At 37.2% G+C, this 72,089-nt stretch overlaps 1 protein-coding gene, 2 non-coding genes and 1 pseudogene across 3 annotated transcripts; 2 read left to right on the top strand and 2 right to left on the bottom strand.

The window, feature by feature from the left end:
- Positions 1 to 21,546: 21,546 nt before the first annotated feature.
- LOC140855663 (uncharacterized) lies at positions 21,547 to 36,593 on the top strand (annotated as a pseudogene).
- On the bottom strand, positions 31,388 to 31,494 carry LOC140855912 (small nucleolar RNA R71). Its single transcript, XR_012139356.1, has one exon. It is a non-coding gene; the product is annotated as a small nucleolar RNA R71 (small nucleolar RNA).
- Positions 36,594 to 47,075: 10,482 nt separating the features above from the next.
- LOC140855906 (small nucleolar RNA R71) lies at positions 47,076 to 47,182 on the top strand. Its single transcript, XR_012139350.1, has one exon. It is a non-coding gene; the product is annotated as a small nucleolar RNA R71 (small nucleolar RNA).
- Positions 47,183 to 58,922: 11,740 nt separating this feature from the next.
- Positions 58,923 to 60,814, bottom strand: LOC105034195 (uncharacterized). The gene is made up of 3 exons (XM_010909251.3): positions 60,667 to 60,814; positions 59,772 to 59,853; positions 58,923 to 59,611 (listed from the first exon to the last, which is right to left on the bottom strand). The coding sequence occupies exons 1-3, from the start codon at positions 60,676 to 60,678 to the stop codon at positions 58,998 to 59,000; spliced, it is 708 nt and encodes a 235-aa protein (XP_010907553.2). The 5' UTR covers positions 60,679 to 60,814; the 3' UTR covers positions 58,923 to 58,997.
- Between the last annotated feature and the right edge of the window lie 11,275 nt (positions 60,815 to 72,089).

Raw genomic sequence — 72,089 nt, 5'->3', positions numbered from 1 at the left:
CTAATTCTTGTGGGGTTGAGATCCCAATTTCTCATAAAAAATCTTGTGGATAGCACAACAAGCTCCTATGAGTTCAAGAACAGGTAACTCTTTACCAATAGTATCTCATACAACTCTCAACATAATTTTTGTATCTAAAATACTTATAGTCTTGTGGATAGCACAACAAACAATAATATTTTAGTTAAGTCGTACCCTTCAATCTTATATGGTCATATCTGAATAATACTATCTTTGTGGATAGCACAACAAAGCAGCACTATCAAAATATACCATAAGCATCACTAAGTCAACATCATATCAATCCCTATAATGAGCCTTATGGATAGCACAACAAACTTGCTACAGTTTTTGATATACTCTATTAACTTAGTATGAGCTAAATACCATTTGCATCATTATGCACCAAGATAGTATCAAATCAGTCCCCACAGCAAACCTTATGGATAGCACAACAAGCCTACTATGGTTCTTGACATAATACTAGCTTAGCATGAAAGAAGGCATGGATAGTGTTCTTAACACTTCACCATTATGACTTAATATAATTTAAACGAGAGACTTAGGTCTCATGCATATCCAAAAATATATATATATAAAATATATCTTATATAATTTTAATTCTAACTACCAGCATGTAAGAGTATATAAAGAGAAACTAATGGTTATGGACTTTTGAAAACTCATCCGAGCCACAGGATGGTTTATGGGTCTAACCCTAAGTTCATTCTAGATTGAATCATCTCAATCTTAATGCACCTCTGCTCTACTAATGACTATTAGTCTAGTCTTCATCTTCATGAAATCTTTCATGAATGCTCGATTTTTATTTAAAAATAAAATAATAATTTTTATCTATTTTTTAAATATTTTTTTTTATAATTTTACATCAATATGTAAAAATCTCAATCAATAGTTGGGAACATACAAAAAAAAAGATATGGCTGATAATACAATGCATCAGGGCACCTAGCTCCTATTGCAACTCTTGCAGATGTATTTATATAATTAGCAAATATGAAAGCATTCATGCATACATCTATCACATGGATTTACCATAGTCCATAACCACTCAATATGTATTTTATAATAATTATAAAATATGATAACAAACTACTCATATTATTTAAATTGCGATATCATTAATAAACATGTCAATGGAGATGTTTAAATTTATGGACATAAGATCCATCTAAGATTTTTTATTCGGGTTCAACTCTTGACCCAATTTATAATTTTAAGTCAATCATTTGTCATCCTATTTGAGTTAGGTTGATCAATTCTTTGGTTAACCTAAATCAATTAGATTAGCATAGACTCGATCAACCATGACTTAAATCCTAATTAAATTAGGTAAATGATAATTTAATCAACCTAAAATAAACATAACTTCTAATCAAATTAGAACTATAAATTTGATTTAATCTACAATTATAAATTCTAATCACATTAGATCAATGAATTATAGTTAAACAAATTCATCGACAAAAATCCTAATCCATGTCTGACGCATCCTTTCTATGATCAAATTTTTTCAGCTTCACACGTACCTAGGGCAACAATCAAGATGGAAGACCCACAATAGTGAGTGCCCAATAATATGGTAGTCGATCCTTAGATCTTAGGTAAATGCATCAAATGCAAGAATTCTAAGTCTTGGCAATGCACATTCAATGTATCATTCCATGGTTTCACGCATCACATGCACTGGATTTACAATTTCATTGATAATTAGATCATAGGATTTAACTTAAACTTATCTCACAAGTCTAAAGATCATGAAATTTTATATCCAAGATTTGATCATGGATTGATAACATTTTATCATTAACAAAAATATGCATCAAGAACATCAATTGAACATCAATCAAAAATCTGATTTTGACATAATATGAACTGGATCTTATCCATATCACAATAATAACATAATATTTGATTGAATCAATCAAGGATGACTTTGATACCACTATTGAGTTTTGGTGACATAATAAAATATAAATTTTAAAAAATTTTATATGTTTTCAAGTATTGAAAATAAGTTTAACAATTAAACTAGACTATCGAAATACAAAAGCCCTAGGAACACCTTGATGATTACAATCTACATAAGCATGCATAACAAGAAGAGATCAGAAGCCATATACCAATATGAAGATGATGATATAGTAATCTTGAGATCTCCATAAGACTCTAAAGTAAAAATCCTTCAATGGTGATCCACACGAGACTGATCAGGGCCCTTCCCAATTCGACGTAGTGCTGCAGCCTTCTTCGCAAATTCGCTGCCGATCGTCCTTCGTAAGAATAGATTGCACCACCTCTTGTATGCCTTCGAGACCTCCACCAGGACTACTCTAGGAATTATTTTTCAAATGATCTCACCACACAAAAATTAGATTAGATGTTCAACATATGAACAATCTGATTTTAGGACAAGCATCACATGCTTTCCTTTTTCCTTCTCCCTTTCTTTCTATTTTTCTCTCCGATTTCTTTGTCTTTTTCTTTCCAGATTTTTTTCTATCTTTTCCTCATCTAATCCCACATCTAAAGCTTCTTTGGATCAGCTTTTATCCCTTAAGGGGTGCCCCTTATATAAGGTATGAAGGGGTGCCACAAAATTTCCTAAGGGGCACCAACTCTTGGCATCCCTTAATTCTTACATGCAATACATTTATTTTTTTGCATGAAAACCAAAGAAAATAGCATGGAATAAGAAGTGGTTTACTAGTAGAAAGACTCCTCCTCTGTGTAGAAAAATCTGAACGCCATTTGATGGCACGTGGATAAGGGAATGGCGATAGAAACTAAGAGTCCAAAACAATAAGGACTCTTTCAAATTCAACGCACAAAAAGGATGGGCGTCCCAATTATTTTTGGCATGGAGTTTCTTTCCAGAGAAGGACTTCTCCTCTTCCATGCCCACATATCCCAAGGCACCATCTGATGGCACAAAAAATAAAGAAATGTGTGGAATCATGTAAGGAATTTAAGAGAAGTGAGAAGGACTTCTCCTCTTAACACCTAAAATAAATAGGGTGGCATTTTATTTCTTGCATGTGGATTGGTGTGGAGGAGGTTGATCTGATATGAAACACTTTCATAAAAATCAGATAAGCCACCTATTTAATTATAGGTTCAAACCCAATCACATTAGGTTCAGGCAACAAATTAAGGGTTAGCACAAATAGCTTTGCATTGAATCCAATTGGGAAATTGGGTTAATTCATGTGCTCACAATTTAATTAACCCATTAGATTTATAATAAATCTAAATAGATTGGATCAAGATCAAATCCTATTGTGTGTGACCCATTGGGTTCCAAATCTAGCCAACAGTGGATCCAGACTCTTGACATAATCCTAATCCGATTAATTAGATCAGCTCAAGAGTTCCAATCAACTAAGACTCTTCCTAATTAATTTTTGAATTAAACTCTTTTAATTTTGATGAGTCTATAAGTCAAGATTGACATCTAGCAATGTGTCATGACTATCAAAAAAATTTAAAATTTGATAGAAATATCAAAATTATCCTTCCATGGTGAGTTACTGTGCAATTCAATCCTTCGATCACACAACATCCTAGACAAACCATGGATATAAAATCATATCAAGCCCAAATACCTATTTATATATATCTCGATCTAATAATGATGACTCGATTGATAAATTAGTAGAAATTTTTTCTACTGTTCATCGCTGCTCCGATCAGAGATTCTCAGAGTCATCATCCTATGAGATCACATAGGATGTTCTCTCCTCCTACAAGGAGTGACCAATTTCTTATTGACCATTCATAACCTTCACACACATTTCACCATACCCAGAATATCTCACACACATCTCAAAGTGGCATGTTAGAGAATAAATCGAAGTAAGGATCCATATACATAAGGTACCATGGTGATCTCAGATCAAAAGATCACATGCACCACTTTCACTGGAGGACCATCTGTCGATATGCTGTAAGGCTCCATCAGATATTCTTTCTATGGATTAATTTAGTGAACTCATTCTCTAATGAGCACCTACATTCTTGTATTAGTATCACCACACAAGTGATTGTGAGATCAACCACCCTCTCCATCGAACATACATAGAATACACCAATCTTACCAGCATTATTTATCCTCGACTCGATGATCCAATGATTGAAAATATTTTAGATTGAAGCTATCAAGATTTTAAGTCTCACTGGCATAATCTCATCATGGCCCTAAAATTATTATCCTAATCTATGGAGTTTATCATAATCATAAAAATATGATGCAGCAAATGATAAAACATAATACCTCATAAATAAAATAACTAATGTCATTCAAACGAGCAGAAAGATAATACAGAAAAGTTTCTTCATATTACCCATACGATTAGCTTGTAGGATACTATTCTTTCACAATGTACATCTTCTATGACAATCCTAGTATCCTCCTAGATCTTTCTTATAGACCTTCATCCTCAAATGAAGGATGCCTCATTTAGATTTTTCATGAAAAATTTTTTAGACAATCAAACTTTGATCGAGGTTAATATGAAAATATCATTCTCAATCAGGAGAATGTCATCCATGTACAATATGAGGAATATGACAGCACTCCCACTAACCTTTTTGAAGACACACTGTTCCTCCTCATTCTTAATAAAATCAAACGATTTGATTACATTATTGAAATGAGCATTCTAACTTCGAGATGCTTGCTTAAGTCCATAAATAAACTTTTATAGTTGTAAACCTCATGATCATTATCACTGAAAGTAAAACCAAGTGGCTGTTCCATATAGATATCTTCCTTAAGATATCCATTTAAGAATATTATTTTTACATCTATTTGTCATATTTCATAATCGAAATATGCTGCAATGACAAGCAGTGTGTAGATAGATTTAAGCATGGCCACAGGTAAGAAGATTTTTTGATAGTTAATGCCTTCGTGCTGACTATATCCTTTCACCACGAGCTTAGCTTTAAAGATCTCCACCATTCCATCTGCACCTATCTTTCTCTTGAAGATCTATTTACATCTAATAGATACAATACCTTCAAGTGAATTTATCAAGGTCCAGACTTAGTTTGAGTGCATCGAGTTAATTTCTGACTTCATTGTCTCTAACCACTTCATGGAGTCGATATCTGATCTCACCTCATTATAGGTTTTGAGGTCATCTCCATATATCTCATTTTTTATGAGGAATATTTTCTCTACATCCTCTGAGACAATACCTAAGTACCTCTCAAGAGGATGAAAAATCCTACTAGACTTATGAGGTGGAGGAGGAAGTATGTGGATCGGCTCAGATTGAGTGGGTTCGTCAGGTTTCAAGGCTCGCTGCTCTTCATAGATTTTCTCCTCAAGCCTAATATGTCTTCCTATGCCTCTATTCTGAATAAACAGTTTTTCAAGAAAGACTATATGTCGACTCACAATCATATTGTGATCTTTTGAAAGATAGAAATAATATCCTAATGATTCCTTAAGATATCCAATAAAATGAGCTCTAAGGGTCCTGTTTGCTAACTTATCCACTTGTTGTCATTTGACATAGGCCGGACAACTCCAAATCTTGAGATGACTCAGACTCGATTTCTTATCATGCTACATCTCATATGATATGATAGAAATAATTTTACATGGAACCCTATTCAGTACATAAATGGCAATCAAAAAGCTGTCCCCAAAGAAAAATAGAAAGGTCTGTGAAACTCATCATGGAATGAACCATATCTAATAAAGTCTGATTTCTCCATTCTGAAATTTTGTTGAGTTGAGACGTTCCAGGTGGAGCCCATTATGAGACTATGCCATATTGCTTGAGATAATCTAGAAATTTTTTATTAAAGTATTCACCTCCTCAATCTGATCGAAGAATCTTGAGAAACTTTTCGATTTATTTCTCTACTTTATATCTGAATTCTTTAAACTTTTCAAAGACTTCATATTTATGACGCATAAGGTACACATACCCATATCATAAAAAATAATTAGTAAAGCTAATAAAGTAAGAAAAACCTCCTCTGACCGACATATCAAATAGGCTGCAAACATCGGAATGCACCAGAGCAGGTATTTCTATGGTCCTTTCCCTGTATCCTATAAAGGATAGCTTGATTTTTTTTTTTGAAGGCATGATTCACAAATCGGATATGACTCGAAAGTCAATGGATCCAACAGTCCAATTTTCTCCAATCTATTAATCCTGTCTTCTCCAATATGATCTAGCCTTAAGTGCCACAAATACTTTTCGTTTATGTTATCTCTAGGACATTTAGAACCTACAGCATTCACATTTTGTTCGACATATTTAACAGATACATCAACATGTAACTGAGAAAGATCATTAATAAAAAAATTATTTTCAACTTTATTATTTCTCAAATAAATAGTACAGTGGTCCTTAAAGAAACTAATTACATAGTCTTTCTGCATTAAACAAGATGCAGAGATCAAATTTCTGCTCGCAGTAGGTACAAAGTAATAGTTTCTCAACAGCAAAATATTCTCTGATGGTAGTCGAAGAAGATACATTTCTATAGCCAGTGTAGCAATTTTTACTTTATTTCCAATGCATATGATTATTTCACCATCCTTCAGCCTCCTGCTATCTTCAAGATTCTACAAAGAAGTGCATAAATGAGTACTAGATCTAGAGTCAAGCATCCAATTGAATGCAGAAGAAATTGTAAGGTTTATTTCTATGACGAGCATACCTTTAGAAGGTCCACCTTCCTTCTTGTTCTTCACGATTGTCAGATAAGTCGGGTAGTTTCGCTTCCAGTGGCCGTCAGTATTATAATAGAAATATTTTTCTTTATCAATGATGTTTTTCTTCAGAACCACCTTCTTCTTCTTTTTCTTGCTCTCTATCTTCTATTTCTTCACGGACTTTTTCTTCTTCTCAGTAGACTTTTTCTTAAAAGAAGTCCGCTTTACAACAAGCACAAAGCCCCTTGAACTCTTCAAGATACCCTCAGTAGTAACCAACATGTTGACCAACTCATAGATAGTATACTGAATCTTATTCATATGAAAGTTTACAATAACCTGCCCATATAAATCAATCAAGGACTGCAGAATGAGATCAACCTGTAAGTCCTTATCCATGGACATACCGATCTTCTCAAGCTCTTCGAGATCCTTGATCATTGTCAAATAATGATCGTGGACTGACTGTCCATCATGCATCTTTACTTTGAAGAGTCACTTGGATACTTTGTAGCGAGTTGCATGGCTCTGTTCACCATATAACTCTTGTAGGTGAATCAGCATTTATCTAGCAATCCTCATGTCCTCATGTTGGTGTTGTAATTCATTAAACATTGACACCAACATGTAGCACCTAACCTTATTATCTTCATCCAATCACTTCTCATGAGACGCTCTCTGATCAGCAATTGAACGAGCTGGAAGAGGAGAAAGGTCCTGATCAAGGACATAGGCCAATTTCTCAAAACTCAAAATAATTTTTAAGTTTCAGAGCCAATCCTTAAAATTCGTCTGATCAACCTATTGGTTTCTAAGATCCTAACTAAGAGATTTGAAGTAGACATTATTCTTATAGAGAGTCAAAATTTTTAGTTGAATTTTATAATTAATTTAATCAATTTATTTTAAAATTTTTAATTAAAAAATAAATATGGACTCCCACTATTTTTCTCGGATCTCCACACTTTCTGGATAGAGAAATGAAAACTTCCACGATCAAAGATTTTTAGTGGGTACTGCAGTCTCATCGAATGGCTTACCATCTCACCTAGCAGTTATTGATGATGGGTCAACCGATAAGTGGATAACTCTTATGTAATATTTTTTTAAATATGATACAGTCATCTCCAATCTCTACTTTGTGAAGCCTCACCATGTCCAGAATATTGGCCCACTCTTTAATTAAGTCAGATCCATCGTTTGCACGAAATAAAGTCATCATTGGGACTCTTACCATATCCAAAATATTGAGCTCAATCCCATCTCCACCCTGCAGCATCTCATGCCTAATAGCATGATTGCATCTTTTCAGTGCAACTAAATTACTGTATCCAGTCAAAAATAATCAACCCTAAGAAGGGCCCACACAACTACAATAGTGGAAGACCGTTAGACATAATATTTTATTAGAAAGATTTGATTTAGGTCTCTTCCTTAATTAGTCATAATGGTTATGACTAACTTAATGGTATGGGCTAGCTCGAGTTTAACAAAGTAACCGAATACAAAACATAATCTTTCAAAATAGCTAGATAAATTAAGATGTGTAGGGGTCTCTCCATTGCTTTCTTTAGATACCAACGAATTGATCAGATCAGACAATAAAATTAATTAAAAAACTACCATCTATGTACTTACCTTAGACACCAAATTGATTGATTAGAATTGATCAGTGTTGGTGCAGAATTCTGCCGACGTCGGAGAAGCTGGAGTTGAGGAGATCGCGTCCGCCGTCGGGATCTGCAAGGGAAGTCTAAACCGGAGTTGGGGGTGCTCCGGCAAGACCCTCCGACGCTCAAGTCAGTATTCTGCCTCAACAGAAATGGAGCACTTAAATAAAATTTTAGCAGGATTTTGAGATAGAGTTTTTTAGCTTAGAGAAGAATGTATCTGGGGGTCCTCTTTTTATAGACGGAGAGTGTAACTGATCGACAGCGATGTCTGTAACCACCTGGTAGTGGGCCGTTCGTGGCCACACGGAGTTTGTTGCAGAGAGTAGTGGCGTCAGTGGGCCGTTCAGAGCTACGTAGAGTTTGTTATGGAGAATGGAGTGGTGTCTGTTGTCGTGACTTGCCAGAGAGCGGTGGGGCCATGTGGAATCTGTTACAGAGAGTGGAGTGGGGTAGTGGCCATTGTCGTGACTTACCAGAAAGTTCGGGCCTGACGGCTGAAGCTCGGTTGGGATGTCTGGTGGAGCGGAATGGCTCTCTATCTCTGCAATCTAAGAGAGGTTTGGATGTTTTCGAGGTTGCTGATGAGTCCACTGTTGTCGGATGCCTAGAGCGTTGATGCTGTAGGCGAAAGTCATCTGCGGTAGAAGCTCGGACGGAGACTTTCTATTAGAGAAGTTGGATTTCATGAGAAATCCGACAGAGGGTCGACCGACAGCGGAGTTCAGATGGCATTGTGGAGGTTCGTCCGCTGGAGGAGTCTTGAGGATACTGCGGAAGGTCGAACATTGGAGGAGTCTGGGATACGATTCTGCTGTAGAAGTTCGAACAGAGTCTAGCTCTCGTAGGAGTCCGAAAGGAGGTCGCTTATTGTAGAAGCTCGATCGAAGATCAGTTATCATGGAAGCTCGGATGGAGACTTCTTATTGTAGAAGTCCCACTGCTGGAGAAGCTCGAACATTAACAAGGTCCGAAAAAAATTCGGAGTAGAGATCCGGTGGAGCCTATCCGTCATAGAAGTTCGTCTGGGATCCGGCTCTTGTAGGAGCCCGGATGAAATTAGCTCGGATGAAATTCGAAAGAAGATCGACCGTCGTAGAAATTTGAAGGGAGTCTGGTTATTGTAGAAGTCCTATTGTTGGAGAAGCTCGGACATCGACGAAGCCCGAAAGAAGTTCGGAGTAAAGTCGTTAGTGACCGGAAGAAGTCTAGATTGAGATTCGGAGAATAGTCGATCACTGTAGAAAATTGGCTGATAGTGAAGCTCAGAGAGCATTTGGAGCAGTCCGGTAGATGAATGGAGGAGCCCATTATTGGAGAAGTCTGAATAGTATTATGGAAGCTCGGTCGGTCGGGGGAGTTCGGAAAGATGCCACACAAGGTCGGAAGCCGGAAGAGCCCTAAAAGGGTCGGCCTTTTACGAACTTCGGCTGGGGTTATTTCATACCCAACATCAGTCCCCCTACTTTCGAGTTCGGGTTCTGAATGAAGAAAGCATAGAGAAATTTTCACAGTCGAAGTTGCCTCCCTTGATTTTCGTACTCGATCGTTTCCAAATATTCTGGCATTTGGCGCACTGGTGCCGAAGCCTTTTCAAATCGAGACGATCCGAAAAGATTTTTTTGGAATTTCCGCTGGAGCGTTGCTCTAAGTATGGTGCAATAACGATTCTGTCAGCTGTCAGCCGCTTTCAGCCACCTACCATGGTGAGTGGGACACGTGACAGTTGTAGATCGACCAGAGGAGATCCACAATCATTACTGCGTCGGGCCTCGTCACTTATTTAAACCTGCCTCCCTCCTTCAGGGGTCTCACTTTGCTTGGAAGTTTCTTCAATCCCTCCTTCTTCCTGAGAGTTTCATTCTTCCCCAGCATCCTTCTCGGCCTTAGACGTTCTTCGAGTCATCCCCATCTCTGCATCTCTGTATCCTTCAGACCAGCCTAGGTTAGTTCCAGAACTCTCCCCTTATATATTTTTTTTCTTGTTGTTCTTCTTCCATTTTTCTTCCTTTACATTCTGCCTGTTCGGTTTTTCACGAGCATCCTATTTTTTATTTTTTCTAATTTTTTCGAGATTTTTAAGATTTTCACTTGATTCAAAATATCCTCCAACACTTCCTCCTCTAGCAGTTCTAGGAGTCCATCCGTTCCAGCCCTCCAAAATCTTAATTCTGTAGATGAACCTCATCCGATCTTTGTACCAGACACCATCTCCAGCTCTCTGACTTCGGAGGAACTCTCACTGATTAGGATTCAGTACAGAGTTCCTCCGGAGTACGAGCTGGAGCTTTCCAGACCAACTGGCCGGGCTAGCGCTCCTCCTCCCGGCTGCTTCTGTTTATACCAAGAAGCTTTCAACGTCGGGCTTCGACTCTCGCTTCCATCTTTTGTTATTGTTCTCTTTCGCTTCTTAAACATTTCTTTGGTTTCTGTAGCGACGAACTCCTTTAGATTTCTGATAGGATTTCTTTCTCTCTGTAGTTTAACTGAAGTTCGGCCAACCCTTTCTTTGTTTAAAAATTTTTATACCTTCAAGCATCATCCCTCGGCAAAGGGCTGGTGGTACTTCTCTCCTCAGTTCGATAAAAAGGGGTTGCTGAAAGGTGCCCCTTCTTCTATCCATAACTGGAAGGAGAGGTACTTCTACGTCCGATGCCCGACCTTGGAGTTGGGGTTGCCTCCCTGGGGCTCTCTGAGGGATTCCATTCGTTGGGCTTCTAGTCTGGGACAGGATGACCTTGAAGCCTCCAGAAAACTTGAGGCTTATCCAGCTCCTCTTCTCTCCAACCTCCTGAAGGAACAACTCTTGTTTAACATCGGCCTAAGCCCTCTCAACCCTGCCGGTACTGTTATATATATATATATATATATATATATATATATATATATATTTATTTATTTATTTATTTATTTATTTTTATTCGCTGCTTCCCCTTTCTTCTTGTTCTTTTGTTAAGCTGTGTCGATCCTCATTTACTGCAGATATGGATGCTAACGTGGCTCGAATGCTAGCCCAGGGTCTCAAGACCCTCAAGAGGAAAAGTGCAGCATCCTCGGGGGCGACGAAAAGAGCAAAGGCAGAAGAGACCAGCTCGATCGCGCCTGTCCAGGCGACCATTGCCGTCGACTTTCCCTCCGACGTCGAGCTCGCAGTCCCTCAGGCCTCTTCAAGGAGCCCCCCGATCGAGGTTCCCACTCCAGAGACCCAGCCTGAGAGGCATCGGGGGCTGAACGAAGAAGGAGAAAGAAGACACTGGCCCGTAAGAGCCGTAGCAGCAGGGCTGCCATCGAGGGGGCCGATGGCTCCGAAGAAGATCCGAGGGAGAATCCCTTCAACAATAGAGATCTAATAAAGAGATTGTTCGATGGGTGCATCCTGCCCGAGGTCGTCCACAGGATCATCCACGCCGATCCTGAGCAGCGGGTCTGGGACTCTCTGGGGTCCTTTATCGAGGTAGGTCAATTTACTCTTTCTTCTCGCCTCTTTACTTTGCTTATTCCTTGACTTTTATATTGACTCCCTGGCCGCTCTTGCAGATTGGACACCAGCTCATCGCCAACATCGAGGTGATGAACAATGCTAGAAAGGAGGTCATCCAGGTGGAAGAAGGTCGCCTAGCCGAGGTCGTCCGCCTCAAGGAGAAGATTGCCGAAGTCGCAAGTCTCCAAGAGGCGCTGCAGAAGGAGGGGCAGACCTCGACAGACTTGAGGGCCACCTTGGAGGAGGAGAGAAAGAAAGCAGAGGCCGAGGTCTCCGAGTTGAAGGTGCAGATCCCGACCCTGGTCTCGGAGGTAATGGTCCGGGCAGTGGAGGAGTTCAAAACCTCCTCCGAGATGAGGGATCTGAAGGTCAAGTTCGGCCAGGCCGCCTTCAACAAGGGCTTCGAACTTTGCCAAGAGAAGGTGATCGAAAAATTTTCTGAGCTGGACCTCAGCTTCCTGGATGAGGCGTTCGATGATGAAACCGGGCCTTCTGAAGCTGCTGCCGGTCTTCCTCCAGCCGAGACTTCCTCGACTACCACGGCTGCCGCGGTCGATCTTTCGGGGGCGTCGAGCTCCCCCACTTCTGCCCCAGAGGTCCAAAACTTCTAATTTTGTATTTTTTTTCTTCTTCTCTTTTTTTTTGTAACTTTTCCTCGTTCTCTTGTACTTAAGAACTATTTAATCAATGAAACTGGATTCTCCTTTATAGAGAGCTCCTTTGTCTTACTCTGCCTTCTTTTTCTTCTCTTTTATTTTCTGACACTAATTTGTGTTGTGGCGCTCTTGTCTCCCAACGACAGTGCCCTGTCGAAGCTCTTCTCCTACCACAGGAGATTCCTCTGAAGTTGATGATCTGAGACCTCAGAAGGAAAGTTTATCACTTGATGAAGAAATCAAAGAAGCTGGATGACGAACTTCACCGACTGAGGAAGAGCCATTCGGAAGTCACTATGGAGGCTACTCACTTTCGGGACCTCCACAAAAAGGGTCTCATGGACTACATCCGGAGGAAGGCTGACTTCATGATGGAGCTTGAGGAACTCTGAAAACGTGCCAGTGACCAATCTTGGACTCAGGCATCCAAGATCAGCTCCCTTGAAGTTGAGCTGGTGGCTGCACGGGAGAAGATCGGCCAGTTGGAAGGGAGCTCGTCCTGACTCACAGCTCAGGCCGACCACGATCGAGACTGGTCAAAAAAATTTTCTGACCTTCAAAAGTAGCTGCAGGACGTCGAGGCGAACTACAACGCCTACCAAGTCGGCTGGTGCGGGCAAATAGATGACTACCGAAGGAAGCTCAAGACGGCGATCGAAGAAGTTGCCCGCCTTCAAAGATAGTTGTTTGAGAGAGTCCAGGCCGTCTCTGCACAAGGCTCCGACGAGCTCCGCTCCTTGAGGGGGACCATGGAGGAACTGTCCGTGGCTCTTGGGCAGGAGAAGGCCGAACTGCAGTGGTTGAAGATTCAGCTGGCCTACGAGCAGTAGGCGGTCAAGGATGCCGAGGCGGAGTCTGAGGTTCTGAGGAAGAGGCTTCGGGAGTTGGAGGGCGAAAGCCGATGGTTCCACCAGATGTATCGGGAGATGCTTTTAAGAAAGAAAGAACTGAAGAAGAAGTCGAAACCTTAAAGCAATCTCTGACAATGACTGAAATCGAGAGCTCGAAGTCGGAAGAAGCCGAGCTTCCTTAGAGCTTCTTTTACCTTTTGTTCTTCCATGCATTCTTTTCTTTTCTTATCATTTTTTTTTTGGCCTTCAAAGGCTTTGTAATGCACACTTTACTAATGAAATGAGAAGGAATTTTTTTGTTACCTTGTCTATTCTTGCTTTGAGTTGTTGTTTATCGAGCTTCTTTCATCTTTTATCTTATTCAATGTTGACATTGTTTGAAGGTTCCTGATCATCACCGTATTGATTTATCCTTTTTTATTCATGATCTAAGGTCTTTTCGAGGCCACTCGAGTTTGACGCTTCCTTCCGGTGCTCGAGCTTGGGGGTCCGAACTTCTCGTTACCTTGAGGAAGTCGATTTTCTCCTGTCAGTGTCGGATTTCCTCTTAGAGACTGAGGGTTTTTGACAAGGGTTTTCTTCCTCATTAAGACGAGGTTCCTTGTGTCTTTGATGTAGTTTATTTTTTTCTTATCACCGGCGTAGCTCGTCGCTTTCTCCTTTTCTCTTCTTCTTTTTTTTTTTGTGTTCGAGTGAGGGTTTTTCCTCTGCTCTTAACGAGGTTGTAGGGGTGTAGAGGAGCCATTGAGGAGACTTCCCCTCTCATCTGGTCTTAACTGATCAGATCTTCATTTGTGTCAAGATGAGATTCTCCTCCTGTTCCTGATATAGTCAATTTCAGCTCATGTTTGGGCTGCGAGGGCACATAAGGGCCGTTGCAAGGGCCTCTTCTCCCATCCGATCTCTAAATAACCGGGCCTTCAACTTTACTCATGTTAGGATGAGGTTCTCCTCCTGTTCCTAACAGGACTGTAGGGGCGCATAAGGGCCGTTGCAAGGGCCTCTCCCTCCATCCGGTCTCTAAATAATCGGGCCTTCGACTTTGCTCATGTTAGGACGGGGTTCTCCTCCTGTTCCTAACATGGCTGTGGGGGTATATAAGGACCGTTGCAAGGGCCTCTCCCTCCATCCGGTCTCTAAATAACTGGACCTTCGACTTTGCTCATGTTAGGGCGAGGTTCTCCTCCTGTTCTAACATGGCTGTGGGGGCACAAAAGGGCCATTGCAAGGGCCTCTCCCCCAATCCGGTCTATAAATAACCGAGCCTTCGACTTTGCTCATGTTAGGATGAGGTTCTCCTCCTGTTCCTAACATGGCTGTGGGGGCACATAAGGGCCATTGCAAAGGCCTCTCTCCCCATCCGATCTCTAAATAATCGGGCCTTCGACTTTGCTCATGTTAGGACGAGGTTCTCCTCCTGTTCCTAACATGGCTGTGGGGGCACATAAGGGCCGTTGCAAGGATCTCTCTCCCCATCCGGTCTCTAAATAACCAGGCCTTCATTCGTGTCAGGACTAGATTTTCCTCCTGTTCCTGACATGCTTAATTTCGATTGTCTGAAGGAGCTACTTCCTGTCGTTACAAGCTCATGCCAAAAAAAAAGATATGCGAATATAAAAAAAAATTATTTAAGGTAAAGTTATTGGTAATACATTCATAGATTTTTTGAATCCCATAGTCGAGGAAGGTCTGCTCCCCGTCGGAGTCCTCCAGAGATGGTGTTGATAATCCCGATTGGAGGCCGATCTTCAAGCTGTTCCTCCCTCCTTGGCGGCTCTGATTGTGGCAGGGCCCTCGGTCGATCTTTCCTACCTTCAGACCGACGTCAAATGAATCTGTCGAGCCGACCTCGTCTGATGAGCTCCTCGATCTCATCCTGGAGCTGAATGCACTCCTCCGTATCATGGCCGTGGTCACGATGATAGAGGCAGAACTTGTTAGGATTGTACTTTTTGGAGTGTGTGCGCATCTTTTTCGGCCTTGGCAGCTGCTCCCTGACCTCCATCAGCACTTGAGCTTTTAGAGCATTGAGGGGGGCGTAGCTGTGGAATCTTCCTGGGGGAGAGCTCCGTCGAACTCTGCAGTCTGGGCTCCTCTGCCTATGAGCTCGGGGGGGAGTTCGGACACACTTGTGTCTGGGGGGAGTTCGAGAACGTGGCCAAGCTTCACTCATCCCTTTTTCAGCTGCAGGCTTGCTGGAGTCACCCGTCTGTCACTCCTTCGCGGCCTCCTCATCTTTCATCTTGAAGGCTTCCTCCGCTCGGGCATATCTTTTGGCCCGAGCCAGCAAATCAGCAAAATCTCTGGGATACTTCTTTTTCAGGGAGAACAGAAGATCGTTCTTTTGAAGATCGCTCTTCAAGGCGGCCATTGCAACTGATTGGTCCAGATTTTGGACCTCCAATGCAGCAGCATTAAAACGGTTGACGTAAGCTCGGATGGATTCTTCCTCATTTTGCTTGATGTTGATGAGGGACTTTGAACCTCTTCAGGGACGCCGGTTGCTAATGAATGAGCCACAAACTGGTGGCTCATCTGATCAAAGGAGAAGATGGTACCCGACTTCAGTGTCGAGTACCAATTTCTTGCTGCTCCCTTCAAGGTGGATGGGAAAGCTCGGCACAGGATGGCATCTAGCGTGCCATGGAGCAGTATCATTGTCCGAAAGGTCTCCAGGTGGTCAACCGGATCTGAGGTCCCATCGTAGCTTTCGAATTGAGGGAGCTTGAAGTTCAGCGGGATTGGTTCCTGCATGATCATTTGAGAGAAAGGAGGATCAATACAGATGTCCTCACCGTAAGCAGTGGGAGCATGATGGAGCTCTTCGATCCGTCGGTTCATCTCCTAAAATCTTTGATCCAGGAGATCCTCTCGACTGCGAGTCTCGAGGGTTTTCTGGTGGAATGGAGGTAGGGACCCTCTGGGGGTGGAATCATGATCGGATGGAGGGCTCTCCACCTTCTATTTCTCCTTTCCGGGGAAGACAGGGTGGCTGGCCCAAGTGGCCCGCCTGATCGTCGGATTCTGGAACTCTGACGATGCTCTTTCCAGCCGCACTGATGCCTACGGCTGTTGCGGCTGCTGCTGCATGGCCTGCACTGCTTCAGTGAGGCCCTTGACCTGCTGAACCAGCAAGTCAAACTGTTCTATGCCGACTGCCGTTGCCGGAGGAGGAGGAGCCTGGAAAATCGGAGACGAGGTCGGAGCTTGCGGGTCTCGCTGAGATCGAGCCATGGAGGTCGTGTATCGCCTGGTGGATGCCTTTCAGGGAGGCATCAGGTGGAGATTTGGTGGGAGAAGAAGGAGAAAATGTCGAAGAAGATGATCGAAGATAATCCCGCTAAGTACTCCTTTAATAACAAGGGTACTGCGAAGACACAGGCCCCTTCCTCTAGTGCCAATTCTGTTGGTGCAAAATTTCGCCGACGTTGGAGAAGCTGGAGTTGAGGAGATCGCATCCGCCGTCGGGACCTGCAAGGAAAGTCTAAATCAGAGTTGGGGGTGCTCCGGCAAGACCCTCCAATGCTCAAGTCAGTACTCTACCTCAACAGAAATAGAGCACTCAAATAAAATTTTAGCAGGATTTCGAGATAGAGTTTTTTAGCTTAGAGAAGAACGTATATGGGGGTCTCTTTTTTATAGACGGAGAGCATAACTGATGACAGTGACGTCTGTAACTGCCTGGTAGTGGGCCGTTCGTGGCCATGCGGAGTTTGTTGCAGAGAGTAGTGGCGTCAGTGGGCCGTTCAGAGCCACGTGGAGTTTGTTATGGAGAGTGGAGTGGTGTCCATTGTCGCAACTTGCCAGAGAGTGGTGGGGCCATGTGGAATCTGTTGCAGAGAGTGGAGTGGGGTAGTGGCCATTGTCGTGACTTGCCAGAGAGTTCGGGCCTGATGGCTGAAGCTCGATTGGGACGTCTAGTGGAGCGAAATGGCTCTATCTCTGCAATCTAAGAGAGGCTCGGATGTTTTCGAGGTTACTGACGAGTCCACTGTTGTCGGGTGCCTAGAGTGCTGATGCTGCAGGCGGAAGAGCACTGTTGTCAGGTTATTTTCATACCCAACATCAGTCTCCCTACTTCTGAGTTCGGGTTCTGAATGAAGTACAAAAAAATTTTCACAGTCGAAGTTGCCTCCCTTGATTTTTGCACTCGGTCATTTTCAGATATTTTGGCGTTTGACGTGCTAGTGCCAGAGCCTTTTCAAATCGAGACGATCCGAAAAGATTTTTTCAAAATTCCCATTGAAGCGTTGATCTATGTACGATGCAATAATGGTTCTGTCAGCCGTCAACCACTTTCAGCTGCCTGTCATAGTGAGTGGGACACGTGGTGGTTGTAGATCGGCCAGAGGAGATCTGCAATCATTACTGCACTGGGCCTCGTCGCTTATTTAAACCCGCCTCCCTCCTTCAGGGGTCTCACTTTGTTTGGAAGTTTCTTCAGTCCCTCCTTCTTCCTGAGAGTTTCATTCTTCCCCAGCATCCTTCTTGGCCTTAGACGTTCTTCGAGTCATCCCCATCTCTGCATCTCTGCATCCTTCGGACCAGCCTAGGTTAGTTCCAGAACTCTCCCCCTATATATTTTTTTCTTGCTGTTCTTCTTCCATTTTTTTTCTTTACATTCCGCCTGTTCGATTTTCCACGAGCATCTCATTTTTTATTTTTTCCAATTTTTTTGAGATTTTTAGGATTTTCACTTGATTCAAAATATCCTCCAACACTTCCTCCTCTAGCAATTCTAGGAGTCCGTCTGTTCCAGCCTCCTAAAATCTCAATTCTATAGATGAACCTCGTTCGGTCTTTGTACCAGACACCATCCCCAGCTCTCTGACTCTGGAGGAACTCTCACTGATTAGGATTCAGTACGGAGTTCCTCCGAAGTACGAGCTGAAGCTTTCCGGGCCGACTGACCGGGCTAGCGCTCCTCCTCCCGGCTGCTTCTGTTTATACCAAGAAGCTTTCCGTGCTGGGCTTCGACTTCTGCTTTCACCTTTTGTTATTGCTCTCTTTCGCTTCTTAAACATTTCTTTGGTTTCTGTAGCGCCGAACTCCTTTCAATTTCTGATAGGATTTCTTTCCCTCTGTAGTTTAACTGAAGTTCGGCCAACCCTTTCTTTGTTTAGAAATTTTTATACCTTCAAGCATCATCCCTCGGCAAAGGACTGGTGGTATTTCTCTCCTCAGTTCGGTAGAAAGGGTTTGCTGAAAGGTGCCCCATCTTCTATCCATAACTGGAAGGAGAGGTACTTCTACGTCCGATGTCCGACCTTGGAGTTGGGGTTGCCTCCCTGGGGCTCCCTGAGGGATTCCATCCGTCGGGCTTCTAGTCTAGGACAGGATGACCTTGAAGCCTCTAGAAAACTCGAGGCTTATCCAGCTCCTCTTCTTTCCAACCTCTTGATGGAACAACTCTTATTTAACGTCAGCCTAAGCCCTCTTAACCCTGTCGGTACTGTTATATATATATATTTTTTTTTCTTTTTTTTTTTTTTTTTCATTCGCTGCTTCTCCTTTCTTCTTGTTCTTTTGTTAAGCTATATCGATCCTCATTTACTATAGATATGGATGCCGACGCAGCTCGAATGCTAGCCCAGGGTCTCAAGACCCTCAAAAGGAAAGGTGCAGCATCCTCGGGGGCGGCGAGGAGGGCAAGGGTAGAAGAGACCAGCTCAGTCGTGCCTGTCCAGGCAGCCATTACCGTCGACTCTCCCTCCGATGTCGAGCTCGCAGTCCCCCCGGGCCTCTTCAAGGAGCCCCCCGGTCGAGATTCCCTCTCCAGAGGTCGATGGCTTCGAAGAAGATCCGGGGGAGAATCTCTTCAACAATAAGGATCTAATAAAGAGATTGATCGATGGGTGCATCCTGCCCGAGATCGTCCACAGGATCGTCCACGTCGATCCTGAGCAGCGGGTCTGGAACTCTCTGGGGTCCTTTCTCGAGGTAGATCAATTTACTCCTTCTCGCCTCTTTACTTTGCTTATTCCTTGACTTTTATATTGACTCCCTGGCCGCTCTTGCAGATTGGACACCAGCTCATCGCCAACATCGAGGCGATGAACAATGCTAGGAAGGAGGTTGTCCAGGCGGAGGAAGGTCGTCTGGCCGAGGTCGCCTGCCTCAAAGAGAAGATTGTCGAAGTCGCGAGTCACCAAGAGGTGCTGCAGAAGGAGGGGCAGACCTCGGTAGACTTGAGGGCCACCTTGGAGGAGGAGAGAAAGAAAGCAGAGGTTGAGGTCTCCGAGTTGAAGGCGTAGATCCCGACCCTGATCTCGGAGGCAAGGGTCCGGGCAATGGAGGAGTTCAAAACCTCCTCTGAGATGAGGGATCTGAAGGTCGAGTTCGGCCAGGCCACCTTCAACAAGGGCTTCGAACTTTGCCACAAGAAGGTGGTCAGAAAGTTTTTCGAGCTGGACCTCGGCTTCCTGGATGAGGCGTCCGATGACGGAGCCGGGCCTTCTGAAGCTGCTGCCAGTCTTCCTCCAGTCGAGACTTCCTCGACTGCCGTGGCTGCCTCGACCGACCTTCCGAGGGCACCGAGCTTCCCCACTTCTGCCCCAGAGGTCCAAAACCTCTAATTTTGTATTCTTTTCTTCTTCTCTTTTTTTTTTTTACAACTTTTTCTTGTTCTCTTGTACTTAAGAACTATTTAATCAATGAAACTGGATTCTCCTTTACAGAGAGCTCCTTTGTCTTACTCTGTCTTTTTTTTCTTCTCTTTTATTTTTTGGCACTAATTTGTGTTGTGGCGCTCTTGTCTCCCAACGACAGTACCCTACCGAAGCTCTTCCCCTACCACAGGGGATTCCTCTGAAGTCGATGATCCGGGACCTCAGAAGAAAAGTTCATCACTTGATGAAGAAATCAAAGAAGCTGGATGACGAACCTCACTGGCTGAGGAAGAGCCATTCGAAAGTCACTACGGAGGCTACTCACTTTCGGGACCTCCACAAAAAGGGTCTCATGGACTACACCTGGAGGAAGGCTGACTTCGTGACGAAGCTTGAGGAACTCCGAAAATATGCCAGCGATCAATCTTGGACTCAGGCATCCAAGATCAGCTCCCTTAAAGTCGAGCTGGTGGCTGCATGGGAGAAGATCGATCAGTTGGAAGGGAGCTCATCCTGGCTCGTAGCTCAGGCCGACCACGATCGAGACTAGTCGAAGAAATTTTTTGACCTTCAGAAGCAGCTGCAGGATGTCGAGGCAAACTACAACGCCTACCGAGTCGGCTGGTGAGGGCAAATAGACAACTACTGAAAGAAGCTCAAGACGGCGATCGAAGAAGTTGTCTGCCTTCCTTATGAGTTAAGGATAATAATACATATCTCAAATTTTTAACTCTTGAGAATATGTGTTATCATACTCATTAATCTAGTGGATGATTCACGGATACTATTAAACACAATATGGATGAAAATAATCTAATTTTATTCATATCAAAATTAAATTATAAATTATGTCTAAAAGATATTTTACAAGCGTCAGCCAATTTGGCTCTTAGGGCATACATCCAACAGCGTAGAGGTCATCGCATGTCCATGGGGGAGTATGAGAGATCCATAAAAATAGTGGGAGTCTAATTTATTTCTTAAAGTCTCTAGAATAAATTTTAAAATCTAAGTACAATGTCTAACTTGAATCTCTACTCTCGCAGTTAACCGTATTAACCTCCAATCTTTTAGCCTGCATTCTAGAGTCCAACCAATTAGTTGGCCTTAACTGCAAAGACTGATTCAAAGATCTGAAGATTGTCTTGAGTTCAAAGAAATTGGGCTATGTGCTTAACTAAGACCTCCCTATCTTACCTGACCATCCAAGTGCCCGTCAGACAGCAGCACAAGAAAAATGGATGGAGGATGATAATAAGGTGAAGTGTTATATTTTGGGCTCAATGTCAAATGAGTTACAGAGCCAGCATAAGAATATGCCTACTACTAAGGCCATAAGTACTCACCTTCGAGAGTTATATAGTGGGCAGAGCCGAATTACATATTTTGAAGTCTCCAAAAGACTTTTTAATACTAAAATACATGAGGGGCAGTCTGTCCATGATCATTGTTTGACAATGATCAAGGACATAGAGTAGCTTAAGAAACTAGGTATTCCTATTCATAGGGAACTGCAAGTGGATTTGATCCTCCAATCTTTTACTAGTTTATTTACTCAGTTTCTTATGAATTACAATATGAACAAATTGAACTATACTTTGTCTAAGTTGATGAACATGCTGGTAAGCGATGAGGGGACCTTGAAAAATTCAAGGGACATTGTTCTAGCTATGGAGCATACGTCTTCATCCAAGAGAAAGTCTACTTGGAAGAAGAAGAAGCCTGCAAAGAAACAGAAAAATGAGAGCAGGCCGAAGAAGAAGGACACTCCAAAGAAGGCTACTGCTGGCAAAGGAAGTATTTTTCATTATGATTCAGAGGACCATTGGAAGAAAAATTGTTCGCTGTACCTAGAGAACCTAAAGAAACAAAAGGCTGACGCACCTTCGGAAGGTAAGTCCGATATGCACATTATTGAATCTAACCTTATGATTTTTTTTACTTTTAGTTGGATATTAGATTCTAGATTGAGTGCTCACATATGTACTTCTATATTGGATTTGGTAGAAAGTAGAGGGCTGAGGGAAGGAGAAATGGTCTTGCATGATGGCAATGGAGCAAGGATTGCTACAATCACTGTTAAAACATATCCTCTACGATTATCGTTAGATTTTAGGTTGATTCTCAAAGACTATTATTATGTTCCTATAGCTAGCAGAAATTTGATTTCTGTGTCTGTGCTAGCATAAAATAAATTTGTATTCAATTTCAATAAAGACCATTATTTTATTTTTTTTAAAAATAAATTAATTACAAGAGATCTTTTAATTGACAGTCTTTACTATTTGCATGCCGATGCATATGTAAATATTAATGAGCAATTAGTGAAAATCATAGGACACAAAAGACCTAGAGATGACCCGAACCATAAGTATATATGGCACCTTAAACTTGGTCACATTGGAGAGGATAGGCTTAACAAACTGAAAAAGGATGGGATCCTTAACTCACTGAATTCTGAGTCATATCCAGTTTGTAAATCCTGTCTTCTAGAAAAAATGACTAAGTTATCCTTTATGGGATATGATGAAAGGGCCACTGAACTACTTGCTCTGATACATACTAATATGTGTGGGCCATTTGATATATAGGCTAGTGATAAGTAGTATATTTTTGTATTTATTGAAGGTATTTTTGATAATTTATGGTGCTAACATCTTCTTAAAAATTCTAATTTCATGAATTTATTGAATTTTTCTAAAAAATAAAATAATTTTGAAAAAAATATGAAATTGGATATATTTATAAAAAAATAGATGTTAATTTAATTAAGTAATTTAAGCACCAAAATGAAGAAAAATTTTTGAAAATTTAATGTATATTTTTTTAAATTTTTTAAGAGAAAATTGGAGCAAAAATAGAGCTAAAATATCCTTAAAAAATAAAAAAAAATAGCCTCCGATGTATGGTGGACCGGTCGGTCGGTCCACAGAGCCAGGGCATAGTCCACAGGAATAGTTACGCGGTCCACAGGTGCGGTTCACAGTGAGAATAAGATCTTGGGCGCAATCCAACGACTGAGATTTAATCCGACCCAGATCCGACGGTTCAGACTTGTTGCCGACTTTGAATAGGACTCTTTTGCACGATCCGACGGCCCAGAAGTAATCCATCACGCGATCCAACGGCTGTTATCGCTTCCGACTGTGTTAAAGACTCTTTTGCACGATCCGATGGCCAGAACTTCATCAGAATCCAGATCGGTTGGCTGACATTTGATCCGACCCTAATAAGGATTATAACTCTGATTTTTTAGCAGATCTGGGCAGTCCGAAGCTGATCTAACGGTCAGGAATATTCCTAAAGAGATTTATACGATTTCTAAGGGTTTTAGGACTCTTTTTCCTACCAAAAAATCATAAAAAATTCATCTATAAATAGGAGGTCCGGGAATAAGCTTTTGGAGCAAAAAAAAATTGAGTAGAGAGTGTAAAAAAAAATAGAGAAAAAAAATAAAATAGCTTTAGGGACCCAAAAAATAGAAGGAGAAAAGTCGGTTCGCTCTACGGAGTACGACGAAAGATGGAGAGATCATCAACCATCTTTCCGATGAGGCTTGGCTGATCAACTTCAGATCCTTGTTACAGTTTTATTTTTATTTTATTTATTATTCCTTTTAAATTTCTTATACTTGAATTTCAACTTCAATTAATGCAAAATTTATTTTTCTGCACTTTAAATTCCTGTCTTTTATTTTTTTTTGCACATAGATGCTAGGATCTAATTAGTAATCTTAGTACCAATTTATTTTTATATTTTTTAAATTTTTATTATTTATTTTTATTACAAGTAGATGCTAGGATCTAGTTAGTAGATCTTAGTACCTAATTTATTTTTCACACTTTTAATTTTTATTTCCGACTTAAATTGCTTTCTCCAAAATTTTATTTTCTTTTTGTAAAATCAAAGATTTCAAATCAAAATCTTGCTTTCTCTATGGATTCGACCCGACTCACTACTTTCTATATATTTTTAATTTTTATTGAAGTCAAAATTTCATTGATAATCACGATGTCTTAACGACAGCATCTTGATCGTATCAATCAAATTTCGACTTCAATAAAAATTAAAAATATGTAGAAAATAGTGAGTCGGGTCGAATTCACAGAGAAAGCAGGATTTTGATTTGAAATCTTTGATTTTACAAAAGAAAAATAAAATTTTGGAGAAAGCAATTTAAGTCAGAAACAAAAATTAAAAGTGCGAAAAATAAATCGGATACTAAGATCTACTAACTAGATCCTAGCATCTACTTGCAATAAAATAAATAAAAAAATTTAAAAAGTATAAAAATAAATTGGTACTAAGATCTACTAATTAGATCCTAGCATCTATGTGCAAAAAAAAATAAAAGATAAGAATTTAAAGTACAGGAAAATAAATTTTGTATTAATTAAAGTTGAAATTCAAGTACAAGAAATTTAAAAGGAATAATAAAATAAAATAAAAATAAAACTATAACAAGGATCTGAAGTTGATCAGCCAAGCTTCGTCGGAAAGATGGTTGATGACCTCTCCATCTTCCGTCGTACTCCGTAGAGCGAACCGATTTTTCTCCTTCTTTTCCTTGGGTCCCTAAAGCTATTTTATTTTTTTTCTCTATTTTTTCTACACTCTCTACTCAATTTTTTTTGTTCCAAAGCTTATTCCCGACCTTCTATTTATAGATGAATTTTTTATAATTTTTTGGTAGGAAAAGGAGTCCTAAACCCCTTAGAAATCGTATAAATCTCCTTAGGAATATTCCTGGCCATCAGATCAGCTTCGGACCGCCCAGATCTGCTCAAAAATCAGAGTTATAATCTTTATCAGGGTCGAATCAAATGTCAGCCATCCGATCTGGGTTCTGATAAAGTTCTGACCATCGGATCGTGCAAAAGAGTCCTTAACACAGTCGGGAGTGATAAAAGCCGTTGGATCGTGTGATGGATTGCTTCTGGGCCGTCGGATCACGCAAAAGAGTCCTATTCAAAGTTGGCAACGAGTCTAAACCGTCAAATCTGGGTCGGATTGAATCTCAGCCGTTGGATCTTATTCTCACTGTGAACCGCATTTGTGGATCGCGTAACTATTCCTGTGGACCGCGCCCTAGCTCTGTGGACCGACCGACCAGTCCACCGTACATCGGAGGCTATTTTCTTTATTTTTTTAAGATATTTTAGCTCTATTTTTGCTTTGATTTTCTCCTAAAAAATTAGAAAAAATATGTATTAAATTCCTCAAAAATTTCTCTTCTTTTGATACATAAATTACTTAATTAAATTAACATCTATTTTTTTATAAATATATCTAATTCCATTTTTTTTTAAATCATTTTATTTTTTAGAAAAATTTAATAAATTCATGAAATTAGGATTTTTAAGAAGATGCTAGCACCATAAATTACCAAAAATATCTCCAATAAATATAAAAATATACTACTTATCACACTCTCCAACTTGAACTTTGCTCGTCCTCGAGTAAAGAAAGAATTTAGAATTAAATATCGTTTAACTTAAAGTTTCGAATTTCACCAAATAATTTTCAAAAGACCATTGATATTCAGTAGAGTGTAAATGAGATATATTATTGGGGTATTAATACTAGTCAATATGAGAGTTAAACTAAGAACACTAAATTTTTTCTGAACTTTTCTAAATTATCTCTACCTTTATCTCCAAATTATTAACTTTCATATAGACAAGTATATTGTTACTTCTGTCCTTCATTTATTGATTAATTTTTTTTTTAAATGTTGTACTGCTATTGAGTGTCTTAATCTCTTAAGCTTTCTGTTTGACCCATGTAGCGAGTTTTCAGTCAATGACTCCCAAACCAGATGGCTTTAGGGCACTAGGTATAAAATACCTCTCAAACCTACTTGCTCGAATCAAACAGCTACGAGTTAAAACTAGCTTTACAATAAAGCTTCTTTGCCCTTCATACCTTTTGATACAAAACTCAATGCTTGCTTAGACAAAGAGGCCCGGTTACTCAGCATGAACTACTAGGAAACTTCTTTTTTTTTTAAATATATGAAGAAATATATAGTTACTCTACACAAACCCATAGAAAGTAAATTCTCCTTTGATGCTGGTAGAAAAATTTAGAAATGCTCAAAGAAAACTGTTTAAGTTCTAAACTTAACTCTTTATTGAGTTTTCTTAATACTTGATCCCTTAATATCTCACAAACTCTCTGATCTGTACATCAATTTTTTTAAAAAAAATACTTAGTTTAACTCGATTCTTAAGTGTAATTAGATGCTTAAATACTAAATACTAACTTACTTGAGAACTTTAAAAATAAAAATTTTTATTCTCCTCCCAACTTAATCAACATTGTCCTCAATGGAGTGAAAAAAATAAACGGTGCATATAAAGAGAAAGAAAAGGAGAGATATCACCTGATCCATAAGTCTTTTCAAAACTGATTCTCCCCCCAACTTAGCCAAGATTATTTTCAGATCTCTATAAAAAACACAAAACAAGACTCGATTATCCTAAACAAAATGCAAAAGAAAGAAAAAGCAAAAGCAAAAATTAAAAACTTGAAAACTGAGAAAACTGGGTTGCCTCCCAGGAAGCGCTAAGTTTACTGTCTTCAGCCAGACCATGCTATTCAGTTTAGTGTGGGTCTGTTAATGCTATTTGGTCAATATTTTGATTTAATGATATCCCTTCTATGTATGGTTTTAATCTTTGACCATTTACCTTAAAGAAATTTTTAGATTTAGGATCATAAAGTTTGATTGCACCATGTGAGAATACTTGATTTACAATATAAGGTCCATTCCATCTAGATCTTAATTTCCCTGAAAATAATTTTAGCCTTGAATTAAATAACCAGACTTGTTGATTTGGCTCAAAGGTTTTCCTCAAAATATGTTTGTCATGAAAGGCTTTCATTTTTTCTTTATAAATTCGTGAATTTTCATAAGGCTCTTGTCTCAATTCATCCAATTCACTCAATTGCAACATTCGGTTGAAACCAGCTTGTTTTAAATCAAAATTTAATTGCTTAATTGCCCAATATGCTTTGTGTTCAAGTTCTACCGGAAGATGACATGCTTTTCTAAAAATCAATCTGTAGGGAGACATACAAATAGGATTTTAATAAGCTGTCCTATAAGCCCATAATGCATCATCTAATCGATCTGACCAATCTCTACGATCAGGCCTAATAGTCTTTTGCAGGATGTTCTTAATCTCCCTATTGGATACTTCAACTTGGCCACTTGTTTGTGGGTGGTATGGTGTAGCTATCTTATGTGTGATCCCATACTTTCGTAGCAAAGTTCGAAAATGGTGGTTTGTGAAGTGGGTACCTCCGTCGCTAATGAAAGCACGTGGAAATCCGAACCTAGAAAAGATATTTCTTTGGACAAATTTTATGACTATTTTATGATCATTGGTTCATGTTGCTATTGCCTCAATCCATTTAAAAACATAGTCGACGGCCACCAAAATATATTCAAAACCATTGGAGGGTAGAAAAGGTCCTATAAAATCAATTCTCCAAATATCAAAAATTTCAACTACCAAGATGGGATTCAAAGGCATCATGTTTTTCCTTGAAATATTTCCTAACGCTTGACATTTGAGACATTCCTGGCTAAAATTATAAGCATCCTTAAACAATGTAGGTAGTAAAATCCACTTTGCAATACTTTGGCCGCAGTTTTTTGTCCAGAAAAATGCCCTCCACAAGCAAGAGTATGACAAAATTTCAAGATACTCAATTGTTCAGTCTCAGGAACACATCTACGAATGATCTGATCAGCACAAATTTGAAAAACCTAAGAATCTTTCCAAAGATAATACTTGATTTGAGCAAAGAATCGATCCTTTTCATTTTTAGACCAACCATCAGGAATTTGTCCAACTGCTAAGTAATTCACAATATCTGCAAACCAAGGGGCCTTTGTATGTGAAACTACCAGAAGTTGTTCATCTGGAAAAGATTCTCCAATTGATGCAGGTTCACAATCTTTAACTAAGATCTTTGATAGGTGGTATGCTACAACATTTTCAGATCCCTTCTTATCTCGAATTTCAATATCAAACTCTTGTAGCAGTAAAATCCATCTAATCAATCATGGTTTGACATCTTTCTTTGAGAGCAAATATCTCAAAGCCGTGTGATCTGAATAAATCATGATTTTTGATCCTAACAGGTATGCTCGAAACTTCTCCAAAGCAAATGTTACAGCTAGTAACTCTTTCTCGGTTGTGGTATAATTCATCTGAGCTTTATTCAAGGTTCTACTAGCATAGTAAATCACTACAGGATATTTGTTTATCCTTTGGCCTAAGACAGCTCCTATGGCAAAATCAGAAGCATCGCACATGATCTCAAAAGGTAGTGACCAGTCTGGTGATTGGATGATTGGAGCTTTGGTCACAGCTTCTTTCAGAAATTCATAAGCTTTAAGGCATTCTTCATCAAAGTTAAAGGGGACATCCTTAGCAAGCAAATTACAAAGAAGACATTAAGGTACTTGATAAGTAGTATATTTTTGTATTTATTGGAGGTATTTTTGGTAATTTATGGTGCTAACATCTTCTTAAAAATCCTAATTTCATGAATTTATTAAATTTTTCTAAAAAATAAAATAATTTTAAAAAAAATATGAAATTAGATATATTTATAAATAAATAGATGTTAATTTAATTAAGTAATTTAAGCACCAAAATGAAGAGAAATTTTTAAGAAATTTAATGCATATTTTCTCTAATTTTTTAGAAGAAAATTGGAGTAAAAATAGAGCTAAAATACCCTAAAAAAATAAAAAAATAGCCTCCGATGTACGGTGGACCGATCGGTCGGTCCACAGAGCTAAGGCGCGGTCCACAGGAATAGTTACGCATTCCACAGGCGTGGTTCACAGTGAGAATAAGATCTAGGGCGTGATCCAATGGCTGAGATTTAATCCGACCCAGATCCGATGGTTCAAACTCGTTGCCGACTTTGAATAGGACTCTTTTGCGCGATCCGATGGCACAAAAGCAATCCATCACGCGATCCAATGGCTGTTATCGCTCCTGACTGTGTTAAGGACTCTTTTGCATGATCCGACGGCCAGAACTTCATCAGAACCCAGATCGGATGGCTGACATTTGATCCGACCCTGATAAGGATTATAACTCTGATTTTTGAGCAGATCTGGGCGGTCCGAAGCTCATCCGACGGCCAGGAATATTCCTAAGAAGATTTATATGATTTCTAAAGATTTTAGAACTCCTTTTCCTACCAAAAAAATCATGAAAAATTCATCTATAAATAGAGGGTCCGAGAATAAGCTTTGAGAGCAGAAAAATTGAGTAGAGAGTGTAAAAAAAAAATAGGAAAAAAAAATAAAATAGCTTTAGGGACCCAAGAAAAAGAAGGAGAAAAGCCGATTCGCTCTACGGAGTACGACAAAAGATGGAGAGATCATCAACCATCTTCCCGACGAGGCTTGACTGATCAACTTCAGATCTTTGTAACAGTTTTATTTTTATTTTATTTTATTATTCCTTTTAAATTCCTTGTACTTGAATTTCAACTTCAATTAATGCAAAATTTATTTTCCTGCACTTCAAATTCCTATCTTTTATTTTTTTTACACATAGATGCTAGGATCTAATTAGTAGATCTTAGTACCAATCTATTTTTATGCTTTTTAAATTTTTATTATTTATTTTTATTGTAAGTAGATGCTAGGATCTAGTTAGTAGATCTTAGTACCCGATTTATTTTTCGCACTTTTAATTTTTATTTCTGACTTAAATTGCTTTCTCCAAAATTTTATTTTCTTTTTATAAAATCAAAGATTTCAAATCAAAATCCTGCTTTCTCTATGGATTCGACCTGACTTACTACTTTCTACATATTTTTAATTTTTATTGAAGTCAGAATTTGATTGATAATCACGGTGTCTTAACGACAGCATCTTGATCGTATCAATTTTTGGTGCCATTGCCGGAGAAGGCACCAATTTTTAATGTTTGATTTCTTTGATTTTTTTGTGACTATTGCTTACTAATTTTTTTATCTTTTTACAGAAAAAAAATCAAAAATTCAAAAAAAAAAAGGAAGATAGAAAGCTTCCAAGTTGGTGAGATCAATCCTAACCCTAGCCTTAACTATTTTTTTTAGTATTAATTACTATTTTTTTTAATTAATCTAAAATTCATCCACATAAACCTAATAAAAAATTATATGACAAGAGTAGAAACTTAATTTTTAGGAGCATTCATCATTGTAGATTTATTTTTAGTGATTACTGCAGACAAGGTAAGCTTTCAAGTTTTATTAGTTTCATGCATCTAATTTAGTTGCATAGAACCCCTTGTTTGAAATTGGTTGTACATATTCATCTCAAATCAATTTAAGGGCAACATCCATAACAAGATAAGGTAGGGATTTCATCACCCTTCCTTGGCCCAAAAACAACCAACCAGCATTCCACATTAACCCTAGTCTAACTAAAATCAAGTAGACATTGGCCCTTAGTATTAATCGAGTTCAATTTTGAGTATTGTGGTAAAGTCAAGTGCAAAGTAAGTTCGAACTCACCCCTGAAACTGATGTCTAAGGCTAGAGGTTATAAAAGCCCTGCCTAAGTGGACTCGTGGTTATTTAATTGGTTCCGTTAGCTTATCTGGCCAATTCAATTGGTGTCTAAGGCAAGCAACGGGGGGACCCCCACGATCCCACCTCTTACCTGGCTAGTTGAAGAAAGTGAGAACAAACCCAATTTGCATTTAAGCTAAGCCACTCTATATCAAACTGTTAGGTCTAAGAAACCCGTAGGTGTCTAGGTTTAACTGTTTGCTAACTTGATTGCAATTAACACTTAACCACAACTAATTCTTCTCACCTTACGTATCTAGGTCTAGAGCTCTTTCTTTCTTTTCTCTCCTTTGTCTATTTTCCCGCAAAAAAAAAAAAAGAACTTGAATCATACATTAGGGTTTGCACTGGTATATGCAAGGTAGAAGATCTCTCGATCCTGACCTAGTTGAACCCAATCCTGAGATTGAACGGTTGATTCATATTAAACCTAAAAATCAGATGGCTAGAGATCCTAGAGAACCACCTAGACAGATGAAGGAATATTTTATTCCTTCCACCTATAACCCATCAATTTGTATCCACTTACCTGATATCCCTGCAAGCCACTACGAGATCAAGTCGACCACAATCCAGATGCTTCCGTCTTTCTATGGGAATACTAATGAAGATCCTTACAAGCATCTGGATGAGTTCTTAGAAATTTATTCCATGGTGAAAATTTAAAATTTTATAGATGATGCACTTAGATTGATCTTATTCTCCTTCTCACTTAAAGACAAAGCCAAGTACTGGCTTGGCACAATAGGGAGACCAATTCAAACTTGGGCTAAAATGCAGCACGAGTTTCTTAAGAAGTTCTATCCCATAGGTCGAACCAACACAATGAGGCGAGCCATCACTGGATTTGCTCAGCTTCCAGGAAAACAAATTCATGAATCATGGGAGAGACTTAAGGAACTTCTTAGAAAATGCCCACATCATGGTCTATCTAAGTGGCAAATTGTTCAAGCTTTTTATGAGGGTTTAGGTGACCAATACAGACAGATGGTAGATGCATCTTGTGGGGATGCATTTATGAGCAAAAGTGAGGATGAAGCCTACACTTTATTTGAAACGTTGAGTGAAAATTTAATCAATCATGCTTCATTATCTTCCTACGAAAGATCAATCCCTCACCAAAAGCGGGCAGGAATTTTTTAGATCAAGCAAATAGACTCTAGTCCTAAGGCCGATCTGAACCTAATAGCCCAAAGATTAGATAAAGTCGACCTTCTTACCCAAAATTTTGATCAGTTCCTAGCATTAGGTCAACAATCTCCTGCACAATACACACCACCACCTAACTATCAGGAGATTTATTCTATTTGTGCTAGTCCAGCCCATCATGTGAATGAATGTCCCACGGCTGCACAGTTTCCACCTTTCATTCAAGAACAATTTCAAGCTGCCCAAGGTTACTCTAAACCTCTCAATGATCCATTCTCTAACACATATAATTCAGGCTGGAAAACCATCCTAATTTTTTTGAAGACCCCAACAGACTCAGGCTCAGATCCAAATTCTTCCTTCGCAAAACTTTCAGAGTAGGCCTCCATACCAGAATTATACCTACAATAGAGGTCAGTCCAGTCAATCGATCCAACCACCATATCACAATCAGCCACCATACCCACCTCCTCAACAGACTAATTTAGCTGATGATAGATTAAACCAACTACAACAATTGATCATGACCCAGCAACAATCTATCGCTAGGCTAGAAGCACAAATAGGATAATTAGCTGAGTCTACCATGAGGAGAGAACCAGGTCAACTTTCAAGCCAACCAGTACCAAATCCTAGAAACAACCCATCCACTCATCAACCACCTGGACCTAGTCATCAATCCAATGTCCCATCTAAGAATCCTCAATTTGAAAATGCCAAAGCAATTACTGAACTTAGAAGTGGTAGGATTCTTAAGGATCCATATCAAAATCAGGTGAGAGAAAGTAGTACTGATGCTAGCCCAAATGAAAATTTGGAAGAAGACATTAGAATTGAGACTAACCCGATAGAAGAACCAGAACCAAAAATTGCTACTGATCTAAGCAGAAAAGACAAAGAAAAGAAAAAAGCAGATGAGTTACCCGAGATATATAGACCAAAAGTCCCATTTCCTTCAACCTTAAAAGCTGGTTCTTCCCATAAAAAGCAAGGAGCAAGCAACGAGGAATTGATGGAATTATTTAAACAAGTTCACATTAATCTATCCCTCCTCGATGCAATTCAACATGTCCCAGCCTACGCTAAATTTCTTAAAGAACTTTGCACCCAAAAGCGTGAGCCACAAACAATAAAGAGAATCATGTTATCTGAGGATGTTAGTGCAGTCTTGTTAAATCTATTACCTCAAAAAATAAGATCCTGGTGCTCTTTTGATTTCATGTGTTATAGGAGGCATCACCTTTGACCGAGCTTTATTAGACTTAGGAGCTAATGTCAACCTACTTCCAACCTCGGTCTATGAAAAATTTGAGATAGGAGAACTGAAACCCATGTCGGTTATTTTACAACTAGCTGATAGATCTGTTAAGACTCCACGTGGTCTGATTGAGGATGTTATAGTTAAAGTCAATACATGCTATTTTCCAGTAGACTTCCTCATACTTGATATGAAACCATCTCAAGAGCTGAATCAAAATCCCATAATTTTAGGTCGCCCATTCCTAGCCACTGCCAATGCCAATATTAATTGTAAAACAGGAGCTATGGATATTTCTTTTGGGGATCAAAAGGTGAGAATCAATGTTTTTAATACCTCGAAGTATGCTCAAAAGGAGGAAAGCTGTTCATTAATTGATCTGATAGATGAGATAGTTGAAACTGATTTCTCCTTAGATTTAAAAGAAGATGATATTCAGGATGAATTCAATGACAAAATCCAAGATCAGGAGGTGAATGCCTTGTATGATTCACCTCATTTAGCACAATCACTACCTTGGTCAATGAAAATTGAGCCTTTACCTAATTTAAAATCTGAACCACTACGTCCTTCAATCCAGGCCCCACCACAACTTGAACTGAAACTTTTTCCTGAATCACTCAAGTATGCATTCTTAGGACTTGAGAAAACTCTGCCAATAATCATTGCTTCTGACCTAACCCACGAACAGGAAGATCAATTGTTAAACGTATTAAAAGCACATAGAGAGGCCATAGGTTGGACTGTTGCTGATTTAAAAGATATTAGTCCATCAATATGCATGCACCATATTTACACAGAGGATAATGCCAAATCCATCCGAGAAATGCAAAGACGGCTCAACCCGAATATGCAAGATGTAGTCAAGAAGGAGGTAATTAAATGGTTAGATCCTGGTATCATTTATCCAATTTCTGACAGCCACTGGGTGAGTCCCACTCAAGTCATTCCAAAGAAATCTGGACTCACGATTGTCCGTACTGATCATGGAGAACTTGTACCAATGCGACTTTCTACTGGGTGGCGTGTCTGCATAGATTATAGAAAACTTAATGTAGCCACCCGTAAGGATCATTTTCCCTTACCCATTATTGACCAAATCTTAGAGAGATTAGCTGGCCAACAATATTTTTATTTTTTAAATAGATACTCAGGATACAATCAGATAGCAATCTATCCAGGAGATCAGGAAAAGATCACCTTCACATATCCCTATGGAACCTTTGCTTTCCGTAGAATGCCTTTTGGATTATGTAATGCACCCGCAACCTTTCAAAGGTGCATGATGTCAATATTTTCAGACATGGTAGGAGATTTTCTAGAGATATTCATGGATGATTTTTCAGTCTTTGGAGAATCTTTCGAAAGTTGCCTCAATAATTTGGAGAAAATGTTAAAACGATGCATTGAGGCCAACTTAGTTTTAAGTTGGGAGAAGAGCCATTTCATGGTTAAAGAGGGAATCGTATTAGGGCATATTATTTCCAAGAGAGGGATTGAGGTTGATAGAGCAAAGGTTGAACTGATTTCTAAACTTTCTCCATCCACTTCTGTCAAACAAATTCGATCTTTCCTTGGTCATGTAGGATTTTACCATCGTTTCATCAAAGATTTTTCTAAAACATCCCATCCTCTTTGTAATTTGCTTGCTAAGGATGTCCCCTTTAACTTTGATGAAGAATGCCTTAAAGCTTATGAATTTCTGAAAGAAGCTGTGACCAAAGATCCAATCATCCAATCACCAGACTGGTCACTACCTTTTGAGATCATGTGCGATGCTTCTGATTTTGCCATAGGAGCTGTCTTGGGCCAAAGGGTAAACAAATATCCTGTAGTGATTTACTATGCTAGTAGAACCTTGAATGAAGCTCAGATGAATTATACCATAATCGAGAAAGAGTTACTAGCTGTAGTATTTGCTTTGGAGAAGTTTCGATCATACCTGTTAGGATCAAAAATTGTGATTTATTCAGATCACACGACTTTGAGATATCTGCTCTCAAAGAAAGATGCCAAACCACGATTGATTAGATGGATTTTACTACTACAAGAGTTTGATATTGAAATTCGAGATAAGAAGGGATCTGAAAATATTGTAGCAGACCACCTATCAAGGATCTTAGTTAAAGATTGTGAACCTGCATCAATTGGAGAATCTTTTTCAGATGAACAACTTCTGGTAGTTTTACATACAAAGGCCCCTTGGTTTGCAGATATTGTGAATTACTTAGCAGTTGGATAAATTCCTGATGGTTGGTCTAAAAATGAAAAGGATCGATTCTTTGCTTAAATCAAGTATTATCTTTGGGAAGATCCTGAGGTTTTTCGAATTTGCGCTGATCAGATTATTCATAGATGCGTTCCTGAGACTGAACAATTGAGTATCTTGAAATTTTGTCATACTCTTGCTTGTGGAGGGCAATTTTCTGGACGAAAAACTACGGCCAAAGTATTGCAAAGTAGATTTTACTGGCCCACATTGTTTAAGGATGCTTATAATTTTAGCCAGGAATGTCTCAAATGTCAAGCGTTAGGAAATATTTCAAGGAAAAACATGATGCCTTTGAATCCCATCTTGGTAGTTGAAATTTTTGATATTTGAGAATTGATTTTATGGAACCTTTTCCACCCTCCAATGGTTTTGAATATATTTTGGTGGCCGTCGACTATGTTTCTAAATGGATTGAGGCAATAGAAATACGAACCAATGATCATAAAATAGTCATAAAATTTGTCCAAAGAAATATCTTTTCTAGGTTCGGATTTCTACGTGCTATCATTAGCGACGGAGGTACCCACTTCACAAACCACCATTTTCGAACTTTGCTATGAAAGTATGGGATCACACATAAGATAGCTACACCATACCACCCGCAAACAAGTGGCCAAGTTAAAGTATCCAATAGGGAGATTAAGAACATCCTGCAAAAGACTATTAGGCCTGATCGTAGAGATTGGTCAGATCGATTAGATGATGCATTATGGGATTATAGGACAGCTTATAAAAATCTTATTGGTATGTCTCCCTACAGATTGATTTATGGAAAAGCATGTCATCTTCCGGTAGAACTTGAACACAAAGCATATTGGGCAATTAAGCAATTAAATTTTGATTTAAAACAAGCTGGTTTCAATCGAATGTTGCAATTGAGTGAATTGGATGAATTGAGACAAGAGGCTTATGAAAATTCATGAATTTATAAAAAAAAAATGAAAGCCTTTCATGACAAACATATTTCGAGAAAAATCTTTGAGCCAAATCAATAAGTCTGGTTATTTAATTCAAGGCTAAAATTGTTTTCAGGGAAATTAAGATCTAGATGGGATGGACCATATATTGTAAATCAAGTATTCCCACATGGTGCAATCAAACTTTATGATCCTAAATCTAAAAATTTCTTTAAGGTAAATGGTCAAAGATTAAAACCATACATAGAAGGGATATCATTAAATCAAAATATTGATCAAATAGCATTAACAGACCCACACTAAATTGAATAGCATGGTCTGGCTGAAGACAGTAAACTTAGCGCTTCTTGAGAGGCAACCCAGTTTTCTCAGTTTTCAAGTTTTTAATTTTTGCATTTGCTTTTGCTTTCTTTTGCATTTTGTTTAGGATAATCGAGTCTTACTTTGTGTCTTTTATAGGGATCTGAAAATAATCTTGACTAAGTTGGGGGGAGAATTAGTTTTAAAAAGACTTATGGATCAGGCGATATCTCTCCTTTTCTTTCTCTTTACATGCATCATTCATTTTTTTCTACTCCATTAAGAATAATGTCGATTAAGTTGGGGGGGAGAATAAAATTTTTTAAGTCCTCAAGTAAGTTAGTATTTAGTATTTAAGCATCTGATTACACTTAAGAATCGAGTTAAACCAAGTATTTTTTAAAAAAATTGATGTACAGATCAGAGAGTTTGTGAGATATTGAGGGATCAAGTATTAAGAAAACTCAATAAAGAGTTAAGTTTAGAACTTAAACAGTTTTCTTTGAGCATTTCTAAATTTTTCTACCAGCATCAAAGAAAAGTTTACTTTCTATGAGTTTGTGTAGAGTAATTATATGCTTCTTCATATATTTATAAAAAAAAAGTTTCTAGTACTTCATGCTGAGTAACCGGGCCTCTTTGCCTAAGCAAGCATTGAGTTTCGCGTCAAAAGGTATGAAGGGCAAAGAAGCTTTGTTGTAAAGTTAATTTTAACTCATAGCCTGTTTGATTCGAACAAGTAGGCTTGAGGGGTATTTTGTACCTAGTGCCCTAAAGCCATCTGGTTTGAGAGTCATTGACTGAAAACTCGCTACATGAGTCAAACAGAAAGCTTAAGGGGTTAAGATACTCAATAGCAGTATAACGTTTAAAAAAATTAATTAATTAATTAATTAAATTAATTAAATTAAAAAAAATAATCAATAAATGAAGGACAGAAGTAACAGTATACTTGTCCATATGAAAGTTAATAATTTGGAGATAAAGGTAGAGACAATTTGGAAAAGTTCAGAAAAAGTTTAGTGTTCTTAGTTTAACTCTCATATTGACTAGTATTAATACCCTAATGATATATCTCATTTACACTCCACTGAATATCAATGGTCTTTTAAAAATTATTTGGTGAAATTCGAAACTTTAAGTTAAACGGTACTTAATTCTAAATTCTTTCTTTACTCGAGGACGAGCAAAGTTCAAGTTGGAGAGTGTGATAAGTAGTATATTTTTGTATTTATTGGAGATATTTTTGGTAATTTATGGTGCTAACATCTTCTTAAAAATCCTAATTTCATGAATTTATTGAATTTTTTTAAAAAATAAAATGATTTTAAAAAAAATATGAAATTAGATATATTTATAAATAAATAGATGTTAATTTAATTAAGTAATTTAAGCATCAAAATGAAGAAAAATTTTTGAGAAATTTAATGCATATTTTTTCTAATTTTTCAGAAGAAAATCAGAGCAAAAATGGAGCTAAAATACCCTAAAAAAATAAAGAAAATAGCCTCCGGTGTACGGTGGACCGGTCAGTCGGTCCACAGAGTCAGGGCACGGTCCACAGGAATAGTTACGCGGTCCACAAGCGTGATTCACAGTGAGAATAAGATCTAGGGTGCGATCCAACGGCTAAGATTCAATCCGACCCAGATCTGACAGTTCAGACTCATTGCCGACTTTGAACAGGACTTTTTTGCATGATCCGATGGCCCAGAAGCAATCCATCACGCGATCCAACGACTGTTATCGCTCCCGACTGGGTTAAGGACTCTTTTGCGCGATCCGACGGCCAGAACTTCATCAGAACCCAGATCGGATGATATTTGATCCGACCCTGATAAGGATTATAACTCTGATTTTTTAGCAAATCTGGGCGGTCCGAAGCTGATCCGATGGCCAAGAATATTCCTAAGGAGATTTATACGATTTCTAAGGGTTTTAGGACTCCTTTTCCTACCAAAAAAATTATAAAAAATTTATCTATAAATAGGGGGTCTGGGAATAAACTTTGGGAGTAGAAAATTGAGTAGAGAGTGTAGAAAAAAATAGAGAAAAAAAATAAAATAGCTTTAGGGACCTAAGAAAAAGAAGGAGAAAAGTCGGTTTGCTCTACGGCGTACAACGGAAGATGGAGAGATCATCAACCATCTTCTCGACGAGGCTTGGCTGATCAACTTCAGATCCTTGTTATAGTTTTATTTTTATTTTATTTTATTATTCTTTTTAAATTTTTTGTACTTGAATTTCAACTTTAATTAATGCAAAAAAAAAATTTCTATACTTTAAATTACTGTCTTTTATTTTTTTTGCACATAGATGCTAGGATCTAATTAGTAGATCTTAGTACCAATTTATTTTTATGCTTTTTAAATTTTTGTTATTTATTTTTATTGCAAGTAGATGCTAGGATCTTGTTAGTAGATCTTAGTACCCGATTTATTTTTCATACTTTTAATTTTTATTTCTGACTTAAATTGCTTTCTCCAAAATTTTATTTTTTTTTGTAAAATCAAAGATTTCAAATCAAAATCTTGCTTTCTCTGTGGATTCGACCCAACTCACTACTTTCTATATATTTTTAATTTTTATTGAAGTCAAAATTTGATTGATAATCACATTGTCTTAATGACAGCATCTTGATCGTATCAATTTTAAATAAAGGACAGAAGTAACAATATACTTGTCCATATGAAAGTTAATAATTTGGAGATAAAGGTAGAGATAATTTGGAAAAGTTCAAAAAAAGTTTAGTGTTCTTAGTTTAACTCTCATATTGACTAGTATTAATACCCCAATGATATATCTCATTTACACTCTACTGAATATCAATGATCTTTTGAAAATTATTTGGTAAAATTTGAAACTTTAAGTTAAACATTACTTAATTCTAAATTTTTTCTTTACTCGAGGACGAGCAAAGTTCAAGTTGGAGAGTGTGATAAGTAGTATATTTTTGTATTTATTGGAGGTATTTTTGATAATTTATGGTGCTAACATCTTCTTAAAAATCCTAATTTCATGAATTTATTGAATTTTTCTAAAAAATAAAATGATTTTAAAAAAAATATAAAATTAGATATATTTATAAAAAAATAGATATTAATTTAATTAAGTAATTTAAGCACCAAAATGAAGATAAATTTTTGAAAAATTTAATGCATATTTTTTAAATTTTTTAGGAGAAAATTGGAGCAAAAAAAATTGAGTAGAGAGTGTAAAAAAAATAGAGAAAAATAGAAAAAAAAATAAAATAGCTTTAGGGATCCAAGGTAAAGAAGGAGAAAAGCCGGTTCACTCTACGGAGTACGACGGAACACGGAGAGGTCATCAACCATCTTCCCGATGAGACTTGGCTGATCAACTTCAGATCTTTGTTACAGTTTTATTTTTATTTTATTTTATTATTCTTTTTAAATTCTTTGTACTTGAATTTCAACTTCAATTAATGCAAAATTTATTTTTCTGCACTTTAATTTCCTGTCTTTTATTTTTTTTTTTTTGCACATAGATGCTAGGATCTAATTAGTAGATCTTAGTACCAATTTATTTTTATACTTTTTAAATTTTTATTATTTATTTTTATTGCAAGTAGATGCTAGGATCTAGTTAGTAGATCTTAGTACCCGATTTATTTTTCGCACTTTTAATTTTTATTTCTGACTTAAATTGCTTTCTCCAAAATTTTATTTTTTTTATAAAATCAAAGATTTCAAATCAAAATCATGCTTTCTCTGTGGATTTGATCTGACTCACTATTTTCTATATATTTTTAATTTTTATTGAAATCGGAATTTGATTGATAATCACGATGTCTTAACGACAGCATCTTGATTGTATCAATTTTTGGTGCCGTTGCCGGGGAAGGCACCAATTTTAATGTTTGATTTCTTTGATTTTCTTATAACTATTGCTTACTAACTTTTTTTATCTTTTTGTGAAAAAAAATTCAAAAATTCAAAAAAAAAAAAAGGGAGATAGAAAGCTTCCAAGTTGGTGAGATCAATCCTAACCCTAGCCTTAACTATTTTTTTTAATATTAATTACTATTTTTTTTAATTAATCTAAAATTCATCCACATAAACCTAATAAAAATTGTATGACAAGAGTAGAAACTTAATTTTTAGAAGCAAGAAAAATTGAGTAGAGAGTGTAGAAAAAAATAGAGAAAAAAAATAAAATAGCTTTAGGGACCCAAAAAAAGAAGGAGAAAAGCCGGTTCGCTCTACGGAGTACGATGAAAGATGGAGAGGTCATCAACCATCTTTCCGATGAGGCTTGACTGATCAACTTCAGATCCTTATTACAGTTTTATTTTTATTTTATTTTATTGTTTCTTTTAAATTCTTGTACTTGAATTTCAACTTCAATTAATGCAAAATTTATTTTTTTGCACTTTAAATTCCTATCTTTTATTTTTTATGCACATAGATGCTAGGATCTAACTAGTAGATCTTAGTACCAATTTATTTTTATACTTTTTAAATTTTTATTATTTATTTTTATTGCAAGTAGATGCTAGGATCTAGTTAGTAGATCTTAGTACCCGATTTATTTTTGTACTTTTAATTTTTATTTCCGACTTAAATTGCTTTCTCCAAAATTTTATTTTTTTTTGTAAAATCAAAGATTTCAAATCAAAATCTTACTTTCTCTGTGGATTCGACCCGACTCACTACTTTCTACATATTTTTAATTTTTATTGAAGTTGGAATTTGATTGATAATCACTCTCCAACTTGAACTTTGCTCGTCCTCGAGTAAAAAAAGAATTTAGAATTAAGTACTGTTTAACTTAAAGTTTCAAATTTCATCAAATAATTTTTAAAAGACCATTGATATTCAGTAGTGTAAATGAGATATATCATTGGGGTATTAATACTAGTTAATATGAGAGTTAAACTGAGAACACTAAACTTTTTCTGAACTTTTCCAAATTATCTCTACCTTTATCTCCAAATTATTAACTTTCATATGGACAAGTATATCGTTACTTCTGTCCTTTATTTATTGATTGATTTTTTTTTAATTTAATTAATTTAATTAATTTTTTTTAAATATATGAAGAAATATATAGTTACTCTACACAAATCCATAGAAAGTAAACTCTCCTTTGATGCTGGTAGAAAAATTTAGAAATGCTTAAAGAAAACTATTTAAGTTCTAAACTTAACTCTTTATTGAGTTTTCTTAATACTTGATCCCTTAATATCTCACAAACTCTCTGATCTGTACATCAATTTTTTTTTAAAAATGCTTGGTTTAACTCGATTCTTAAATATAATCAGATGCTTAAATACTAAATACTAACTTACTTGAGGACTTAAAAAATTTTATTCTCCCCCCCAACTTAATCGACATTGTTCTCAATGGAGTAGAAAAAAATGAATGGTGCATGTAAAGAGAAAGAAAAGGAGAGATATCGCTTGATCCATAAGTCTTTTTAAAACTAATTCTCCCTCCAACTTAGTCAAGATTATTTTCAGATCCCTATAAAAGACACAAAGCAAGACTCGATTATCCTAAACAAAATGCAAAAAAAAGCAAAAGCAAAAGCAAAAATTAAAAACTTGAAAACTGAGAAAATTGGGTTGCCTCTCAGGAAGCGCTAAGTTTACTGTCTTCAACCAGACCATGCCATTCAGTTTAGTGCCGGTCTGTTAATGCTATTTGGTCAATAATTTGATTTAATGATATCCCTTCTATGTATGGTTTTAATCTTTGACCATTTACCTTAAAGAAATTTTGAGATTTAGGATCATAAAGTTTGATTGCACCATGTGAGAATACTTGATTTACAATATAAGGTCCTTCCCATCTAGATCTTAATTTCTCTGAAAATAATTTTAGCCTTGAATTAAATAACCAGACTTGTTGATTTGGCTTAAAGGTTTTCCTCGAAATATGTTTGTCATGAAAGGCTTTCATTTTTTCTTTATAAATTCATGAATTTTCATAAGCCTCTTGTCTCAATTCATCCAATTCACTCAATTGCAACATTCAGTTGAAACCAGCTTGTTTTAAATCAAAATTTAATTGCTTAATTGCCCAATATGCTTTGTGTTCAAGTTCTACCGGAAGATGACATGCTTTTTCATAAATCAATCTGTAGGGAGACATACCAATAGGATTTTTATAAGCTGTCCTATAAGCCCATTGTGCATCATCTAATCGATCTGACCAATCTCTACGATCAGGCCTAATAGTCTTTTGCAAGATGTTCTTAATCTCCCTATTGGATACTTCAACTTGGCCACTTGTTTGCGGGTGGTATGGTGTAGCTATCTTATGTGTGATCCCATACTTTCCTAGCAAAGTTTAAAATAATGGTTTGTGAAGTGGGTACCTCCGTCGCTAATGATAGCACGTGAAAATCCGAACCTAGAAAAGATATTTCTTTGGACAAATTTTATGACTATTTTATGATCATTGGTTCGTGTTGCTATTGCCTCAATCCATTTAGAAATAATAGTCGACAGCCACCAAAATATATTCAAAATCATCGGAGGGTGGAAAAGGTCCCATAAAATCAATTTCCCAAATATCAAAAATTTCAACTACCAAGATGGGATTCAAAGGCATCATATTTTTCCTTGAAATATTTCCTAACGCTTGACATTTGAGACATTCCTGGCTAAAATTATAAGCATCCTTAAACAATGTGGGCCAGTAAAATTCGCTTTGCAATACTTTGGCCATCGTTTTTCGTCCAGAAAAATGCCCTCCACAAGCAAGAGTATGACAAAATTTCAAGATTCTCAATTGTTCAGTCTCAGGAATGCATCTACGAATGATCTGATCAGCACAAATTCGAAAAACCTCAGGATCTTCTCAAAGATAATACTTGATTTGAGCAAAGAATCGATCCTTTTCATTTTTAGACCAACCATCAGGAATTTGTCCAACTGCTAAGTAATTCACAATATCTGCAAACCAAGGGGCCTTTGTATGTGAAACTACCAGAAGTTGTTCATCTGGAAAAGATTCTCCAATTGATGTAGGTTCACAATCTTTAACTAAGATCCTTGATAGGTGGTCTGCTACAACATTTTCAGATCCTTTCTTATCTCGAATTTCAATATCAAACTCTTATAGCAGTAAAATCCATCTAATCAATCATGGTTTGGCATCTTTCTTTGAGAGCAGATATCTCAAAGCCGTGTGATCTGAATAAATCATGATTTTTGATCCTAACAGGTATGATCGAAACTTCTCCAAAGCAAATACTACAGCTAGTAACTCTTTCTCGATTGTGGTATAATTCATCTGAGCTTCATTCAAGATTCTACTAGCATAGTAAATCACTACAGGATATTTGTTTACCCTTTGGCCCAAGACAGCTCCTATGGCAAAATCAGAAGCATCGCACATGATCTCAAAAGGTAGTGACCAGTCTGGTGATTGGATGATTGGAGCTTTGGTCACAGCTTCTTTCAGAAATTCATAAGCTTTAAGGCATTCTTCATCAAAGTTAAAGGGGACATCCTTAGCAAGCAAATTACAAAGAGGACGGGATGTTTTAGAAAAATCTTTGATGAAACGACGGTAAAATCCTACATGACCAAGGAAAGATCGAATTTGTTTGACAGAAGTGGTGGAGGAAGTTTAGAAATCAGTTCAACCTTTGCTCTATCAACCTCAATCCCTCTCTTGGAAACAATATGCCCTAATACTATTCCCTCTTTAACCATGAAATGTCTCTTCTCCCAACTTAAAACTAAGTTGGCCTCAATGCATCATTTTAACATTTTCTCCAAATTATTGAGGCAACTTTCGAAAGATTCTCCAAAGACTGAAAAATCATCCATGAATATCTCTAGAAAATCTCCTACCATATCTGAAAATATTGACATCATGCACCTTTGAAAGGTTGCGGGTGTATTACATAATCCAAAAGGTATTCTACGGAAAGCAAAGGTTCCATAGGGACATGTGAAGGTGGTCTTTTCCTGATCTCCTGGATAGATTGCTATCTAATTGTATCCTGAGTATCCATCTAAAAAATAGAAATATTGTTGGCCAGCTAATCTCTCTAAGATTTGGTCAATAAAGGGTAAGGGAAAATGATCCTTATGGGTGGCTGCATTAAGTTTTCTATAATCTATGCAGACACGCCACCCAGTAGAAAGTCGCATTGGTACAAGTTCTCCATGATCAGTACAGACAATCGTGAGTCCAGATTTCTTTAGAACGACTTGAGTGGGACTCACCCAGTGGCTATCAGAAATAGGATAAATTATACCAGCATCTAACCATTTAATTACCTCCTTCTTGACTACATCTTGCATATTCGGGTTGAGCCGTCTTTGCATTTCTCGAATGGGTTTGGCATTATCCTCTGTGTAAATATGATGCATGCATATTGATGGACTAATACCTTATAAATCAGCAATAGTCCAACCTATGGCCTCTCTATGTGCTTTTAATACATTTAACAATTGATCTTCCTGTTCGTGGGTTAGGTCAGAAGCAATGATTATTGGCAGAGTTTTCTCAGGTCCTAAGAATGCATACTTGAGTGATTCAGGCAAAAGTTTCAGTTCAAGTTGTGGTGGGGCCTGGATTGAAGGACGTAGTGGTTTAAATTTTAACTTAGGTAAAGGCTCAATTTTTATTGACCAAGATAGTGATTGTGCTAAATGAGGTGAATCATACAAGGCATTCACCTCCTAATCTTGGATTTCGTCATTGAATTCATCCTAAATATCATCTTCTTTTAAATCTAAGGAGAAATCAGTTTCAACTATCTCATCTATCAGATCAATTAATGAACAGCTTTCCTCCTTTTGAGCATACTTCGAGGTATTAAAAACATTGATTCTCACCTTTTGATCCCCAAAAGAAATATCCATAGCTCCTGTTTTACAATTAATATTGGCATTGGCAGTGGCTAGGAATGGGCGACCTAAAATTATGGGATTTTGATTCAGCTCTTGAGATGGTTCCATATCAAGTATGAGGAAGTCTACTGAAAAATAGCATGTATTGACTTTAATTATAACATCCTCAATCAGACCACGTGGAGTCTTAACAGATCTATCAACTAGTTGTAAAATAACCGACGTGGGTTTTAGTTCTCCTATCTCAAATTTTTCATAGATCGAGGTTGGAAGTAGGTTGACACAAGCTCCTAAGTCTAACAAAGCTCGGTCAAAGGTGATGCCTCCTATAACACATGAAATCAAAGGAGCACTAGGATCTTTCATTTTTTGAGGTAATGGATTTAACAAGACTACACTAACATCCTCAGATAACATGATTCTCTTTATTGTTCGTGGCTCACGCTTTTGGGTGCAAAGTTCTTTAAGAAATTTAGCGTAGGCTGGGACATGTTGAATTGCATCGAGGAGGGGTAGATTAATGTGAACTTGTTTAAACAATTCAATCAGTTCCTCGTTGCTTGCTCCTTGCTTTTTATGGGAAGAACCAGCTTTTAAGGTTGAAGGAAATGAGACTTTTGGTCTATATATCTTGGGTAACTCATCTGCTTTTTTCTTTTTTTTGTCTTTTCTGCTTAGATCAATAGCAATTTCTGGTTCTGGTTCTTCTATCGGGTTAGTCTCAGTTCTAATCTCTTCTTCCAAATTTTTATTTGGGCTAGCATCAGTACTAGCTTCTCTCACCTGATTTTGATATGGATCCTTAAGAATCCTATCACTTCTAAGTTCAGTAATTGCTTTGGTATTTTCAAATTGAGATTCTTAGATGGGACATTGGATTGATGACTAGGTCCAGGTGGTTGATGAGTGGATGGGTTGTTCTTAGGATTTGGTACTAGTTGGCTTGAAAGTTGACCTGGTTTCTCCTCATGGTAGACTCAGCTAATTATCCTATTTGTGCTTCTAGCCTAGCGATAGATTGTTGCTGGGTCATGATCAATTGTTGTAGTTGGTTTAATCTATCATCAGCTAAATTAGTCTGTTGAGGAGGTGGGTATGGTGGCTGATTGTGATATGGTGGCTGGATCGATTGACTGGGCTGACCTCTATTGTAGGCATAATTCTGGTATGGAGGTCTACTCTGAAAATTTTGCGAAGGAAGAATTTGGATCTGAGCCTGAGTCTGTTGGGGTCTCTAAGAAAAATTAGGATGGTTCCTCCAGCCTGAATTATATGTGTTAGAGAATGGATCATTGACAGGTTTAGAATAACCTTGGGCAGCTTGAACTTGTTCTTGAATGAAAGATGGAAACTGTGCAGCCGTGGGACATTCACTCACATGATGGGCTGGGCTAGCACAAATAGAACAAATCTCCTGATAGTTAGGTGGTGGTGTGTATTGTGCAGGAGATTGTTGACCTAATGCTAAGAACTGATCAAATTTTTGGGCAAGAAGGTTGACTTTATCTAATCTTTGAGCTATTAGGTTCAAATCGGCCTTAGGACTAGAGTCTGTTTGCTTGATCTCAAAAATTTCTATCCACTTTTGGTGAGGAATTGATCTTTCGTAGGAGGATAATGAAGCATGATTGATTGAATTTTCACTCAAAGTTTCAAATAAAGTGTAGGCTTCATCCTCACTTTTACTCATGAATGCATCCCCACAAGATGCATCTACCATCTGTCTATATTGGTCACCTAAATCTTCATAAAAAGCTTGAATAATTTGCCACTTAGATAGATCATGATGTGGGCATTTTCTAAGAAGTTTCTTAAGTCTCTCCCATGATTCATGAATTTATTCTCCTGGAAGCTGAGCAAATCCAGTGATGGCTCGCCTCATTGTGTTGGTTTGACCTATGGGATAGAATTTCTTAAGAAACTCGTGCTGTATTTCAGCCCAAGTTTGAATTGGTCTCCCTATTGTGCCAAGCCAGTACTTGGCTTTGTCTTTAAGTGAGAAGGGGAATAAGGTCAATCTAAGTGCATCATCAGTAAAATTTTGAATTTTCACCATGGAATAAATTTCTAAGAACTCATCCAGATGCTTGTAAGGATCTTCATTAGTATTTCCATAGAAAGACGGAAGCATCTGGATTGTGGTCGACTTGATCTCGTAGTGGCTTACAGGGATATCAGGTAATGGATACAAGTCGATGGGTTATAGGTGGAAGGAATAAAATATTCCTTCATCTGTCTAGGTGGTTCTCTAGGATCTCCAGCCATCTGATTTTCAGGTTTAATATGAATCAACCGTTCAATCTCAGGATTGGGTTCAACTAGGTCAAGATAGAGAGATCTTCTATCTTGCATATACCAGTGCAAACCCTAATGTATGATTCAAGTTTTTTTTTTTTTTTGTGCAGAAAAATAGACAAAGGAGAGAAAAGAAAGAAAGAGCTCTAGACCTAAATACGTAAGGTGAGAAGAATTAGTTGTGGTTAAGTGTTAATTCCAATCAAGTTAGCAAACAGTTAAACCTAGACACCTACGGGTTTCTTAGACCTAACAGTTTGATATAGAGTGGCTTAGCTTAAATGCAAATTGGGTTTGTTCTCACTTCCTTCAACTAGCCAGGTAAAAGGTGGGATCGTGGGGGTCCCCCCGTTGCTTGCCTTAGACACCAATTGAATTGGCCAGATAAGCTAACAGAACCAATTAAATAATCATGAGTCCACTTAGGCAGAGCTTTTGTAACCTCTAGCCTTAGACACCAGTTTCAGGGGTGAGTTCAAACTTACTTTGCACTTGACTTCACCATAATACTCAAAACTAAACTCGATTATACTAGGGGCCAATGTCTACTTGATTTTAGTTAGACTAGGGTTAATGTGGAATGCTGGTTGGTTGTTTTTGGGCCAAGGAAGGGTGATGAAATTCTTACCTTATCTTGTTATGGGTGTTGCCCTTAAATTGATTTGAGATGAATATGTACAACCAATTTCAAACAAGGGGTTCTATACAACTAAATTAGATGCATGAAACTAATAAAACTTGAAAGCTTACCTTGTCTCCAGCAATCACCAAAAATAAATCTACAATGATGAATGCTCCTAAAAATTAAGTTTCTACTCTTGTCATACAATTTTTATTAGGTTTATGTGGATGAATTTTAGATTAATTAAAAAAATAGTAATTAATACTAAAAAAAATAATTAAGTTCAGGGTTAGGATTGATCTCACCAACTTGGAAGCTTTCTATCTCTCCTTTTTTTTTTGAATTTTTGAATTTTTTTTTGCAAAAAGATAAAAAAAATTAGTAAGCAATAGTCACAAAAAAATTAAAAAAATCAAACATTAAAATTGATGCCTTTTCCGACAACGGTGCCAAAAATTGATACGATCAAGATGCTGTCATTAAGACACCATGATTATCAATCAAATTTTGACTTCAATAAAAATTAAAAATATGTAGAAAATAGTGAGTTGGATCGAATCCACAGAGAAAGCGAGATTTTGATTTGAAATCTTTGATTTTACAAAAAAAAATAAAATTTTGGAGAAAGCAATTTAAGTCGAAAGTAAAAATTAAAAGTACAAAAAATAAATCGGGTACTAAGATCTACTAACTAGATCCTAACATCTACTTGTAATAAAAATAAATAACAAAAATTTAAAAAGTATAAAAATAAATTGGTACTAAGATCTACTAATTAGATCCTAGCATCTATGTGCAAAAAAAAAAAATTGAGTAGAGAGTGTAGAAAAAAATAGAGAAAAAAAATAAAATAGCTTTAGGGACCCAAGAAAAAGAAGGAGAAAAGCTGGTTCGCTCTACGGAGTACGATGAAAGATGGAGAAGTCATCAACCATCTTCTCGATGAGGCTTGGCTGATCAACTTCATATCCTTATTACAGTTTTATTTTTATTTTATTTTATTATTCCTTTTAAATTCTTTGTACTTGAATTTCAACTTCAATTAATGCAAAATTTATTTTTTGCACTTTAAATTCCTGTCTTTTATTTTTTTTTTTTTGCACATAGATGCTAGGATCTAATTAGTAGATCTTAGTACCAATTTATTTTTATGCTTTTTAAATTTTTATTATTTATTTTTATTACAAGTAGATGCTAGGATCTAGTTAGTAGATCTTAGTACCCGATTTATTTTTCATACTTTTAATTTTTATTTTTGACTTAAATTGCTTTCTCCAAAATTTTATTTTTTTTTGTAAAATCAAAGATTTCAAATCAAAATCCTGCTTTCTCTGTGGATTCGATCCGACTCACTACTTTCTACATATTTTTAATTTTTATTGAAGTCGATATTTGATTGATAATCATGGTGTCTTAACGACAACATCTTGATCATATCAGCTAGGGATGGTTATCAGTACTTCATTACCTGTACTGATGATTATTCAAGATATGGGTATGTATTTCTTATGAGGCATAAGTCTGAAGCCTTTGAAAAATTCAAAAAATTTAGACATGAAGTAAAAAAACAAACAGAAAAATCTCTTAAGATTTTTCGATCAGATCGAGGAGAAAAATATCTCAGTAAAAAATTTTTGAAATATCTCAAGGACCACAACATAGTCTCATAATGGACTCCTTCTGGTATGTCTCAGCTCAACGACATATCAGAAAGGAGAAATAGGATCCTATTGGATATAGTCCCATCTATGATGAGCTTCACTGACCTACCTATATTTCTTTGGGGATATGTCCTACAAATCTCTATTTATATTTTATATAGAATTTTTTTTAAATCTATTCTTACCACATCATATGAGATATTGCATGATAAGAAATCGAATCTGAGTCATCTTAGGATCTGGGATTATTCGACTGTGTCAAAAGATAAGTGGCGGACAAGTTAAAGGCTAGAGCTATTAAAGCTCACTTCATAGGGTATTCTATAGAATCAATATGATACTATTTTTACATTCTAGAGGATTACAATGTAATTATGAAAAGTTAATTGAGCTCGAAGAGAAAGTCTCTAAAATGCAGCTAGCTGTAGATCAAGTTGAACCCATTGAAACAGTAGATGTAGTTATTTCTCCTCCACCTCGTAGATCTAATAGGATCTTCTGTCCTCCTGAAAGGTATTTAGATATGCTTATAGAGGATGTAGAGAAAGTGTTCCTCGTAGGAGATAAGGATCAAATAATTGATCATAAGACCTATGATGAGACGATGTCAGACATCGACTTTGAGAAATGGTTGAATGCTATAAAGTCAGAAATTGACTCAATGCATTCGAACCAAGTCTGAACGTTAGTGGATCCACCAAAGGATATTGTTCCTATTGGATGTAAATAGATTTACAAAAAGAAAAAAGGTATAGATGGTAAGATAGAAATCTATAAAGCTAAGCTAGCGGTGAAGGATTATAGTCAACGTAAAGGCATTGACTATCAGGATATTTTTTTACTTGTAGCTATGCTGAAATTTATCCACACACTGCTTGTCTTTGTAGCTTATTATGATTATGAGATATGATAGATGGATATAAAAATGGCATTCCTTATTGGATATCTTGAGGAAGATATCTATATGGAATAATCCTTGGGTTTCATTTCCAATAATGGAGATCACAAAGTCTGTAAGCTGCATAAATCTATTTATGGATTAAAGCAAGCTTCTCAGAGTTGAAATACTCATTTCAACAATGTGATTAAATCATTTGATTTCATCAAGAACGAGGAGGAGCCTTGTATTTACAAAAAGATCAGTGGGAGGCCCGTCATATTTCTCGTATTGTATGTGGATGACAACTTTCTTATTGGAAATGATGTTGTATGCTGACTTCGATCAAGAGTTGATTGTCTAAAGAATTTTTCATAAAAGATCTAAGAAAAGCATCTTACATTCTAAAAATTAAGGTTTATAGAGATAGACCAAATAGGATGCTTGGCCTTTCACAGAAGATGTACATAGAGAAACTGCTAAAGAGGTTCAGCATGGAGAACTCTAAGAGGAGACTACTATCCCTTAGACATGGCATTAGTCTCTCCAAGAAGATGTGTCCTAGCACATCTGAAGAGATTCAACAGATAAGCAAGATCCCTTATGCTTCAGCAATAGAGAGCTTCATGTATGCCATATTATATACACAATCTGATATAACCTTTGCTGTGAGTGTCACGAGTAGGAATCAGTTGTATCCAGATGAGGAGCACTGGATTGCTGTGAAGAACATCTTTAAGTACTTGACAAGGACTAAAAATTTATTCTTGATCTTTGGAGGAAGTCTTGAGCTATGGATTAAGGGATACATTGATTCAAACTTTATATTTGATCTTAATGATAGAAGGTCTACATCAGGGTGTGTGTTTCTATGCAATGATGATTCTACTAGCTGGAAGAATTTCAAGCAGTCCATCATTGCTAATTCTATAATAGCAACTGAGTATATCACCGCCTCGGAAGCTGCAAAAGAAGCCATCTGATATAAAAAGTTTGTTGCAAAGCTCAAAGTGATGCCATCCTCTTATACTATGACAACAATAATACTGTAGCCCTCGCTAAGGAGTCCAGGTCTCATCAGAAATTCAAGTACATCGAGTGGTCGTTTCATAATATATATACGTAACTATCTTGAGAAGAAATACATCAAGATATGAAGAGTAGACTCGATGAATATGAAGAGTAGACTCGATGGATAATATGGCAGACTCACTGATGAAGTAGTTAAGCCAGCCAAAGACTGAAGCCCACCTTGAGAAGATGGATCTTATGTATATGGCCTATTGGCTTTAGATTAAGTGAGAGATTATTAGATGTATGATCTGAAAAGCCAATTGTTGGCTGACACATTATATTATTTTAGGATATATTTTGCACTTGATTTGATGAAATTAATAAAATAAATATTTTTTTATATATTCATGTGTAATGTGTCTGTGAATTATCCAAAGGATTAATAGACAATGACACATATTCTCAAGAGTTAAAAATTTAAGACATGTGTCATTATAAATTAACTCCTAAATTACTCTCGATTATTGAATCATCACAGAGACAGTGATGGATCCATCAAGATCGATGCGCGGATCGCTTTCTTTTAAGATAGACGAGTCTCGAGTCTATAGTATAGGGATACTGAAGTAAGAGTACAAGTGGTTGTTAGAGAACAACGGTATTGAGCGTGATCAAAAATAAAAAGTCACTTGGATATCTACTCATTCGTCAGTGACTATCTCGATGCTGTAGTTGAGTGGTTCTCTGACCTAAGGTGCTTTAGTTGCTCACAGTGGGATTGCTATAGTTTGACAATACATAAATATGATCTCTAGTCATTCGAGATCTTACAGTGTTTGTTGACTATAGTAGATTTGCTATAGGAGTAGGGTGTGCACTCATAGGAGATCTATAGGTCTTGGTAGTTGAGGAGTAGTTCTATGCAATCTAAGAGACTGAGTCCTTAAGTCTGTGGCCACAGTAGCATAATAATGGAAAAGAATTTTCATGGGATTCATGATTTGGCTCAAGCTAATTAAGTCTTACATATGACAGATGCTTAGGGTTTGATGAGTTTTCATGATCTGCATCCTGTCAAAACTCTCAATATATAGAAGAACTGAATTATACGGTAACTACACCTAGAGGTTCTACTTTCAATTCTGTTGGGTTGCCACTACATATTACTAGATGTTACTGATGGATTGTGAGAACTCACTAGGATCATTCTAGATTGATGATCCTTAATGGGTGTGAGTTGGAATTATTTCGACCCATCGAAAAGAATTTTTGATGTTATTTTGATAGAGATCATTGTAAGTCTCACTATCAGACAAAATTAAATCTATAGGATCACACACAAAAGGGGTTAACCAAGTCATTTGATTGAATCAAGATCAAATTATCAATTGAATTTATGATTTGGATCAATTTATAAAAGTTACAAATATAGTAACTGCAAATTATTAGCGTAAGAATCTTAATTGCAAATATTACAATATTGTTTGACGTAATTAAATTATGAATCAAGTCTTAATTAATTTAAATTAGATTTAATTTAATTAAATTTGACTTAATTTGAGACTAATTATGTTTAATAATTTAAGTTGGACTTGGATCCCAATCCTAATTGGATTAGGATTGACAGTCTTTTCGAATTGGATTTGAATTAGATTCGAGTCAAATCCAAATTGATCCTGTATCTCACCTAATTAGATTAGGTTAAGATAATCTCAATTTGACTAAAATTCTCTATCCTTTTCAGCATGAAAAAGGGGAGAAGGCGGCGCCCTCCTCCTAGTGGGTGTAGGAAAAGGAGAGGCACCAACTATAAGGAGGGGCGCCAATAGTTGACGCCCCATCCTTCCGAGATTTTCTCTCTTACTCATTTTAAAAATTAATTAAATCATAACTGATTGAGAATTAGATTAAAAATTTATTTAATTTATTTTTCTTTATTTTGGCATAGAAATTGAGGAGGAATTGGATTCCTCCTAGGGTTTGGCGTGTGACTCATTGTGGCTGCCCACCCTTGCGCCTATAAGAGGGGCATCCCACCTCTTAGACACCCCAACAATATTTCCATCATATTTTTCATGAAAAAGGGAGAGAAAATTAGAGAGAAATCAGAAAGAAAAAGGAGAGAAAAATAAAGGAGAGAAAAACAAGAGAAAGGGTTCTCTTCTAGCATCTTCTTCGAGGTCCTGCATGAAGGTATTCATGTTATCTTCTTCTACAATGAGATCCAATCATATAGAGCAGATCTGAAAGAGACTAGTACCTTGATGATCAAGAAGGCTTTGGACTTGCCTCAGTTCTGTATGGATACCTATAGTGGCCAGGCATGTGTGTGGCTTCAAACAGAATTAGGATTCGATCCAAATCCGGCTTGCAAGTGGATAGCGATCCCAATGTAAATTTTTGATCCTCTTTATTTCTATTTTCAGATCTATAAATCTGATTTTATCATATATGTTAGATCCTTTTTAGGTGATCTTAGCTGTAATCTAGGGCATGCAATAGATGAAAATTTTAATCTATACATTCCACTACATTTTCATGAGATAGAAAAATTCTACATACTGAAATCACCATAATCCAACAACAACGAGTCCTTCTAGGCTAGGGTTAGGTTTCCACTTCATCCATTTTTCATATAGCTTTTCTATTTTCTTGACATGTCATTGAGTTTGGTGGTACTGAACTAATGGTGTTTCATTTATGTCTTCGTAGTCATTTATTTCTTGGCTAACGTTCCGCCAATTATCATCTTTTTCAAGGCATGCTTCACCATCAAGAGGCATCCCTATGCGAGTGATTCATGGTATATCTCTCCTCAGAGAAGAGTTCCTCCTTTGGTCTGAGGTACTCCTTCCTATCCATCCATAATTGGAAGGAGATATTTATTTTTATTTCTTGTTCTTTAGTTGAGGACTGGGGCTTTACCCCTTGGGGCCAACCTAAGAAATTGGTCCTCTAAGCTCCTACCTTAAGGGATGAAGAATTCTAATGCTATAAAGCCTTAGTCGGATACAAGGTTCTACCGCTAAAGGAGTGCTATCAAAGCAGACACTCTTGAATGTCGGGCTCAGCCAGGTCAACCCTTAAGGTGAGTGTCGGGCTTAATAAAAGCATCCTCTGGCCGATGTTTCTTAAGATCGGCTTGATCTCGACCCACGAAGGCAACTGACTGGTAGGAACTCATTGCCCTGTGCTGACATAGTCCTCGCTTCCTCGGTTCAAATCTCTGTCACCTGCCTCTATGAGGAAGGGATGATTCAAGAGTCTCTTCACTGAGTTGGAGCTACTAGCTCAAAACCAACCCCTACTTCAACTGGGCAGGGGTTGATTATTCCCTCAGTTCGGCCCTCGAACTCCACACTGGAGAATTGGAGGGTAGCTTGTGATGTAGTTCATGGTTTTTACTTTCAGCCAATGCAAAAAAGTTAAAAGAGTCAGGCTGTAGCTCCTGACAAAGGGATGCTCTAGACTCCTACATCCGGGTAAGTTGCACTTCATCTTTTTTTTATTGTTTTCATTGTTTTCTTCGAGCTAACTAATCTTTTCTTCTTACATCTTAGCTACCATCTAACTAGCTTCATGCAGTTGGCCAAATTGGTAAGGTCAGAGATCATGAGGCTCTTCACAAGGCCGAGGTAGTGGAAAATAGGGCCTCCAAGATAGAGGAGGCCAAGAAGAAAGCTTGGTTTAAGGTAGAAGAAGCCGGGTAGAGGACCCAGTCCGAGGTTGAAGTTGAGAAGATGACCCAATCTGAGATCGAGGCTTAAGTGAAACACCTTAAGGAGGTGCTGGAGAAAGCTAAGATAGAGCTTGTCTTGGAGAAGAAGAGGCAACAGGCAACTTAGGAGAGAGATGTTGAGACTGAAAATAAGGCTGAGGGCCAGGCTGTCGAGACTAAAAATAAGATCGATGGTCAGGCCATCGAGGTAGCTTGTTAGGCAATGGAGGCATTTTGAGCACGAAAGATTTCACCGAGGTGAGGGCCAACTAGTCATAGAGGTCTTCATCATTGGTGAAGATGTATGCCATTAGAAGTTCGCTTGTCATTTTCCTAAGTTGAATCTCTCTTTCCTAGATGAGAAGGATATTGATCCCATCGAGGACCAACCTTAAGTGGAACCTGAGGCCGCTAAGAATGCCATCGAGCCTTCCGTCGACAAAGTTCTCGAAGCCTCAGCTAACCCTCAAGCCGAGATTGTCACCAATGCCTCTATCAAGGCTTAGTTTTTTGTACTACTTTTCTTTTGAGCTTTTTATGTAATGAAAAAAAGTTATATGAACTTTTATTAACGAAAACTTACTTTTTTGGCTGAAGTCTCCTATCTTCTTTTGGTCTTCTTTATACTTATTTTCTCCTCCATGCTACCAACTCTTTGTCGCTTCTGTAGGCACCCGATCAGTCATGATTGAGTCAAGGACTCACCGAAGGAGAGGGCTCGAGTAGCTGATGCTCGTTCGAAGGCCGCTGAGAAAAAGGCAGCAGAAGAGGTGAAGAAGATGGCAAAAGAAACTAAAGAGGCTGTCGAGGAGATAGTTCAGCTTAGGACCGAGCTTCACACCGCTACAGAGAAAATAACCTTCCTCAAGCATATAGTCGAGCTGGGAAAGTCTATGGCAAAGGAGCTCGAGAAGATGATTGCACTAGTCAAGGAGCATGCTGCTGTCGAGAAGGTCAAGGCTGTAGCTAAGGCCATTGAGGCCTTCTTTTGGACCTATGACCATGGTTTTGATGAATGCAAGACTTTGGTCAAGCAGCTTTACCCCATAGTCAACACTAGCCTTCTGAATCCTCAAGAGGTTGAGGACAATGTTGATAGCAGCAAGGCCCAGCTCATTCGGGCATCAACGAAGGCAGGGACTTCAGCCACTACTCCAATTAATTCTAGAATTGTTGCCTTGGCTAGACCTGAGGCTGCATCTGAGCCAACCACCGATGCAGAGCCTAAACTCGTCTTTTTGTTATTTATTTTTTTTCTTTGCTATGTAAAGATCAACCCAATATTTATCGAGCAAATATTATAGTCGGTTATGCCAATCTTTAGTTTAAATCAATGAAATATATTTTTTTCTAATTTTATTGTCTTCATTTTTCTGTTCATCAAGTTAATCTTACTAACCTCAAAGATGTGTCTCGAAGTCTGATTCTTCGAAACATCTTACTAGCTTTGAGTAGTGGCTGACACTGATCCTACTTTAGATGTCTGACATATGTAGATTGTAGATTGCTTTAGGTAGACCGTGTTCAGATGACCAATCTAGTTTTTCTTAGATCGAATGGTATAAGCTAAGATATTCAGGCAGCTCTTTTGGGTGGTTGCGAGCTCTTAAAAATAACGTATTCTTTAGCTCAACTCATTCTTGAAGTAGTAGAATATTTTCGCATGATTATTCCCCTAAGGATCCCAGCTCGGGTCATCCAGATCCTACGTTAGGTCAGATCGCCAATGCACCAAGCTCCCAAGAGTTCTTTCCACCATAGTTGTTCATAGCTTAGCTTGTCTAATTAGGGGCGAGGGGCTACCCTAGATCCGATGGTCAGCATTGGAGACAACATTTTAGGGCTTCTAAGGATCCTATTATGAGGTTATCCCTCACTTTTTGAATGGCCAAGATTTTTCGCTCAGCTCGTCTTATAGACGAGGGGCTTTTCGAGGATCTTCTTATGGGATTATCCTTCGTTTCTTGCTAGTTAGAGATTTTCGGTCTGGTTTATCATCCATTTGAGGCTTTTGAGGATCCTTTTATGGGATTGTCCCTCGCTTTTCGAACGGCTTAAATTTTCAACTCAGCTCGTCTTAGGACGAGGGACTTTTCGAAGGTCTTCTTATGGGGTTATCCCTCGCTTCTTGATTATCTAACACTTTCGATCCGGATCGTTACGGATTTAGGACATGTGACTCCACTTGCAAAGAGACTTCATTTCAATGATATATTTTCTAAATTGACATTTTCTCTGATCATTTGGCCAATTGTATCAAACAAAACATTAGTAAAAGTTCACCATTCTCTTACTCTAGCCTTCAATCCTGTTATGCATAATATGCCTATGCTAAAACTCTCTATTTGGTTACACTGCTTCATCATTCCTTTGCTCAAATGCTGTTCTCCATTTGTTCTCATTTTAGCTAAGTCATAATCCTAATATTCTCCACTGCTATTCTATGGCATGAGATGAGATAGTTGCCTCTAACACACAACCATGATAAATTATATCTTACATCGGATATATCACGCCAGTAGTGCATCTTGCTAGCCAGATTTTTTGTTTTTTTAAATCTTATTCATCATGCAGCTTGTTTTAGATTGTTGCACCTGTTATCTCATCTTGAACTTTTTCTTTTTTTTTTTTGTTTTGATAAAAACATTTTGAATTGTTTTTGTACTGCACTGCTAATGTAGTGCACCTAATGGAGGCGAGAGCCGAGGCCTAGCTGATAACGTTTTCTTGCAACCTGTGGATGCAACAAACAAGATGTGTCCGGCATGGGACCTATTGGCGAGATTTATGGTACTACCACGTGTCCTCTCCTACTCCACGAGCATCTGCTGGGTGGCTGTCAGATCGAGGCCTCTAAATCCATTTTTTTTTCCTTTTTTTTTTTTGTTGCTACAGGATCCTTTATTTAGGTTCTAGAAAATACAGAGTGAAGTGGCTATGTAGCCAATGTATGACTCTCTCATTGTTATTACCAGAAAAAAGAAAAAGGAAGAAAAAAAAAAAGCAATAGAAAATTTACGCATGAACTTTGTAACATTTCGCATGAGATTTCTGTATCATTTTTTTGGTTTTGATAAAAGGCAAAAGATTTCTGAATCATTGAGGCATTGCTTTTTAAAAGAAGGAAACGACAGTCAAGTGGGGCACCGACCTAGCAGGTAGACCATCCCCATCACAACTACAGGAAAGCAGCAATAAAAGCATCATCATGGTCCGTGGCCTAACGGCCACCGCCATTATCCTCCCAACCTACAGACCCATGTTCTTTCACCAGCCTCCAATCAATCAATCAATCTCCCCAAGACTTGTATATGCCCAAAAAAGAACATTTCTTATTCCCCAGATATGTTCATAGACGTTATAAGCGATGAACCTACCATCCTTCATCAATTTATTTAATGATATATATATATATATATATATATTATATATATATATATAATATATATATATATAAGTCTTCGATAATACGGCAAATGCTGATATGGAAGTTGCATACGGAGCCGAGAAAAATCACATGATGATGCAAGGATAAGCTGGGTCTTCCTCGCAGACGATCTTATACCCTTCACAGTACACAGGGGGTGGGCCCCAACCCCAGTCGTAGAGCCTCCCACACGAGCAGCACCGCAGCCCATCGCTGTAGCCGGCCTGGTAGCAGGGGCACGGCCGGCAGCAGCAAGCCGGAGGCGGTTCTGGGATCTTTGGCCGGCACGGTTCGGGTGGTGGCGGAGCCGGTGCGGGCGGAGGTGGAGGAGCCGGTTCGGGCGGAGGTGGCGGCGGCGGAGCCGGTTCGGGAGGAGGTGGTGGCGGTGGCGGCGGAGCCGGTTCGGGCGGAGGAGGTGGCGGTGGAGCCGGTTCGGGCGGAGGCGGGGGCGGTGGAGCCGGTTCGGGCGGAGGCGGGGGCGGTGGAGCCGGTTCCGGAGGAGGCGGGGGCGGCGGAGCCGGTTCGGGCGGAGGCGGTGGCGGAGGTGGGGGTGGTTCGGGCGGCTTGATTTTGATGTCTTTGATGACCTTGCAGGCCTTGCACCGGAGCTTCTTGGAGAGGCAGTGAGGGTCGAAGGGGCCGGAGATGGTGACGGTGTTGTTCTTCTCGTCGTAGTCAATTTTCTGGATCTTCTCTCGATCTCGAGTGCAACAATTCAAGGAAGAGAGAGATAAGGATTGTAAGCACCAAGGCCAAAGTTCGCATTAGTTGGAACATAATGTTATTATATCATGGAATACTAATTAAGTAAGGGTAGGGAGAAATATTGTTGCTAATTAATTAATTCGTTAATTATGTACCTTGGAGCTTGCATAGTACTTTTTTGATCTTCTTGTAGCAACGACAGCATTGAAGGTCCACCGTCAGGATTAACGTGGAGATCTTTGATATGCAGAAGAATAAAAAGTATGAGAGGTGAAGAAAAGCATGGGAAACATATGAGAAGAGAGAGATTATAACTTTGAAGAAATCAAGAAACAGGTGTCGATCTATACATTTAACGGATTGATGGAAGCCAGAAAGTCTACAATAATAACATCGTTTCTTTATTGGTGAAGAAGGATTGTAGAATTGTCAATAATTAATAAATAAATGAGGCTTTCGTGAGAATTTGGGTGATCAAAACTAAAGAAAGGAAAAGCACCACAGATTTCGTTTTCTTGAAAAAATGTTATATGGAATGCCAGCTAACATAAGAAAAAAGGAATTAGAAAGAGAAGCTAAAGCGGTAGATCAAAAGAACAATTAAAGCCGCCACCCCAACCAAACACCAAAAGCACGCCCAAAAAAAAAAAAAGGAAAGACCTTCAAGCAATATCAATCAAATGGACCAATTTCCATAAATGAAAAGCAACACAATAAAAGTTAACTTCAAGAAAAAGAATTACAGAGAATCAGATGAGAGATTTCCAAGCCCCTATTTTATCCTCGAATTCTAGTGATAACAGCAAGAAGTAAATAAAGAAAACTCCAGGAATTAAGAAAGAATATATGCATCCACCAAAAAGCATTAACACAAAATAGACAACATACAGCTATAAATCCAGATGTTATAGATTATGAGCTAAAAATTATAAGGATTTAAACGAAATATTCTGAAAGACCGTGGAGATGTAATGATAAAACAAAAGCTAGAAAAAAGAAAAAAAAGAAGAAGGGGCGAGGACGATAAAGCATCACAAAATGAGTAATTACGTTGTCTGCCATAGGCTCCAACGCTCGGCGGGGGGGGAGGGAGGGCGGGGGGCGCGTCTCGGGTGTCGGGAGTGCTGCTTAATTATAAGAAATATATGACCGAACAACCCGATAAAGAACCCAAAAAAGGACATAGCATGGACCAAACAGGTCGCATCACGCATTGGGGTACTTGCGTTAGCGGTAGCTAAAGATGCCGCGGTACTGTCAATAATGCAATTCCATTTGCAGCATCTCCAACCTACCACACACACACACACCGTAAGTAGGAGTGGAATCGGATCGAACTGCACTGGATCCTACGCCAATCCAAATTTAATTTAAAAATTATTTTTAAATTTTGGATTCAATTTTGATCTAATAAGTTTATGAAAATTTAGATTGGAGCCGATTCGAATCTATTTGGATCAGCTCGAACATTGCTAGGCTCGAGCTAGGCTTAAGCCCGGCCCAAGGAGGAGAAATCGTGTGAGAGGGCCTCTTGAGCCCTTCTTCCTAGAAGGTGCCATACACGTGTTGCCTCTCCCACGTCGATGACGAGCTCACAAGCTTCCGCTCCGATCTCTGCTGGCTCTACATCGACCAATTTGATGCCCCCATATCGTCGTTACTTGGGTCCTCTTCTTCCTCCTTGATCTCTGTCCCTGCCACTTCCCACTTCCTCTTGATCTACTCCCCCACCCGCCACCCCTACGATCGCGCGGCCCAGCTCTCGTGATGGCGGTCTCCTCTCCCTCCTACCTCTGCCTCTCCGCCTTCTACTGCTGCTATAGCCTCTGCCGCATTCTTTTCCTCAACAAGCTAGTCGATGGGACCATTTGGCTAGGGGACACATGGGCTAGCGAGACAGCAGCCTGCAAGCTAGAGCTAGCATCATGGATATATCAGTCGGGAGGGATGGCAATGGCAGATGGACATGGGGGCTAGGGCTATTTGATGGGAGATGTCGGGAAGATGGAACACAAAAGGTCTCTTTTTTATAATCAAGCTAATTGATTAAACTATACTACAATAGAACAGGATATTAGGGACAAAAAAAATTCATTGCTAATAATAGATTTTCGTCACTAATAGTTATTAGCGATGAATTATCATCGCTAATATTTGATCATAAATAATGACGTTGTTAATAATTTTTAACGATGAAAAAAAAATTTCATCGTTAATAATCGATATTACCGATGAAAAATTTTCATCGCTAAAAAAAAATTATTTTTTAGAAAACTATTTACAATAAAAATTTCAGTCATAAAAAAGATAATTTCGATGAACTATTACGTCGCTAATAAAAAAATAATTATTTACGATGAATATTATTCATCACTATTAATTTAATTAAAAATTTTTATAAAAAATAAATTTAAAAAAAATTAGCGACGTAAATTTTTCATTGCAAATATAAAAATTTTTGACGTAAATTTTTATCACTAATAAATTATTAATTATTTATGATGAAAATATTTTTATTACTATTAAATTAATTAAAATTTTTCATAAAAATTAAATTTAAAAAATATTAGCGACGTAAATTTTTCATCACAAATAAGATAATTTTAACATAAATTTTCATCGCTAGTAATTATTTACGATAAAAATATTTTATCACTATTAATTTAATTAAAATTTTTATAAAAATTAAATTTAAAAAATATTAGCAACGTACATTTTACATCATAAATATAGCAATTTTTGACATAAATTTTCATCGATAATAAATTTTAATTATTTACAATAAAATTTTTTTCATCACTATTAATTTAATATAAAATTTTAATATTTTTAAATTTATTAAAAAATTTATTTATGATCAATTTTTCATCGCTAATATATTTTTTGGTGATCAATATTTTATCAAAAATAATTTCATCACTAATAATTTGATATATATTTTTTTTAAAAATAAATTTTGAATATATATATATATTTAATTTATATTTATATTATTTTTTATAAATTAAAAATAAAATAAAAATTTACACAATAAATCTATAAATAAATTTTATCATTTTATTATATTAAATTAAAATTACAAGAGTTCTAAAATAAAAATACAAAGCTACACAAATAGGTCGTCAAATATCGGTATCTGCAGGAAGAGAATAGGCTGGAGAAGAGGAGCACTCAGATGAGCTCGGATCGGCCTGCTGCTGCCTCATCAGCTGCATCATCTACTCCATCTGCGCTATCAGCTCCATCATCTGGATCTGAAAATGCTGGTACTCATCGACGCATACAGTCAACTTATCAGCTCGCTGCTCAGCCTGCCTCTGTACCTTCATCAGTCGAACATCGCAAGCAGCATGGATGTCAGCCCTGGACGAGTGTGAGGATGAGGGAGCAGTGATCCCATGCCCTAAATCTCTAATATAACAGGATCTCGTACCAAGCACTTGATCATAGATCTCGTCATCTATGGGTGCGGTCGAGCCCTTAGGGTAGGCTAGGATCTGATGTTTATCATATGATCTTGAAAATTAAAACTATAGCTATTTTAATTTAATACTAAAAATTAAATTATGAATAAAAAAAATAATTAAAAAAACTTACAAAAAGCTCCTGGCTCCCCGTTGTCCACTCCCTGACCATCGTTGGTGGTTCTACTGGTAGATATCGATCCTACCAGGAAGCTCATTACTCTCTGCATCTCTTTACAATTTGAGAATAATTAATTAAAAAATTTTAAATAGTTAGAGAGTTAAAATATACTAATTAAAAATTACTTACCATCTGCTCTATGTGATGATCAAACGACCTCAAAACCCCACAATGCGATACAATCTGTCTCGTCCGATTCACGACGTTCTGAGCATATCTTCTCTATACAGTTGGCAGTCAAATTAGTATGTAACAAACTGAATTTAAGAATAAATGATTCAATCTTTAAACTCTAAAAAAAAATTGGATGTGTAATCTGAGATGTCAGATCCTCGTAATACCAGCATATGAGAGCCCAAACATCCATAGTGATGCTGTCATAGGACCAATGCCACACTGCCTCTATCCCATGATTCTGCATCATATGGTACCATTGCTGATGGATGCGATGGTGATACTCTTTGAAATACTAAGATAAATGAGCGTCCACAACTCGCCGCACGCGATCCTCCTCAAAATCAATAAAATCAAATACACCCTGTCAATAAGAAATATTAGAAGAATATCATGCTAATTAAATATTCATAATATAATTTATTTTACCTATAACTAGATGTAGAAAATCTCTCTGAGCTAGTACAACATGATGCCAATCAAAAAGCATCATGGGGGTATAGCTGCGGCATATGATACCCAACTCGATCTACCACGGTTCGCACCATCCCCTAATGGGTTTGGTGTAGCCTGATGGTATCTCAATATGGAGATCTGTCCTCGGTGCTCGCATCTCCAACGCTTTAGAGCGAGGTTCTTCGATAGACCTCGCCTTCACCTCACTATTGGTGGAGACTGACTTGAAACAATAATAAATAAATCATTAGTATAATAGCTATTCAAATAAAAAAAATCAAATTTTATTATATAAAAAGTATAATAATACCACTCAAATCTGCCTCACTCGGACCTGCCAGTGCAGAACCCTCTGGTGATGGAGCTGGTGTGGCAGTGAAAATCGGTGAAGGTGCCTCAACCTCTGGAGTAGACTGCGAACGTCGTCATGTGTCTCCTGATACCATACCTATAATTCTTGACATATAAATGAATATAATATTGAATATAATAATAAAAAATAAATTATATTCTAATGAACAGAATTATATCGCATACCATTATTGTAAGAGAAGATTGAATAAAAAATATAGATCTACTCATCAATATTCGTATCTTTCTCGACGTGTAGATCAATCTCTGAATCACAATAATCGACATATGTATCATCTTCTATCTCATCATCATTTATAAACTGATCGTTGCCCTCTAACTCATCAAGATTAAATACAAAATAGCTTCAACTTTATTGACGGCAGATCAGTCCTATTCAAAAAAGCTATTACAAGTTCTTCATCAACAAGAAGCTCGATTAATGTTTGCTCTTTCTTTTGAAAAGCTTCCTCTTCATGTAAATCCAAATTTTTATCCATCTCTAATTGGGTTAGTATATCATATACGCCTCTAGATGTTATTTTTTGTACGACATGCCAATTACCTCGATACTTTAGATCTTTCAAATATATTACTTATTTTGTTTGAATTGCTAATATATACGGCTCATTCTAGTACCATGTTCGTGCAAAATTTATACTGATAAAGTATGAAACAATATGAATATCGATCTTTTTATTACTAATATCCCACCTTTCATACTGAAATAAGAATATAGAATTACTGGACCCATACGTTAATTCTATGATATCTATCAGTACACCATAATATTTAATCTATTCTTCTCCTTCATATCTTATCATAATAATCCCACTCTTTCGGATCTATCATTGCATCTCAAGCTCTCTTGTGTAAATTTTATTTCTCCAATGATACAGAATGCGTAGTGATTAATCCTTCAATCGAGACCACATGCGAAGTCATACAACTCATCGATCGCACCTCTTCTTTATTGAAATACTTATATTTTATCTACACCATAATATAAAAAATTATGTTGGTTCAAATAATTATTTTTATAATTATAAAAAATAATGTATTACTAGTGCAACTTACAAGATCACCAAACTATTTTATAAATTTTCTCCTATGTCGATCATTAGCATCCGTATTATTCTCTCTAAATAATATACTCTTGTGCTCACTGCAACCAGTCATGATTTTTAATTTTATATTGACATAAAAAAATTACTTAGAATATTAAACAGTATGCTAAGATAGTACTTACTCAATAAATCTTTAATTTTTTCATAATTATTTAGAATGTAGAAGTATGCCTTAGATAGCTCATTTACGTTCATAAATTTATATCTCCTTCCACCAATGGATCGAACCATTTGTTTAAATATAGACAGCGTCGGTTTATTATCCCCCATTCATAGTCTGCGTTATGATCTGTACGATTGAATCTTATTTCGATATTATCAAGATATATTGAGCAGAACATGATGCATTTCGTAGCTACGTATGCTTCCACTATAGACTCTTCAGGCCATGCTTTATTAGCACATACTTTTTTAGGATATACACGAATCTGTAAATAAAAATAAATTTAAATTTTAAAAATATATTTATATCTTATAACTGATATGACAAAGTACGTATGATTTTTTTATCTTTCAATAGGATACATCTACCGATAATATACTGATCCGATCAAAAGAGCTTCCTTTGGAAGATGAATAGCCAGATGCACCATAACATTCAAAAATGATGGTGAAAAAATTTTTTCTAACTTACAAAAAATGAGTATGATATCCTTCTCAAATTTTTTATTAAGTTAATTTTCAATTTTTGACAGCACAGTTGTCGGAAGAACACTCCTAACTCAATTAAGCATGACCACAGGAAGCAAGCATTGCATCATCACATGGGAGTCACAACTTTTCATACAGAGATATTGCCATCGTTGTTCCAACACACCGTGATATATTTGAAGTATATGCATCAAGAAACTTTACAGTTTTGAACCATCCATAAAAACTCTTTTTTTCCTCGTCAAACAGCGAATAACATGCAAGTGGTATAAAAAATCTACCATCTCGATGAACTAAATGCAACTCCGATCAAATTTTTATTTTCTGCAAATCAAGGTAAGTTTTTGTACTATCTTTTATTTTTTTGAGATGTTCAACACAGTATCGATGATATTATCACAAATATTCTTCTCAATGTGCATTACATCCAGATTATGAGAAGTAGTAGTTGCTTCCAATACGGTAGTTCAAAAAAAAATACTTCACTTCATCCAATTCAGCTCAGCTTCAGTATACTTCTGCTTGCGAGTACCCGATGTTTTCTCAAATTGGATGTTTCCAATGACTTGAGTTGTTCTAAAACTTTTGCTCCACTTAACTCCTTAGGTGGCAGACGTCAGTCAGAATTACCATCAAAATATTGGTTGTAATGAGTCCTCCAAGAATGATTACCAGATAGAAACCATCGATAACCCATGAAGCATATTTTCCATCCATGCTTTAAATGTAAGGAGGATGATCCTTGTTGCATATTGGACATGTCAGATATCCTTTGGTGCTCCTCCTAAATAAGTTTTCATATGCATGAAAATATTTATGGTCCATAAATAATCCTCTGAATCAAATAATCGACATATGTATCGTCTTCTATCTCATCGTCATTTATAAACTGATCGTTGCCCTCTAACTCACAAGATTAAATACAAAATCAGCTTCAATTTGTTGGACGGCAGATCAGTCTATTCAAAGAAGCTGTTACAAGTTCTTCATCAACAAGAAGCTCGATTAATGTTTGCTCTTTCTCTTGAAAAGCTTCCTCTCATGTAAATCCAAATTTTTATCCATCTCTAATCGGGTTAGTATATCATATACGCCTCTAGATGTTATTTTTTGTATGACATGCCAATTACCTCGATACTTTAGATCTTTCAAATATATTACTTTTTTGTTTGAGTTGCTAATATATATGGCTCATTCTAGTACCATATTCGTGCAAAATTTATACTGATAAAGTATGAAACGATATGAATATCGATCTTTTTATTACTAATATCCCACCATTCATACTGAAATAAGAATATAGAATTACTGGACCCATACGTTAATTCTATGATATCTATCAGTACACCATAATATTTAATCTCTTCTTCTCCTTCATATCCTATCATAATAATCTCACTCTTTTGGATCCATCATTGCATCTCAAGCTCTCTTGAGTGAAATTTTATTCCTCCAATGATACAGGATGCGTATGGTTAATCCTTCAATCAAGACCACATGTAAAGTCATACAACTCATCGATCGCACCCTCTTCTTTATTGAAATACTTATATTTTATCTACACCATAACATAAAAAATTATGTTGATTCAAATAATTATTTCTATAATTATAAAAAGTAATGTATTACTAGTGCAACTTACAAGATCACCAAACTATTTTGCAAATTTTCTCCTATGTCGATCATTAGCATCCGTATTATTCTCTCTAAATAATATACTCTTGTGCTCACTGCAACAAGTCATGATTTTTAATTTTATATCGACATAAAAAAATTACTTAGAATATTAAATAGTATGCTAAGATGGTACTTACTCAATGAATCATTAATTTTTTCATAATTATTTAGAACATAGAAGTATACCTTAGATAGCTCATTTACGTTCATAAATTTATATCTCCTTCCACCAATGAATCGAACCGTTTGTTTAAATATAGACAGCGTCGGTTCATTATCTCTCATTCATAGTCTGCGTTACGATCTGTATGATTGAATCTTATTTCGATATTATCAAGATACATTGAGCAGAACATGATGCATTTCGTAGCTACGTATGCTTCCACTATAGACTCTTCAGGCCATGCTTTATTACGCACATACTTTTTTAGGATACACATGAATCTGTAAATAAAAATATATATTTATATCTTATAACTAATATGACAAAGTATGTACGATTTTTTTATCTTTCAATAGGATACATCTACCGATAATATACTGGTCCGATCAAAAGAGCTTCCTTTGAAAGATGAATAACAGATGCACCATAACATTCAAAAATGATGGTGAAAAAATTTTTTCTAACTTACAAAAAATGAGTATGATATCCTTCTCAAACTTCTCATTAAGTTAATCTTCAATTTTTGACAGCACAGTTCTCAGAAGAACACTCCTAACTCAATCAAGCATGACCACAGGAAGCAAGCATTGCATCATCACATGAGAGTCACAACTTTTCATACCAGAGATATTGCCATCGTTGTTCCTAACACACCGTGATATATTTAAAGTATATACATCAAGAAACTTTACAGTTTTGAACCATCCATAAAAATTTTCTTTTTCTTGTCAAACAGCGAATAACATGCAAGTGGTATAAAAAATCTACCATCTCGATGAACTAAATGCAACTCCGATTGGATTTTTATTTTTTGCAAATCAAGACGAGCTTTTGTACTATCTTTTATTTTTTCTAAAATATTCAACACAGTATCGATGATATTATCATAAATATTCTTCTCAATGTGTAGTACATCTAGATTATGACGAAGTAGTAGTTGCTTCCAATATGGTAGTTCGAAAAAAAATACTTCGCTTCATCCAATTCAGCTCAGCTTCAGTATACTTCTGCTTATGAGTACCCGATATTTTCTCAAATTGGATGTTTCCAATGACTTCGAGTTGTTCTAAAACTTCTGCTCCACTTAACTCCTTAGGTGACGGACGTCGGTCGGAATTACCATCAAAATATTGGTTGTAATGGTCCTACAAGAATGATTACCAGATAGAAACCATCGATAACCCATGAAGCATATTTTCCATCCATGCTTTAAATGTAAGGAAGATGCATCCTTGTTGCATATTGGATATGTCAGATATCCTTTGGTGCTCCTCCTAGATAAGTTTTCATATGCATGAAAATCATTTATGGTCCATAAAATCGAACCATGCAACTTAAAATTTTTTTGACTCACAGAATCTTATGTCTGTACTCTATTTTTCGATAGCTCCTTCAAATCATCGATTAACGATCGTAGATATACATCAATTTCATTACCTGGTGCTTACGAATCTGGAATCAATAATGACATAAAAATAAATAGTTCTTTCATGCACTTTCAAGGTGACATATTATATACAACTAGCATCACAGACTACATACTGTAGGAAGTACTCAAATTACCAAAGAGATTAAATCCATCTGTTGCTAGACCAAGTTGGATATTGCGTGGATCACTCGCAAAGTGTGGATGCTTTGCATCAAAGTCTTTCCACACTATGGAGTCGGTCAGGTGGTTAAGTATGTTCTCTTTTGGAACCTGCTGCTCATGATGCCATCTCATTTCTTCTGCTGTCTTTATGGACATATACAACCTTTGAAGTCTTGAAATCAATGAAAAATATCTCAAAATCTTTTGAGGTATCTTCTTTCCTTTTCTGTTATCAATTTTATACCTTGGCTCACTGTATTTCGGACATTCAGTTGCCTATTCGTTATCTTTATAAAATAATATACAGTCATTTTTGTAGAAATGTATACGAATATAGCTAAGTTTCAATTTTCGCATATATATTTTTACTTCAGAATATGATTTTGAAAGTCTCTCTCCATCGAAAAGGCTGCTTTAATCAATATCAAATTTTGGTCAAATGACTTCTGACTCCATCTGTTCGCGGTTCTAATATAAAGTAATTTTATCAAAAATTCTAACTTGGAGAACTTTATATAATTTGGATAGAGTGACTCTCGTGCATCCTTTGCAAGCTTTACAAACTATTCAAAAGTCTCTTCTACCTCAAGCCGGATATTGTGTTCATGATCAGAATTGCCTTCAGATGTACTAGTACTCATGCATACATTTAAACAAACACTTGATGTAAATCATCTAATAGTTCTCCTATACCACCATGTTCGACAAGTTCAACAGCATCACTATCATCTTCAGTATCGTTATTGTTATGCATAATTTCATTTGGATCACCTTCTTCATGCTACGTCCAGCAAGTATACTTCTTATCCATACCATAACGTAGCAGATGCTCCTCAATAAGTATTATGTGACGATATACCATATTGACACATCTCTTGCATGAACACTTTATCCGACTAGCACTGTCAGCCTTATGCTATGCAAAGTCAATAAAATCTCAAACATCTTTTCGATATTCAGATAAAAAAATATCTCTAACATTCATCCAACTTTTGTTGATATCCATCTAACAACAAACACAAAAATCATTAACAACAAAAAAAATTCAGTGGTATTCATCCAAACCGGATCTCGATCTGAATTTCAGATCAAATTTTGACCTAAATTTGGACCAAATCCCGATCCGGATCCAGACACGGATCATTTTATACAAAACAGCATGCATTAAAGAACACAGATTGAATAGTAACACAGAAAATCTCCTTCCATCAATTTAATGAAGCAAAAATATATGATCCTATCCATTTCAAATCATTACTAATAGGTGTGGTCCTATTCCTTTCAAAAAAAAAATAATCTTATTATTGTTATTAGTCGATATTTTATTTTATTATTGTAAAAATTTTGACAGCATCTCTCCATGATTCTCTAAGTATACGACGTGAATATGGTGCATACATACCCTATCCACCATATATCCAGAGAACAATGGATAGATAACTGCTGAGTACCATATAATGAAATAAAATATCAACTATTAACAACAATAAGATTATTACTTTTCTAAAAAATCCGAATACAGGACATCCAAGAGTCGATTTCGAACAATATCGACTCTTGAATGGGAATCTACAGCTCAATATAATTTAACTATCACATTTGAATATAAATTTGAAGATGAATTTATAAATCATCAAAAAAGAGTAACTCTGTATTAAAATTTTTATTAAAAATTTTAGTAGAATTTTTTTTAAAAAAATATTTTTATATTTAATTATAATAAGTAAAAGCATATAAAATAGTACATAAAATAATTAAATTATAATAAGCAATAGCAATGTGCATTGTGTTAGTGGAACAAAAAAATTTATAAATTTCAACAGTAATACTAAAAAATTTATGCAATAAATATAAAATAAACTATAATAGTTAAGTACGCAAAATAATATTAACACAAAATAATAACACGAAATCTAATCCCGAGGGTCCGATGATTTTTTATTTTTTTAAAAAATATTTTTTATCTATAAATAATAAATAAATTTTTATTTTTTAAAATATTTTTTATCTAAAAATATTTTTTTAAAATATTTTTTTCTAAACGAGCTTCGGACTCGACCGTCCATGGACCCCGCTCCCATGATGCCGGTGCCGTCACCCAACCAGCACCGCCCGGACTCGGCCCTTACGTCCCCCACTCCTGTGGTGTCGCCGCCATCACCTACCCCTCGCGACCCACCCCCCGCAGCGCCGCTGCCCTCTCCAACCCCCCATGACCAGGATCCCAACTCAGATCCTGATCAGATCCCGATCTAGATCTCAATCCAAATCGAGATCTCGACCTGGATCCCGACCTTAATCCAATTCAGATCGTGATCTAAATTTTATTTTTATTAATCAAATAATAAAATATTTGATTAATTTTTTATTTTTTTATTTTTTTATTTTTTTTATTTTTTTATTTTTTTTCTTCCTCATTTCTCTCCTCCCTCCCAGCCATCACCCACCCCTCCCTGACCAACCCCCTCCCCGCCGTCACCCACCCCTCCCCGACCGATCCCCTCTGTCGGCTAACCCCCTCCTCAGCCTCGTGGTGTCGTCGGTCACCTACAGCCCCCTCCCCACCCCCGTGTCGCCCCGACCGGCCCCCAACCCCATCTCCGCCCCCGTGTCGCCCCCGATCGACCCCCTCCATCGG

This window comes from Elaeis guineensis, chromosome 2 (assembly GCF_000442705.2).
Source record: "Elaeis guineensis isolate ETL-2024a chromosome 2, EG11, whole genome shotgun sequence".
Taxonomy (NCBI): domain Eukaryota; kingdom Viridiplantae; phylum Streptophyta; class Magnoliopsida; order Arecales; family Arecaceae; genus Elaeis; species Elaeis guineensis.
The sequence above is the reverse complement of the archived record's forward strand: the minus strand, read 5'-3'. Positions and strand labels throughout refer to the sequence as shown.

Excerpts from the sequence above, each read along its gene's own strand:
- LOC105034195 (XM_010909251.3), bottom strand. Across the intron at positions 59,612-59,771 it reads AGTACTATGCAAGCTCCAAG|ATCGAGAGAAGATCCAGAAA; the intron begins GTACATAATTAA and ends GTTGCACTCGAG.